The 69,873-nt window shown below is 33.9% G+C and overlaps 1 protein-coding gene across 1 annotated transcript; it reads right to left on the reverse strand.

Moving 5' to 3' along the window:
- Window positions 1-18,762: 18,762 nt before the first annotated feature.
- On the reverse strand, window positions 18,763-60,321 carry LOC129225086 (uncharacterized; the record flags this gene model as incomplete). Its single annotated transcript, XM_054859638.1, is given in 6 exon segments — window positions 18,763-19,022; window positions 24,233-24,339; window positions 46,758-46,947; window positions 51,367-51,675; window positions 53,879-54,035; window positions 60,204-60,321. Coding segments are annotated over 6 exon segments (1,076 nt in total), but the record flags the coding sequence as incomplete, so codon positions are not given.
- Between the last annotated feature and the right edge of the window lie 9,552 nt (window positions 60,322-69,873).

Consider the following 69,873-nt stretch of genomic DNA (forward strand, 5'->3'; position numbering starts at 1 on the left):
GACGAGGTTTAAAAAAGTTAGGAACTCACATAACTAATATTTTAAATTATGGAAGAGAACTTCCCAAGTAGCATAAACGGTTGGATGATGGTTGGTCAATGGTGGAGCTCCACGGTTGGCCAACGTTAGGCACTGTGCGCTTTGGCAGCCGTGGCCCAGCCTACCGTTTCCCAACGATGGCCCATCGAAAAGAGTATTCACGGTTGGCCCGACGATGCCCAGAAACTGAAGGGCCATCGTTGGCTCATCGTTGCGTTTCCAACCTACCATTCCCCATCGGTTTCTACCATTAGCCACCGTTGGCCAACCGTCTCCCCACAGTGCGTGCTACTTGGGGGGGGGGGGGGGGGGTTACATTCAGTTTTTTTTTTTTTTACAACTATTAACTGTACAACTCCTGAATAGTTCATACAACATATTATAGAAATCTAATGAACAGCATGGCGCATATGGAGCTGCAATCTGACGCTACTACTGCAGCTCAACTCGGCGTCGTTCATACTTATTTGCTCCCTTTGGGAGCTTAGTCAGCGTGGACAGTCCGTAATCGAACTAATGCCGATACTTTTTATAAACACACTCAGCTAGTCGTTAAACCAGTAGCTAAAATTATTTTTCAGAGTCAGAAATCTGCATTCACGCAACTTGTAGCAAATCAGGAAACTTTTTAACATTAACGCTTGATTTTTTCAAGAAGTGGATAAAAACTATTGAAATCCTGAAAAGTAACACGGAAATACTCAGTAACGTTTCGGAATTTTTTTACGGTGTATGAAATTCAAGTATCTTCGTCAAAAGGTTTCCTGAATTGTTACGTTTCATGGGACAGACTTCGCATTGTTGTGAAAAATGTGTTTAACTCAAAGTTCAAAGAATAACCTGGATGTATTTTAGTGTATCGGTTTCAGTTCGATTACGGCCCGTCCAGATTGACTGAGCTCCTCATAGAGAGCGAATAAGTCTCTGGATTCCGTAGCTTTGCAAGAATTGCAGGGATGCTTAGAGCTTAGTTAATATAATACTGTCTTAGCTTTCTCGGTGAATCAGGGAGGTGTCAAGTTTTTCATGTAAACCTTCTAAATTTATTTGAAGGTACGAGAAACATAAATGGATTTAACCAAGGAGATTATTCCTGCATTTTTCGGAAAGATTCCACAATAATTTTAGAAAGGTTACTGACTTTTAGAGAAAAACGTTCCAGTTTTTTGGAAATTGTGTTACTGGCAGAAATTGCGCACATGAGTTGATTATTGTCCAGGTACGTTTCAGGATTTTTTTTACATTGTATAAGACTTATTCACTTTACCTGCCATAGCGGGATTTTTTTTTTAAAAAACTGCTTTAGTGAGAGTTATTATTCCATAAAAGTCCTGATAATTATTTACCATTTAACTACAAACAATGCGCAGTTCCAATAAACTATAGGAAGCGCTGTAGCCACTGTCTAATGGCGAACGAGAAAGGTAAAACAAACGAATGCCGTAACTTATAACTTGCTTTGACGCTTAGTGAATGACAGTAATTTTTCATCGTGTTTGTGGGAAGATTTCTTTTCTATTCACAAAGTGCATGAAGCCTGTAATTTGCCCCAAAGAAAACGCGTGGAATGGAATGTTTTACCTTTTTCTTTAGTATTGTTAATCACCGCAAGGTAGCGTACTCGAGCTCTGGAGTTGTGAATCTGTTTAATTCTGGATTCTGGTCATTCTGGACAATCACATTAACTAGAAATTCTTTTTTTTTTTTTTTTTTTCAAAAAAAAAAAAAAAAAAAAATAGATTTTCTAATTCTGTTTTTGCTGGCGTGATGATATCTCATCGCTTTCTATTCTATTTTCAGCTGAGAAACCGAAATATTTGGAGTTGCGATTGCAGTTAAAGATATTTCTTCTCACATTCTCACAGCCACTTACTTTCTTAGCTTGACAATATAAATGGTTTTTAAAACGTCTTTTTTTTTTTTTTTTGAGACTGATACTAATCCTGATCTAATATTTTCCCCTACTTCTAAAAACAAAACACCAAATAATTACATCAAATACTTTCTTGAAATAATTAAATCAAATAGACTAGCCTTAAAAGGAAAATTTTGCCTTGAAACTTCCCAAGTTGCGAAAGAAAAGAACTATAAGATCGACAAGTTCAAATCCAATTCAATGAAATTCAATTACTGCTTTGAATTTCAGAGTTGGTCGATACTGGATTCCTAATTAAAGAACTACTTGATTAAAAGCTGTTAATGTAAAGCAAAGTCTCTTTCCATTACCCTCTGTTTTGTGTCGATTTTTCCGTGTACCCTAAAAGCGAAGTGACCTGATTTCATTTCAAAGTGAATTAAATATCGAAAGCAGATACTTTCATCCAAATCTAAATTAAAACTGAGAATATTTTCGAACCAGATCTATAGGAAAAGAAATAATTTCGTTGATAGTTTTAAGAAAAATACTTATTTGTATTTCAGTTTTTCTTTTGAACAAAACTTTTTAGAATCTTATTTCATGGAGATATAATAGATACATTCAAACTTGCTTATAACCAGGGTTAACCTATTTAGACACAGTTAGAAAAACCCGCCCAGGTTTTTTCGGAAAAAACCCCACTATCAAGGAAAGGTGGGTTTTTTTCATAATTTAATGCATTTTGGAAACATTTACTTCAGAAACAAACTAAATAATACAAGAATATTGATCAGTACCAAGTCCAGAAATTGCCATGTTCCTTTCTGGGCAATTTATTGACTATTAGAAATTCACATTGCGTATGTTTTTTACATTTAAAAACAAAAAAGATACTCATGAGATCAAAAAGTCGGCAACAACTATTTCAATCAATTTCAAAGACTTTTTCTTTTTCCTTTTAAAATTAATCTCTCTTTGATTTACAATGCTAGAAAAAAACAAGCTCATGCAAGTGATAAAAGCAGTGAAATAACTTGAAACAATTGCATGGCCTACCCGATTATCTCTTAGAATTCATGGGAACACATAACTGTTGAGCAATAAATGTACTGTAGAATGTATTCGTATTAAAACTGTGTGACGTTTGAGGCATCGAAAACTCTAAAAAAATAATTCAATTGGACTACATAAGGACATGCACTGTTTACTTCTTACGCTATGAAAAGGAAATATTGTCTCCTCGAAAAATTTAATCACTCAAATTTCAAGATAAATTTATGTTTTAATTGATCCTAAACGAGTTTTGATTGTTTTTTTTTTTTTTTGTTTTTTTTTTGATGAGTTTTGTCGTGACTTTTGTGTCTATGTGTGAGCGTGCGTATGTACCTCACCACATAATACAAAAACGTTAGTCATAGAAGGAGAAAATTTCGTAGATACGAATTGTACAGCGCCAAGTTTTGCACTTCCCTTTTCAATTGCAATCGGATATTCTAAAAGAGATGTTTGTTTGTTCTTTGAGGCAAAACAATGTTTTAATTTCAAGTTAATTTTTGTACCAACCAACTTCTTACTTTCTCCAAGGTATTCCTTAATCCATCTCTAACAGTCGATAAATATTTCTTGGCGACTGTTACTGACATAAACCTTTCAATACCACGTTATTACCTTATTGTATGTTTTTAGGAAAGTTCTACAGAGCAAAATTTTTCGATTTTCAGATTAAAATATTTTTTGTCTGTAAAAATAGTATACCCTAAAATTATCAACCAAGCACCTCGAATTAAGCGAAACCTCGGACTTTTGGGACTCGGATTTTCGAGACTCTACTGTGTGTTCGTATATAAGTTGTAGGTAGCCTGAGGCATCGAACACTGTATAAAAAAAATCAAGTGATTTTTCTCTTTTATATTTAAATCAGCCCCCCTCCCCTTATTCCACCACCCCACCACCCGCATGAGAATTAAGGGGAACAAAAACAGTAGAGCCTAGGCAAAGAAATAACCCTAAATAAAAACCAAGTTTAAAAACTATTTTTATGTAAATATTTCGAAGCTTAATAAAATTGGAATCAGGCGTTTGGCATGATCTGGATTAGGAGCCCTGTAGTTAATTAGTAACCCCCTCAATGGTTATTTGCCGAATAGCCCGTTAGACAAATGCACTGCGGTAGGCCCCAAAACCTAATAGGACCAAGCATCAAGTAGTAAACAATTCTTAGTTCCTAATTTTTTTAACTGTTCCACATTTTCTGATGTTATATAGAAATTCTTTGCTACGTTTAAAATCTGCTAATGCCCTGGTCCACAAGACTAATTTCAATATAAGATGCATCCCGCGGGTAAAAAAAAGGGTTGGGCACCACTCGCAAGAGTAATAGATTAAATTAATTCCAACATTCAATACAACGGCTCGAGTTAATCTTCAAAACAATTAACTATCCATTATTCTCGCTGGCCCACTTCATCTGTAAGATAACTATCTTCCCGGTGATTACAAAAGCTTCAAAAGTTTTACAACGCCATCCTTCCTTGCTGTCCAACCGTAGGAAGAAGACTACGCTCCTAATCCTCCGATGAAGGATGAGACAAGGTATCCGAAGAAGCATGTGAGCAGTTCCGACGATCAATGGAGGATGAGATGTTATGGGGCGTGCTCTGCGATGTTCTCGGCCATTTAGCCGCAAGGTAGAGATTGCCACTTTGTCACTCTAATAGAAACATCACTTCATATTACTCAGTTAGGGAGGGGCTGTAGTCAAAATGTGGAAATTGTTTAATGTCATTCATTCAAAGTTGTTTATTGAACAATCACGAAGTGCTTGTGAAAACTCAATTGACCGGGGTTGATGTTGCTGTGATTTTTTAGATTGCCATGACGACGAGAAAAAGGAGCTCGTTGTTTTAATATTTACTTTACTACTATTACTTTTTAAGAGGGCAAATTTTCGTCGCTATGGTTGCAAATCGTTTGCGTTTATTCAAGGCTTAACTTTGGCAGATTTTACTTTTAAAAAGAGGGAGTACTGTAAAATTATGTTTTTTCAGGAAAAATGTCAACATTGATGAACTTAAAAAGCGCAATTTCTCATTGATACCAAATTTTTAGATTTTTAATTCCTGTCATTAAAAAGTGATAAGAAATTAAAAGTACCATGAAGGCATAAACACTAAATTTAGTCCTTATAATGAGTATGCGGGTGCAAATTTGCCATAATAACAAGATTTTTATTGCCGTATCCTAATGACCAGTTTTTTTTGTAACTCCACATTTAGAAAAGCACCAGTCATAATATGATGGGTGAGAATTTATGACTATTTCCATTCCATTTTTAGAAACAAGAAACTCAATGAGTGGAGTCCAGTGGCAATCTCTGATTGCAAACAACATAATTTGAATTCAAAACGTCAAAATTCAAATAAATTTTTTTTTAATTATCTTTCAAGCGAACGCTTATGAGAATGAGCAAGTTTGCAGTGATATAATGCAGCTGAAATGATGTGTTTCGATGAAGCGTAAAAGTTGTTTACTATCGCAATTTAAAAAATGAGTTTTAGTTGTTTATAAAGCATATTCGTTAGAGCATTTAAATTTTCATTTTGTATTTGCTTTTCACTGAACGGAACAACAAAATATCAACAATTGCAACTTCATTATAATACATTAAATTTTATTGAGAATTTGTCAAAACTTGTAAACTTGCAAATCACTAACTGTTGCCAAATTTAGCACATTTGGCGAATTTTCGAAAATAATAGAAGATTTCAAATTTATCTAGAGTTTTCCTATCTGATCGATATAGTTAACGGTTGATAACTGCTAGCATTACTTATTTTATTAAATAACAGGTTCAAAAATAATGTGTGCAGATGATTGAGCGATTTCGTTTTACTTAACGAAGTTATTTTTTAATATTTTCTCTCATTAAATTTAGTAAATAGATCGTCTAACTTGCGTGCTCAAACCAACTGAAATATCAATCGAATCTGTTCAGAACAAAACGGCTTTCGTTGCTGCTACAAGTGCTCCTACTGCTGCAGAGACATTTTCCTTAAATTCTAACGGAAAATAGAGAAACATCAAGTATATTCTTGAAAATTTTGATTTAAATAACCAATACTCAAGTTAATGCAAAGTTAATTGTATGTAAAACAGCAAAGAGACGCTAATTTAATTTTATAGTAATTTTTTACTGCATTTATGTAAAAGAAAATTCTTAACTTTAAAAAGGAAATTAACATAAAGAAAATGCAGTGTACCGGGAAATTCTTAGCTGTTAAAAGGGTGGTAAATTTAATTAGAAAATCCATCAGCTTTTTACCATTAATTTGCTTTCTTCAGAAGTTTTAAAAATAATTTATTGTGCTTCCTCGTAAGAATTTATAACCCCAATTTTCATTATCTAAAATTGTTATTAGAGAGCCATAATGTTTTTCAAAGTTCAATATCATATTAAACAACCAAAAGCCGCATTAATATACAAATCGAAACATGAAAAAGATTTCTCTGTGGCTCTAGAGAAGCATTAAATTTTACGCATTGTTTTCCCTTCAAAAAGGTTTCTTATCGCATGAATCATGACTGCTATAAAAATTTTGCAAAAGGAATTTCTTTAAAGCCTGCCGCCATATTGTCTCGGTACATTAAGCAGCGTGAATGAGCTGCGCAAACACTTTTAATGACTCTCAGATATCCCACGGGGAGGAGACAACCTTTTATGCGGTGCTTAGTGAAGGAGATGAGTTGCACTCTGTTAACAAGAAAAAGAAGTACCTAGCTCTTTAGCATTCGGCAAACTTTGAAGCTAATCTTTAAGCTGTAATTCACTCATGCTCTTCGGCTCTCACAATGCTGCTGCCAAGTTTTAAAGGCTCCCCGAAATGATTTTCTTGGCCCGGCTTGATGGCTCTATTCAGGAGATCCGCTCCGATTAGATTAAATTCATGGAACTGATAATTAGTCAGGAGAGATACCATCATTTTGTTTCTGGAAATTTTTAACAGGTGGAATAATTTGAGACGTAATTTTACGCTCTTGTGTTATCGTGAATTGAAATATCGTGAATTTGAATGGTGATTATTGGGAAATGTTCGAGTGGAGAATGGGAATGTGGAGATGTTTAAAAAGTAACAAACTTGTTGCGTTTCACTGGTAAATGTGTTAGGGCAGAAATTGCGTCGAATGAGAAAAATAATTGAGTGTCTGAATTGGAAATTGTGTATCAACTTATTCATGTTTCAGTCGAAAGTCATTCGTTGGATTTCTTGAATTTTTCTAACTGTGTTTGTTAATCTTTATTTTTCTGTTGATCCTAATGAGGCCAATGAGGGGTGTGTCCTTCAATCAAAAGTACTACTATTAGTCACTGAAATTGATAGAATAAGCCACTGAGAAGAGGTAAAACGGAGGGAGTAAAAACTTTCTTACATGAACCAAAAACCCCAAGTCACTCGATAGATTTTAAAGCAAAGCATTTTAAGAAATCAAATTTCTTCCGCTAGTTTCAGAAACGTGTCAACCATTCGTCGTTTTTGAATCACGTGACTTGGGGTTGTATCCTCAGTTTGTGCTAAGCCAATAATTGGACTTGCGCCCTCTATTTATATTTCTGCTCTACAGAATGAGCAAACAAAAAAAAAAAACATGGAGCCAGAAAATACTTTTATTTTCCCAAGATTTAAGTTTTAATTACTTTTTTTTACGTGTCAGATATCGAAATGAGGGTGTTTCAACGTGTGACGTCACAAATGAAGACAGCCAGCTGTGATCGGATAGCGTGGTTTTCTTTTCTGGCAAGATTTCGCCTTTTGGTGATTTTTCACTGAGATCAATTAATAGTGGAGTCAGATTTGCTGTGAAATAAAATATTCGTTTAGCGAAGTTTGGCAATGTCCTAAAAATTTGTTCTGGTAACCCTTGCGGCTTGTTCACTTATGACTCAGCTGCGAAAATGAAAACAGTGAGTTACGTTTCTTAAGATTATTTTCAGAAGAAAAAATAAGTTAAAGTTAAGAAAAAAAGTAACTCACTCTATGCTTTCGACCATGCTTTTTCAGTTTTTTTTTTTTTTTTTTTTTTAAATTGGGAAACAACCATTGAACATTTATATTGCCTATTGTTTTCTAACGTATCTGTTTTGTCGCCTGAGCTTGGTTTTATAATTCTGGAATACTCAGCACTGTAGTTGAGAAAGGACTCAAGTAGATGTCATGGCTTATGAACTTTTGACTGTACAGAAAAGGACAACTTAAGTCACTTAGCCAAGTTTTCAGTAAAAACACTTTTATTTTTGTTAAAGTGGTTTAAACCAAAACTATATTAAATTTGTATCACGGGGCGCGGGAGCGCCCCGCCCCGCCAAGGAAACCAAACGTCAGCAGCCAACAGAAGCAAATCCACCGCCAAAGACGAAAAGAAATAAAAGCGACCAAGACCAAGATTACGCGACAGAACGAATTGGGGTTTTTTGAGTTTTTCACCCCTCTGTATCTCAGCCCCATGAAACCCCCGGAGTTGATTTTTGGTACACTCAATCTCTAGTGGCCCCTGACGCCGTAAACCAAAATACAATCCCCTGGACCATCAGGGGGAGGAGGTATTAAAGTTATAAAATCGCTGTTCAAAAAAGTTTTCGCTTTCTTTGACAGGGCTACAGCCCAGACGAAAAAAGGAATCAAGCTGAAATTTCGCACACACATTCCTTGTGCCCTACTGATGTGCCTTTTGTGCCATTTGACCCCCCTCCCCTTCCCCCCCTCGTTTATACCCCCGAAATCGTACCTTCCCATGGTTCTATCACAGCCCCCCGGGGGGCTACGGTAATGATTTTTTGTATACATATTCTTGGGGGGTATTTGAGTAAATATACAAAAATTCAACCCCCTGGGACATCATGGGCCGGAGTAATTGAAGTTTGAAAATCACTAGTTTTTCCTAAATTCTTATGTACTTATTACTCTCAGCTCATAGGGTTTGTTAATCTCTGACTGCAATTGCAAGGTTAGAATAGAGCTAACAGTTATTCCAAAGTTTTCTTAGGAAATGAAATTCAATCAAGACTAAAACATATCCAACAGTTGCAACTAGACTTTAAATCGCGGATATCACAAATTTGCCACAGCGACTGCGCATGCGCGCAGACTTAGCTCATTGGGCTTCTGTTTTCAGATTCTATGTTGTTTGTTTATATTTAAGCAGAGAAACAAATTAATGAATGAGATTAGAATGCTGTCCTCCCCCCCCCCAAAGTTTTGCCGACACGAAATTTCCTTCCCCCTGTTTTTCAGTTTTGATATATTTATGGAGGGAAGAAATTTTAAATGTCGGCGCGAAACTGGGGTTAAACCATTACAATATTTTACGTGACAAATTATATGAAACTGTACGCATATGAATACGGCACATATATCTTTTTAATTGAAAGAGAAAAATAGCACTTTTTTATTGGTTTGCTTATTTTCTAAATTAATGGATTTTTCACAAACAATACATAATGAATTGAAAATATATGAAATACGTGTATGGATATCCGTGCTTTGCAGTAATTTGTTAGCTGAAAAATTTTTTGCAATTAATTTAAGCAAGACTTTTAAGGAGCTTAGTCCGCGCGCAACATGCGCGTTCGCAATGGCAAATTTGGGATATCCGCGATTTGACATCGAGTAAAGTTTTATAGATCTTCTGACACATTCAAATTTAAAATATTTAATAGCTTAGTTTTTTTTTTTTTTTTTTTTTTTTTTTTTTTTTTTGCTCGGTGATTACATGCGTTATTTCGTTTTTTAAATGAACTTTTAAACAAAACTAGGTATTAAACAAGACAAAGACTTCTATCAAGAAAAGATAAGTCACCAAACAATTAAAATTATCCCATAAAACATAAAATAATCCACGATTTAAGAAAAAATGTAATTAAACAAAAAGTGAAAAGCTAGATTAAAATAGCCCTCAAGCTGTAAAACATTTAAAGAAACCTTCATGAAAATGTTGAATAATCTGTCAAATAAAGAAACTAATAGAATTTATTGCGAAGATGTAAAATACTCGAAAGCAATATAATTTAAAATATAGTATTTTATTATCCAAGAAATTTTCTTTGCAACAGAGAGAGGATACAAGGATTGTAATAAAATTTAAACCGCCCAATTCTCACAAAATGAACATAGACTCTTAATAGTCAGAAAATAACTTGACGTAAAATTAGGGTAGTCATTATTGTTCCTTAAAAACACAAAACAGCGTTGTTGAAATTTCAATTGAAAATTTCAGTTGTTTTTTGACTTGATGTTCTCAATTCTAAAAATACAGACAAAGTAATAATATCAATGCAAAAAGATGTGATATCTCATTAAAAACAACCCTGTTGTAAAAATTTCCCCGCCAAGAAAACCTTTAACTTTTCTGCACAAAAAAGAAAACCTGCATCCTAAACCCAAAAACCTTCAGCCATAAAAAGTTATGATATCTAGTTTGCCCACCAAGTATCAGTCAAACTATCATCCTCCCTCTTCTCCTTTTTCATCACAGCTACTTCCATTAGAACCTCCTCCCACCTTCAACTCCTCAGAAATATGGATACATCTTTTAAATTGTTTATCTTGTCTGGCGGGAAGCTTTTCAAAGTGAAGTGGTTGCTTGGTGAGCAAAAAGCTGCTCGCCAAACAGGATAAACAATTTAAAAGATCTATCCATATTTCTGAGGAGTTGAAGGTGGGAGGAGGTTCTAATGGAAGTAGCTGTGATGAAAAAGGAGAAGAGGGAGGATGATAGTTTGACTGATACTTGGTGGGCAAACTAGATATCATAACTTTTTATGGCTGAAGGTTTTTGGGTTTAGGATGCAGGTTTTCTTTTTTGTGCGGAAAAGTTAAAGGTTTTCTTGGCGGGGAAATTTTTACAACAGGGTTGTTTTTGATGAGATTATTTTTACAAAAACAAACCAAACCTTTCGACTCATAGAGTTCCTCTAACTGCATTACTGAGAATACTTTGAACTGCAGTAGTTTATGAATATTTCTCTATCATAGCCGATTGCGTCTAGTTTTTCGTATTTAGGTTTGCAATTGCTTTTCAACGTTTCTGTGTTAAGTTGGATTTGACAAGTTCAACCTCTTAACCTTTTATTAACCATTATGAAACGTATATCATATACGCATTCTAAATTCATATTTGGTTTGTAAATTATTCAATACAAAAATTTTCTAAGTTATATACGTTTTTCTTATTGAGACATCAGAACCTTACTATTAGCAAGTAAAGCAAGAGTTATTGTTAAAAAAATACATATACTGATTTTTTTTCTTAAAATACCGTAAACATAAACGTTCTAGGTCAAAGCTTATAATCCTCAAAAAGGTAAAGCTTTTGAATTTATAATATTAATTGAATTTAAATATAGTTCTACCTTCAAAGTTTTTTCAAGCATTTAAACTATTAAAATCTGTGCAAGTATATCTCTTCAGTCCATGTGTGTGTGTGTCTGTGATTCTATCTCCTCCGGACTGGCAATGTTTACCGGGTCAATGGGGCTGGGACCGATAGATACAGAGCATCCAGGGAGAGCCATTCCGCCCTGTCTCACCCCTCTATACCTTAAGAAGCCGGACATCCAGTCCTCCTGAAGATGTCCTGAAGACATCCAGGGATAAAGCATTAAAATCACCCATTGAGGCAGTGAGAAGCAATAGTGGCAAAATTGAAAATTCGAAGATGACAAGTACAAGTTGTGGGTGAACCTCTCATCTGTCTTGGGGCAAGAGATGGAACTAATTGCCCTGGTACGTTCTGTTATGCAACATGAGTTAGAAAAACTTTTCAATGGAAGCCTACCTATGTTTTTACGCGTTTTACTCAAAACTTGAAAATGTTCACTTTAGGGTGATTCAAAAATACTTTTTTTCAGCTAGAGGCCAGGACACCAACTATTTTTTTAGACTTACTAGTAGTATTACGCTGTAAAAGTTAGCTTCTTACTCAAATTTTAAGAGGGTGCTCAATGACCCCTTAATTTAACATTAGCCGTACCATAGAAAATGCCACAAATTTAGTAACATTTCATTTCCTCAGCTGTTTATTTTGTAAATAATTTTTTTATTGCAATGTATATGCATATTACTAGTGTATATTATAATATGTAGCTTTTTTTCAGTTCAATGTATTTTTAAACCCCCTCCCCATGCTTATGAAGTTTGGGGGGGGGGGAGGTCGAGCATCCATTTTCAGTTGAAATAGGAAGCTAAAATTCTTCCAGTGTATTACTATCCACAAGTCTAAAAATATTGATGGGTGTCCCGTTATCTAGGAGAAACTTTTTTTGACATGCATTTTTGAACCACCCTAGTCCACTTACATCCCTTTGCTTCTCACTGACTCAATTGTCGCCCGTGCCGGTGGACAAAGGAGTTGACAAGCGAAACTAGCATTGGTCGGAGCCCCCTATTCAAATATGAAGACGCCTACAATGGTATCTTGAAATATACTCAAAAAAAATCAATTTCGCAAAAACGCAAAAGTTGTTTTGCACCATTTTCTAATCCAAGACATTCAAATAACTCTTTAACAACGCCTCGAATAGTGCTATGCTTGGTACATGCAACTAATAGGAGTTTCTTGTCACTTCTTAGTCTCCGAGCAAGTTTTAATTCAATTTGTATCGTCAATATGCTTTTAATCTAAGTCTTGACTCAAGCGAACTCACTTGAAATCCATCTAAGTAATAAATTAATAATGAGGCGAAAACAAAATTTCTCCAGGCGTATTTCCTCTGGGCACTTTATACGTTTATTTCATGTGTTAATTAATAATTATCAATGAGAGTGCATTTATTTGTCGACGTTAATTTTGTGAGAAGTCGTTAAAAGTGTGCTGTGGGAAGGTAGAGTGGTTGGTGATGCTATTAATTTTGTACTTTGAGGTCCTGAATATAGTTCTGCAAGCAATGAATATGAATCGTATGATTATTATACCTACTGTGTCATTTAAAAATTCCTGTCTGCTAGTTTTATGCTTGAGATAACTTCAATATGTTTTGAGAGATAAGCCATATCTATATATATAAAAATGGACTTTGGTAAATTTGTTCCCTAAGATCTCAGAAACTACCCGGCAGATTTGGCTGAAACTTTCACCGTTTGTTCTTTTTGGTACTGGGGAGGTTTGTAGACCAGTTCGATAAAAATCCGATTGATAGTTCCTTTTTATTCTAATTTGTCCAAATTTTCGCATAAATGCCCCAATATGACGATTAAAAAATACGTGCACATATTAAAATTATGTGTCCATCGAAAGCGCTTATTTTTCTACTGAAGATTGCATCTGTTAAAAAGTTCTAAGTTGTATGAAAAAAGAGTTATGGGCTTTTTTTGTTCCATGTTCGAAGGCTTTCCGCAATACAATTCATTTTTAGTGTATCATCTCAACTCCCAGTTCAAAGCTAGAATTGTTGAATATTTTTGTGTTTCGTCTGACTGTTTGAGGCTTTTCTCAAGTCAAATCTTAAAGTAACGTTTTTTCCCCAAGATTGGCTAATAATAACAAAATTTGGCTGATTATTTTCCATTTAAACGGAACTTCAATTGTAATTACTGGGTTTTTTTTAATAATTATTTGTGCTGATTGGACACTTAATCATTATCCAATCTAACAGCAGAAACCTCGACAAAATCTATGTAGAAAGATTTCAGTAGCGGATGCATTTGGCAGTTTTTTCAGTTGTCGCGGTTTTTGAAGCCAAAGACTATGTAATAATGTATGTCAGCTTTCAGAATGTAAACAAAATATCGCCAATCAAAGAATCTTTAAAAACTTTTTTTACTGTAAAATAATCCAGCAACTAAATTAGGCAAATCCATGAACAGCACAAAAACTTCTATTAATGTGACTTTGTGCACAAATTCAAACCAAGGCCAACTTTTACTACTTATTTTGGAAACATTACGGATGAAATTGTTTAGCACCATTTTATGTTAACCAAAAGTATTTTAGCATATGGGGCCAATATCTCTTTAACAAAAATTAGTAACATACCGTTTTACAAAGTAAGGAGGGGGAGCATTATCCAAGGTATCCCAAAACGATTTCCGCAAATTCGGTAATATTTTAAATCGCACCAAGAACCCACAATAATTGAAATTTTCCAAAATCCCTAAAGCAAGTTTAAGGGGATCACGGGCGCGCGGCTACATTTTTTTAAACAGTTCGTTCTTCAATAGACATACAGAGAAGGTAAGACTCAATGTAAAAAAAAAAAATAAGTATTAACTGATAAATCTTTTTAAACATGTGAAGTTTAAATTCATATTTCGGAAATTCTTCACATTTGTATACGCTTAAATTTCGTGTTTTCGTTTCTAAATGAATACTATTTTGCTCTTTTTACTTACTGCCACTTTAGTTTTATGAGTAAGGAAGAAGCTAGATTTTAAATCACGTCAAAAAGGTGTGTTTTAAGGTCTTTCACTTAAAACAGAAAACAAATGCAAGTAACGTTTGTTTCTCATAATTATTGCTAACCCAGGCAACGCCGGGTATTTTTGCTAGTTATTTTATATATGATTAAAGAGCCCACCTTTAACAAAATATCATGCATCCCTGGAGAATTTGGCTATAGCTAAACTTTTTTACCGGTTTTAAATTTTATACATAAAATGCCTTATACTCATGCTTTTAAAATTATATTTTAGGAAATATTTTACACATTTCAATTTTGTTAAGAGAATACTCAACTGAGTGAAGAACATCCTTCTTTTAGAATATTCCTTTGATTATACCAATACCTTTCGCTGAAAATTTCTCAGCAATCTCTTAGGTATACCGTCAAGTGGACGGCCCTAGGCCCAACCAGGGTAGAGCCCCTTGAAAAAGACAGGCTAACTTATCCGACATTTCGGTTCCAACACAAATTTGGATCCAACCTCGTTTCTAGAATTTATAAATACGTTATAATATTCGTTGGTTGCTCTGTCGTAAAGCAATGGATGTTAAGTTGAGTAAAATGTCACTTAAGGTGAATCTTGAAAGATAACTCAGTTCACAAATTCAACAAAAATGTATTGGGAAATGTTTACTGCAATAAACCTCATTTTCAAACCTTATTTGTTTTTAATTTGTATTAATTAAATCGTCTTCATCCATAGAATAAAATAATCAAACATCAATCAGGCAACGCATCTAAAGCTTGGACACCAGTTTTCTGCAATGAGGCTTCTGTAAAAATACTATTTTTTTGGCCCGACAGTTCTGGAAACAAAATGTCGGATAAGTCAACTCCCCTTATATAGGAGCCTTAAACCAGGGAAGGTCATCCTTTATGACGTCATTCACTACGTTAATCAACCACAGCTCGCTGAAGCATAAATTCAAGTAGTGCTAGCTACGTCGCCCGGCTTTGCACGGTCCACCTCGAAAATGAAAGTTACGTCAAGTGACGCGTGTTCAACAATCAGGCTTGAACAAAAAAAAAATCAGTAAAATTTTGCGGCAGATTTCGGAAAAATAACCAAAATGTAAACATTTTAAATCCCCCGATTACAGGAGAAGCCTTTAAAACAGAAACAAAAATTTTACTTGTTTATATTCGAGAAACAAAACGGCAACAGATCTTTCGTCTCAATGATTTTCTTCACCGTTACAAATTTTAATTAAAGCATTGTTACGGAAAGTTGAGATGAAGCACTGAATAATAATTTGAATGGAGGAAAGCCTTCGAAAAATAGGGATTTTATGTCGAAATCTAAGTGTCGTAATTAATAGTTTTTAATTGATATCTCCGCTAATTAGTATCGGAGGATTATGTTAAATAGCCAAACATAAAGACGAGAAGACTACGAATCCATCGATACCTGGTTCGATGGTCAGTTGACTGTCGTTAGGGAGAAGAAACTTGGACATTGATGACTACATAGATACATAGGTACATACATAGATACATACGCTCAGTTTTTAATTATATAAGATCATATTGGGAGATTCCATTGAAGGTAGTTACAGGGAAGCTGTTGAAATTATAATTGTACGCAATAAAGCGATTATTTTATAAGTGAGCCCCAATGTGTCGCTCCCAGTCTGTTTTCAAATGTGTTCTGAAGTTTAAATTTGACAAATATCCTGAGCAAGGCGCATTCGGAGCACATTTCAGTACACTTTCTTTTAACTATTTTTCTGGAACGCTTTTTCTGAGTTGAAGTGTTCCAAACGTGTTTTCAATGTGTTCTGGGAGTTAGCAGTTCTTTTTCTATTAGTTTAAAGCAAGAGGTTTATCGTTTGCCGTTTACCACATATGACGCATTTAGTCATATTTAAACACTGTAACATTTCTGTTAAATTTATATAAATAAAACAAAGAATATATTTTAGGGTATGTATGTATGTGATTATATGTTCCCTATACAAATCCAGTTTATGTCGGATCTCGACCAAATTTGGCAGGTAGGTATTTGGACACCCGAGAAGGAACGTAGGTTGTTTTCGAATACCAAAAAAAAAAGAACAGAACCGTTCGAATTTTAATTTTAGGACCCGAAAATGGCTTTTTTCTAATTTATGAGGTCGAAAAAATGCTTGCAGAAATTAGAATTGAATATCAAAAGAAACCACTGATTTTTCTTCGTCAGATAAAATTTGTTCCAACATTCGAAGGTAATTAGAACGTGAATAATTAATAGCGTTGAATAGAACGTGTTTTTAATTAATTTCATGTTAATGTCTCATTATTATTTAACAGAAATTAGTACATATTGGTTTCGAAATATGACTTGAGAAAAAATTCCACCGTTATTCATATCCCATCACCCATTCATATTTCACCATACTCTAATAAGAACGAAACTGCAGTCTCAGAATGTTATGATCGGGATGTCTGGAATATTGCATGACTCAAATTATAGACTATGCGGTGGGGGGGGGGGGATAAATCGGAGGAGGTAGACCATGCAAAGCCGGGTGACGCAGCTAGTAAACAAAGAAAGAACGTGCGAAACATTAAATTTGTAACCATTATTAACATACTTTTAAGCTAGCTTTGAGGCACAATAATATGATTTTTATTGTTGAAGTTTTATTGTCATTATTTTTGAATAAAACAAATAAATTTCATTTTATGCTTTAGTATTACATCAAGTTCGAAAACAGAATAGTTACAACACATTAATATCAAAAACGTCTTCAAAAGCTATTCTAGTTTGTTCAAATAAAACATAAGATTGAGCAAACCCCAAAAGGGATAGTGATATGTTTGTCAATCATTAAAAGGCATCAAAGAAGAAAGAAATCGGTGAAGTTAAATCTCTTTTAGCTTTGATTTTTGGCACTTAAAGTCTTTGTCAAGGATAAGGGAACGTATATTGCTTTACTTTAAGATGCTGTAGGTTACTGCAATAATGCAGTAGGCGGGACAAAATTTCAGCATAATTTTCAAACTTCTTGAGTCTTATTTCGAAAACAATATGAAATAATTTCTATTTAATAATTTTGAGAAATTAATATTTTTATTATATTGTCATCAGAGACAACGCTCTTCAAGCGTATTTCAAGTATTGAAAATTGAAAATAAGCCTCAAAAATTTGATCAAGCTCCTTTTAACGATTTGTACTTTACACAAAAATATAGTAACGTGTAAATTTGAAAATAAATAACAGTTGACTTTTTTCTTTTTTGTATGTATGACACTTGAATAATTTGTTGTTTTTTTACAAAACATCAGACTCTCTAAATGTAATAAATTCAAAATAGTACGCATCGCTTTTCTTCCAGCCATGTTCCATTAAAACATCAAAAAGTTAAGAGTTCTTGAATGGAATTGATTATCGTTAAGGTGCTACTCTTTTTATACACCACATCCCATAGACTAATAATAAAATAGACCGAGCTATGGCAGCCCTTTTGCTGCTCAAAAACCAAACCATGTGACTGGTGGATATCCTAGCAACAGCGGACGTTGATCGTAGCAGACGATCAACACCCACGAGAAATAAAATAAATAGAATTGATGGAACACGGAAGAATGATCTTTTATGGAGTCCGATTTGTAAATTTGTTATTCTAAGTTGTAAATATTTTGTTAATATAGTGAGTTTTTCGTTTAGATAGTATTGTGCATTTTCTTTAGTCAATTTCAATAACTCTCTAAGCAATTAAAGATGCAGGCGCCCAAAAAGAATCGGCAAACGGTAAGATTTTTAATCTGCAATTTCAATTTAAGATACCGATTAGTACATTTTTGCGTTAACGCAAAACGTTTACGCCATTACGTTCACGCCAACACTGACGTAGCACTTCCGAATGAAATAAAAGTTACTGAAAACCGTGATCAAAAACTAATTACTAATGTCAAAATAATGCATAACTAAAAGAAAAACAGTTCAATCTCTGCATCTGGAAAAAAATCTTACTGAAAACACATAACGTCTTAAAATATATGTCGAGTGCCAAACTATAGATAATGTTGCAATCTAGCAACCATGCTGCCAAAGTTTTCGCCAAGCCTCTCACCAGTCACATGATGTATCCATGAACCACTTTTTCCATCAGCAAGTCTGGGAAAGCTCGGTCTACTCTTATTATTAGTCTATGCCAAACCCTCCCGAAACAGAACTCGTTACCCCGAAAAACGTCTAGTGATGGAATTGATTACTACTAAGGTGCTACTGTTTTTAAACACCGCGCTCACCCTAATTGGAATTCGAAAAATAACAAGTCTTTTCCCACCTTAATATGATTAATAAAACTATCTCTTTCACAGAATTGTTTATTTATTTCTTTAATACATTTTTTTTATTGCATGAAAGGTATGTCTACTTTTAACAAAACAATGTTCACTGTTTTATTTACAAAACCATCGGTGGAAATACCATCTGTTACTGGAATACTGTATTTTCCATGGAGAGCAAGACAAAGTCCAAGCGGAAAATCTTAAACTGGTGAATAACTGTTCCATCACGCAATAATTCTCTCCAGCTGTCTTCTATAATACTGAGGAGCAATCTTTTCGCCGTAGACGGATAGCAGGTTCTTTCTTTGATCAAGAGTCAGAGCATGATAACGATTTAATCCCGTTGTCAATTCTTTTGTCTTCTCAGTGAGGGTTGAATTAAGTTTCACCAAATCCTCTCGTTTACCTTTATCTGTAACCTATGCAATGCAACAATATCAATGAAACTTATGAAAATGCAACAAATGTAAATGTAACATTTCTAAAATACAAAGATCGACAAAGCAAAACGTTTACCTTTTGTGTGACACATTAAAAAAAACGAGCTGATGTGTACATCACATGACTTCCTTTTACTCCAGTTTAATGTTATTTTCTTATTATTAGCAATTTTAATGTGATTCGATAGTTTACTCTCTAAATATCACCAACAATGGCCAAATTGAAACCAGATTTTAAAAAAATTGCCAAATTTGTAGCCAAGTTGGTGACAAAACTTGGCGACCAAAAGACTGGCGATATATGGCCAAGTGTCAGCCGAATTATAACACCACGTGAGTTTACATCGAAATTAACAATGATTTCCCCCCAGAAAGGGGCAAAAGACCTCTTTACAAACACCCGAATGCAAACAAAAGGGGAGGTGCACAACCAAACCTCACGAGGAGTCTACGTACCAAATTTCAACTTTCTAGAACATACCGTTCTTGAGTTATGCGACATACATACGCACATACACACATACGCACATACATACGTACATAGAGTAGACCGACCAGTAAATGAACAGCTAAGCACAATTTCATTTTTGAAAAATTCTAGTAATTTTAAATTGTATACTATACAGATCGTGATAGTTAAAACATTTTTATTGATCTATGTAAATATCTCAAAAAAATCCCGGGAACCTAAATGGTACCGCTTCCGACTTTTTTAGGTGTTTAAAAAAAATGGCACAATGACCCAGTGAATGAACACCTCCAACCAGTAAATGAACACAAATTGGTCCAGTGAATGAACATGATAAATTTTGATTCAAAAAGAAACTAAGTTTCTTTGAGATCTATCTATCTATCTATCAAAATCTATTTATCTATCTATCTTTTTATATCTCTATCCATCTATCTATATATCTTTCTATTTTACTATCTATTAATCTATTTACCTATTTTTCGATATATCTATCTATACCTCCATCTGTCTATCTACATATCTATCGGTTAATCTAAAAACATATTTTTCTGTCTACATATCTATCGGTCTATCTCTTTGTCTATTTACCTATTTATATATGCTTTTATCTATTTTTCTATCTTTCTAGCTATCTATCTACTTATCTATATCTAGCCACTATATATTTATCTATCTATCTATCTATCTCACTACTTATTTATATCTTGCTATCTATCTTTTTATCTATCCATCTATTTATCTATCCATCTATCTATTTATCTATCCATCTATCTATTTATCTATCCATCTATCTATCTACTTATCTATCCATTTATCTACTTATTTTTCTATCTACTTATCTATCTACCATCTACTTATCTACCTACTACTTATCTATCTTACCTATCTATCTATCCATCTATCTATCTACTTATCTATCTATCTATATGTCTATTTAACTAACTACCTAACTATTTATCTGTCTGTACATCTAAATATCTACCAATCTATTGTCCTAATATATCTATCTATCTATCTATATACCTGCTTATCTACCTGTCAATCTATTTACCTGTCTCTATCTATCTACCTATATATCTATATCTTTATCAGTCTGTCTACCTATCTATCTATCTCTTTATCAGTATATCTACCTATCTATATCTATCTATCCACCTATCTATATCTATCGGTCTATCTACCTGTCAATATATCTACCTATCTATCTATCTCCTGCATCAGTCTCTCTCCCTAGCTATATATCTCCATATCAGTCTCTCTATCTACCTATCTATCTACTTATCTCTCAATAAATATATCGATCTATCTGTCTTTTTACCTATTATATCTCTATATTTATCTACATATATATCTCTTTACCTCTTACTTTTAATATATCTATCTCTATATTTTCATCTATCTATTTATCTATCTATCTACTTATCTATCCATTTATCTACTTATTTATATATCTACTTATCTATCTACCATCTACTTATCTACCTACTACTTATCTATCTTACCTATCTATCTATCCATCTATCTATCTACTTATCTATCTATCTATCTGTCTATCTAACTAACTATCTAACTATTTATCTGTCTGTACATCTAAATATCTACCAATCTATTGTCCTAATATATCTATCTATCTATCTATCTACCTGCTTATCTACCTGTCAATCTATTTACCTGTCTATCTATCTACCTATATATCTATCTACCTATATATCTATATCTTTATCAGTCTATCTACCTATCTATCTATCTCTTTATCAGTCTATCTACCTATCTATATCTATCTATCCACCTATCTATATCTATCGGTCTATCTACCTGTCAATATATCTACCTATCTATCTACTTATATATCAATAAATATATCGATCTATCTGTCTACCTACCTATAATATCTCTATATTTATCTACATATATATCTATTTACCTCTTACTTTTAATATATCTATCTCTATATCTTCATCTATCTATTTATCTATCTATCTATATACAAGCATACATACATATCTACCTATCTATTCTCTCTCTTTGTATATATATTTCTATTTCTCTATCTCTCTATCTACCTGCCTATCTATCAAGGGAGATAAAGATATAGATAGATAGATGTAGATAGGTAGATATATAGTTAGATTGATAGATAAGTAGATAGGTACATGCAGTTAGGTAGAAATCTAGACAGACAGACAGACAGACATATAGATAGATAGATAGATAGGTAGATAGATAGTGAGAGCGGTAAAATAGATAAGTAGATAGATAGATAGATAGGTAGGTAGATAGATATGTAGGTAGGTAGGGTAATATGCAGATTGAGATATAGATAGATAGGTAGATAGATAGTGAGAGCGGTAAAATAGATAAGTAGATAGATAGATAGATAGATAGATAGATATGTAGGTAGGTAGGGTAATATGCAGATTGAGATATAGATAGATAAAAGATAAAACTCAGTAAAAAGTGCATTGTTTGCGAAGACAAAAATAAAGAAATTATAAAATATATAATGAAATACATAAATAAATAAGCATATAAAACTAGCTGCATTACAAAAATGTACGAATATGAAAATATCTTAAAGAAACTTCAAATTTATTTTTAAATCAAAAGAAATTTTGCCAGTGTTCATTCACTGGGTTTTCACAATTTTTCGTACCCAGTAACTGAACACCCCTCTACGTGAAAATCTAAGCATCTCTGCATTGACTCAAACAATTTAAATCCATAGCCTAAATATGTATACTAAAGTTTTCTTTCGTAGAGTTGAAAATAAAATTTATTAATAAAAATAATATTTATGAAGATAATTGATAGCACGAAACCAGCCTTATTATTTTGAAAGAGAAAAAGAACGATTCACGGCAGTAAAAATTTCAAAAAATTTTCAGGAAAAAAATGCGTATCCAAATTAACCAATCAGGTGTCAGATAGCTTAGAATGTCAATAAAGAACGCTTTTGTAGTGAATTTATTTAGAAAAAAAAATGGAAGCTTATTTTTTTTTAAAAAATGACGCGCTGTTAATTTACTGGGTGGTGTTTACTCACTGGTCGGTGTACCCTACAGACTTCACGAGAAAATTCGTTATAATTAACTCGGGAATCGTCCCGTGTCTATACGTTCTTGGCACTTATCCACGTGTGGTCGGGTTGAAAAAAAAAAAAATAAACATTCATTCGGGGGTGAGCAAAATAGAAATTAAGGTCGATTTTTGAGTGAAAACTTTTCTGCGAATACAATACTTTTTTTCTTTAAAGGAAGTAAAAATAATAAAGTAAAACTTTTCCCTCGTTTCTAGGTTAAAAAGAAAAAAACAGTGAGCTTCATCGGATGTAAAAAAAAAATCTCAAAAAAAAAAAACTGCATACTAATAAGTATTAAAAAGAACTATCAAAAAGCAAAAAATGCAGTTTAAAAGTTTTTTACGTTGGGGAAAGGGGAGCAAAAGTGAGCATGGTATGTTTTACTAGGATAACGTCAAGCAAACAATCTTTAAAAATTCTCAAGTAATGGCAGTACCAGCCCTATGTCTTAACCAAACTTTCAGAGCAAGGAGTCAGTTTATGTTCCTGTTGTGACAGCTTCTTTGTTTTAGCGGATGCTTGATGTACTTTTATCGCTGTCTTCTTCGTGTAAAAACATATTTTAAACTACTTAATAAGCTAAATTTAATTATTGCAAACCATTATATGAACATTCACATATATTTATCCCAATGTTTAAATTTTGTAATTAAATTAAAAATTATTTATTTTTGAAAATTAGTTCTAAGGTAGATGACCGGGCACTTGTGAACGCAACATGTAGGAGCACATGTGAACAGCTCAATCTCATCTCCGCAGTATAAATATTAGTGTGATTTATTATAAGTGTAAAAAGAGGTGTAACGATTCATAACTATTGTTTAACTGCAATCAATTTGTAAATTTATTGTTAATTATTATTACGTAATTATTAATTATATATTTATTTTATTATTTTATATATTTTTATAATTCTTTAGTTATTAAATAGTTGGCCAAAAATTTATTATTTTTTACGTTTGCAATTAAAATAAAAATAAAATATTTTCCTTCAACTAAAAATTAAAGTTAAAATAATTTTAAAATTTATCATCATATTCTCTATGAAGCTTAAACGCACTATACAAGAGTAAACTTTACAAAATAAAATATTCTTCATATTGTTTTGTCTTATAAGTTTTTTTCTTGTTGATCCAGCGATTAGAACATGCTATGAAACTTTAAAATTTGAGTTATATAATTCGGAAAAAAATATTTTCTTAATGACAGTTACTGTACAATTCAATCCGACACAGTATAGGTTACAAACCCTTGAATGTAATTGGTATATACGTATATGTTTCATTACAACGAGTTTTTCGTTGAAATAGGATGCTCCTCCTGCGTTTTTCAATCGTGTTCACACGTGCCCCAAGCTTGTTCCCATGTTCCCCCCCATTATAGGGGCACACGTGAACAATTAGAGACATTTTTTTTTTAATTTCATAACGCAAAGAAATATTTTTTTAAAAAATCTGAAAAAATTCCATGATACAAAGAAAATACTATTCAATTATGGGGATCCTTCTTCTATGAGAAATTGATAATATTTTCTGAGAAATTAAAGAAATGAAAAAAAATAGTTCACATGTGTGTGCCCCTTTTTCCCCCAAGCTAAAAGTTTCACAAAAATATGAAAGAAGACAATTTTTCACTAACTTCAGGGTATACTTCTTTGATTCTATGAATGGCAGACATTATTTCTGTGTTCTGTTCTGTCAAGTAATTCAAATCGTGGTTGATCAAAGCGGCGTTATAATCCTTGCCTGAAATTGAAATGAATATAAATAATTAATAATATTACGGTTAATTAAAAATTCATAAATAGATAAATGAATAAGATATATTCTATTAACTGAAACTACGCTATTCCCAACAAATGTGAAACGATAATTTTCCTTTTGAAATATCCGAAATGTTTTAACAATTAATTTGCCCAAAAGATTGTTTTTAAAGAACTAAAAAACAAAGGTTAAAGCTGAACAAGACAAAAAGGAAGCACAGACAAAGGAGTGAACATTTCGATTGCTTGATTTTAAGAAATTATACTAATGCTGAAACTGCAGTGATCTTAGTTTCTACTAGTGTTCAATGTGAGTCCCACTAAGGCTGAGGCTCCTTTATAAGGGAAGTTGGCTTATCCGACATTTTGGTTCCAAATTTGTCGGGTGAAAAAAATAGTATTTGTACAAAAGCCTCATTGCAGAAAACTGGTGTCCAAGCTTTAGATGTGTTGCCTGATTGATTATTTTATTCTGTAGATGAAGACGATTTAATTAATATAAATTAAAAACAAATCAGATGTGAAAATGAGATTTATTGCAGTAAACATTCCCCGATACATTTTTGTTGAATTTGTGAACTAAGTTATCTTTCTAGATTCACCTCAAGTGACATTTTTCTCAACATCAATTGTTTTACGACATATCAACCAGCGAATATTATAACGTATTTATAAATACTAGAAACGAGGTTGGATCCATTTTTTCTTGGAACCAAACTGTCGGATAAGTCAGCCTGTCCTATTCAAGGGGCTATAGGATCGACTAAACTCCTAATGAGAGCGATTAAGTCACCGGAATCTGTAGCTCTGCAAGCATGGTACTTGTAATTCTGTCTCAGCGTTCGCTCTGGTTGCAATAACGCTTCAAGAGCTTTATTTTCAAATCAGAAAGTCGCCAAGCTTCTACTGGTTAAAACCTACTTAAGATTTTTTCTGATGGGTCCAGAAAAGTGTCTGTCTTTAACCAGAAATATTTCTGTTTTGTTTAGAAAGAATTAAGGATGCTTTCAGGAAGGTTATTGACTTTTAGGGAAAAACACTCCTGTTCTTTGAAAGATATGTTTCTGGTAGAAATTGGGCACATGAGTTGCCCATTATTTCCCATGAACGTTTCTGAATTGTTTTTACAGTGCACTATAGAAACGATTCAGAAACGTTCCTGGAAAATATTGGGCAGCTGATGTGCTCAATTTCTGCCAGTAAGATACCTTTCAAAAACCAGGAACGTTTTCCGCTAAAATTCAGTAACATTCCTGAAATTATCCCGGAAGCTTCCTGAAAAATGCTGAAATCCTCCCGATTAAAGTCAGTCGTGCCGTTGGAACTTTAGAGAAAACTGAAGTAGGTGAAACATAATTGCTTGGCACCTACCTGATTTACTAAGAAAGTTCCATAAGCGGTATTGCAAACATGGCCAAAGTCAAGACAGAATTGCAAGCAAGTATCGAGATGTGTACTCGCCTGCAACTCTTGCAAAGCAACGTCGTTCATACTTATTTGCTCCCTTTGGGAGCTTAGTCAGCGTGGACAGGCCGTAATCGATCTGATGCCGATACACTTTATAAACATACTCAGCTGGTCTTTAAACCGGTAGCTAAAATTATTTTTCACCACAGTGAGAAATCTGCATTCGCGCAACTTGTAGCAATTCAGGAAACTTTTTAACAATAATATTTCATTTTTCCAGGAAGTGGATAAAAACTATTGAAATCTTGAAAAGTTACACAGAAATACTCAGTAACGTTTCGGAATTTTTTTAGTGTGTATGAACCAGAAATTACTTCCTTCACAGTTGTGTGCTGTCACAATCTAAAACTTCTTTTCCAAATTTCATGCATAAATGCCCTTGGGTAACAACAAACAAAGTTGGTTTGGTAAACAAAGATATTTTGGCGTTTAAAAAAAAAAAAAAAAAGAAAAGTTCATCTCAACATTGTTGGCTCTCATCTATGGACGAGTCCATTTCAAAACCGGTCAAAAACAAGAGAACCATTGTTCACTATAATCAAGCGTCATTTTAGTGAAGCGTCATTGTTTGTTTAGAGTAAGAAATATGTTTTAATTAAAAGCTCGGGCAAAGCTGCGCGTTAAAGGAAAAATTTTGGAATTCTTGATCCGTTTATCTGGTAGACTGCCCTCTACATTTCCTACGAATTTGCTGTTTTCGACTCTTTCACAGAGCACTAACAATGCTAATTAGCACTTTCTCGCTTTTCTTCCTTGTGGTTGCCGCCGTTTTGGTTAATAGCTCCCCTAGTGGTGTAACAGGAAGATGTTTCGCTGTCTCTACGCAATTTTGCATGATTGCAGTTGCACAGTCAGTTTGTCTGTCGTCAAAGTAAAGCAACTTCAGAATTCGTATGATGCTATACTTTGGTTCACATTCAGTATTAAGCACCCTGTACATATCATAGAACAAGTATACAACTAGAGCACGTGCTTCTTTATCTGGAAGGCAGAAACAGGCTGCCAATGTGAGAACGAACTAAAGGTCAAATAAAAGGTGGGGGGGGGGTCTACATTTGACATCTTTCTGGTCACATCATGGTGAAGTTAAAACACTTGTTTTACTAAATTTTGGAGCTTTAGACCATTTCGCTCGTCAAAAAAAAATGGTCCAAACCAGTTCCATATGTACAGCCGAATCCCTAGTACGCGCTCTAGTTAAACTTTAGCTCTGTGGTACATATGCATACATATATCAGAAAAGCATCGTTATCACCATAATCATTTACACTTCCCAACACTGTGGCCATTTTTTTATCATCAAAATTAGGTGTCAGGATTTTCTTTAAAAATTTGAGTCTTATTGTATTGTACTCTTCATACATCAGTCCAAGTAAAGGCAAATATGCAAAACTAGCAAAAATACCCGGCGTTGTCTGGGTCAGTAAAAATTGTGAGAAACAATCGCTACTTTCTTTCGTTGTAACTGAAAGAACTCAAAACACACCGCTTTGACTTGATTAAAAATCGAGCTTCTTCCTTACCCATAAAAGTAAAATAGCAACAAGTATAAAGAACGAACGAGTATTCATTTAGAAACGAAAGCACGAATTGAAGCATATAAAAATTGGAAGAATTTCTAAAATATGACCTAGCAAAAACAAAGATCACTAAAAAAAACCGTGCGCTTTATTTAATTAAATAGTACACACACACACAAAAAGAAAAGAAAAAAAAGCTCTCTACTGTGTTTCCCTAAGTGTGCAAAAAGTAGAGTTTCTAAATGCTTAAATGACTTTAAACTCATGTTTGCTCCGGAAATTTTCATTATGATTACTTTTAATATTCTGCTGTAAGACAATGAATTTTAGTAACAATGGGTTTTATGTTTAATCATTTAATGGGGAAATTACATGACATTTACTGTTTTTCATCATAACGTTTCTAAACTAAGTTTTTTAGGATTAAATTATAGCCTATAAGTCGCTCTCTGATAATGTAGCTATCTATGGTGAAAAAATGGTTAAAATCGGTCCATTAGTTTTGAAGATTACTCCGGTCATACTTACACACAGAAGTTGCCATTTATGTATAAAGAATACTTAATATTTAAAATTAGTCCAACTCTTTTAAAAGCAGTTTTAATTTACATTTTTTCTAAACTTTTCATAATGCAATGTAAACAGCTAAACTGCATGACGCATTTGTTAACACCATTAAAAAACTATTTTTCTTGCTAGAATAAAATAAAATCTATAGTGTAAAAAAGTAAGCAATGGAAAATCATTTTTATATAACTAGGATAAGACATGTTTTCACAAACACAAAAACTTATAACGATTAAAAATTAATTTTCGCTTTCTAAGATGTAAAAACATTAAAACTGTATTTTTAACCCTCTATTATGCACTTTTTCTGTCATAAAAGATAAATGGTTTATTGAACTATCAAATGTTTACCTAGATGAGCAACTAATGTGACGGATAAAAAGAGCTCAAAACTTGAAAAATATATTGTATAAGATACGAATTTAAGTAAAGGCAGTTTACTACAGTGCCTGCAGCGAGCTCACTTGCTTGAATTACTTCATTCGTCACCTATGTATTGATGGACAGACTTCGGTAAAGTCGAACAGATGGTAAAACGCACAAACACGAGAAAACTATAAATTCGTCAAAAATTTGACATCATATAATATAAAACTTTCAGGGGGAACGGGAACAATCCCGTAAAACTTCCAGCGAGAAAGATGTAAAACCTCATTTCTGGTACTGACAGTTCATTCTTGAAAGCTGTCAGCCATTGTTCCATGCCATTTTTTTTTTCTTTTCCTTCATCCGTTTTTTTATGATTACTCTCAAAATATTCGGTAGTAAATCAGGTAAGGATTTATTCGTTCGCTGAATGGTGTGTTGATGTCTTTCATTATGCGAATGCGTCAAATTCTTTGTGCATAAATAATTTAATCATTTGAGTGTCAATAGATTTTCGACAAAAAAGGAACTGGCATTAATTGTCTTTGATAGGTGTAGCAATTCTGTAAAAAAATTGCTTTGCGTAAGAAAGTGATAAATCTGAAGTGAAAGAATGATACAGATTCAGGTTTAAAATATATAGTAATTTAATCTAATGGACTTCTATGATTGTTCTGAAACTATTCAGTAGTAGATCAGGTAAGGATTTATTCGTTGACTGAATACTGTGTTGATGTCTTTCATTATGCGAATGCATCAAATTATTTGAGTGTAAGTTATTTAACTACCAGATGATCAATAATTTTTTTGGGAGAAAAAGAACTAGAGCTAGTTGTTCTTGATAAAAGTAGCAATTCTGTATTTAAAAAAAAAATGCTTTGCGTAAGAAAGTGATAAATCTAAAGTAAAGTAAGAATGATACAGATACAGGTTTAAAATATAGTAATTTAATCTAATGGACTTCTATGATTGTTTTGAAACTATTCAGTAGTAGATCATGTAAGGATTTATTCGTTGACTGAATAATGTGTTGATGTCTTTCATTATGCGAATGCATCAAATTATTTAAGTGTAAGTTATTTAACTATCAGATGATCAATAGATTTTTCGAGAGAAAAAGAACTAGAGCTAGTTGTTCTTGATAAAAGTAGCAATTCTGTAAAAAAAAATGCTTTGCGTAAGAAAGTGATAAATCTAAAGTGAAAGAATGATACAGATACAGAAATAAAGTATAGTAATTTATTCTAATGGACTTCTATGATTGTTCTGAAACTATTCAGTAGTAGATCAGGTAAGGATTTATTAGTTGACTGAATACTGTGTTGATATCTTTCATTATGCGAATGCATCAAATTATTTGAGTGTAAGTTATTTAACTACCAGATGATCAATAGATTTTTCGGGAGAAAAAGAACTAGAGCTAGTTGTTCTTGATAAAAGTAGCAATTCTGTAAAAAAAAAAAATGCTTTGCGTAAGAAAGTGATAAATCTAAAGTGAAAGAATGATACAGATACAGGTTTAAAATATAGTAATTTAATCTAATGGACTTCTATGATTGTTCTGAAACTATTCAGTAGTAGATCAGGTAAGGATTTATTCGTTGACTAAATACTGTGTTGATATCTTTCATTATGCGAATGCATCAAATTATTTGAAGTGTAAGTTATTTAACTATCAGATGATCAATAGATTTTTCAAGAGAAAAAGAACTAGAGCTAGTTGTTCTTGATAAAAGTAGCAATTCTGTAAAAAAAAATGCTTTGCGTAAGAAAGTGATAAATCTAAAGTGAAAGAATGATACAGATACAGAAATAAAGTATAGTAATTTATTCTAATAGACTTCTATGATTGTTTTGAAAGTATTGAGTAGTAGATCAGGTAAGAATTTATTCGTTGACTGAATACTGTGTTGATGTCTTTCATAATGCAAATGCATCAAATTATTTGAGTGTAAGTTATTTAACTATTAGACGATCAATAGATTTTTCGGAAGAAAAGAACTAGAGCTAGTTGTTCTTGATAAAAGTAGCAATTCTCAACAAAAAAAAATTGCTTTGCGTAAGAAAGTGATAAATCTAAAGTGAAATAATAATAGATACAGTAAAGTAAAACAAAACAACGTTAGAAGAAGCACAAATTTGTAAATTACAGCAGACACGTGTTTCGGCGTTACAGGGAACGCCTTTTTCAATGCAAAAAATAATGAGCTTATGGATGAAAAGACATCCGACAAAAGCCAAGAACAGATAAGCATGCAGCTTCAAAGATAAAAACAGCGGATTAGCCAAACACCAATGACAAAGTTATAAACCGATCAGGAACCAATAGGAATGCAAGCAAAGGCCCAGAGCATTCTCTTAGGTACGAACCCAGAAAAAAAGAATTCAATTGGACAAAGATTAAGCCGAAGCTTAAAGTAAAAGAAAAGAAATTGTCAGTAACCGTGAACCGCAAGAAAGGAAAAGCTGAATGGAAAACCATGAAATAAAACAAACAGAAACAAAAAATATTCGAAAAAAGGAAAAATAAAGATAAATAGAAGAAAATTTGGGGGGGGGGGAGTGTCAATCAAAACAAAAAGGTAAAAATAAACAAAGGAAGATCGATAAAAATGAATAGGAAAAAAAGGGGGGGAATGGGGAAAGGACAGTATTAAAGATATGGGAGCCAAATGTTAGAAAAATATGGAACTGCACTAAGATCGTTAACTAAGTTAGAACTGTTCCTCAAAATATGAAAGGATTCCCAAAAGTCAAGATCTGATGAATTGGGGCATTTTTGGATAATCTGATAAGAGTTAAAATCAAAAGAGTGATTCGAATCCCAACAGTGTTGAGCAATACTAGACTTATTGAATTGTTGTTTTTTCACATAATTTTGATGCTCTTTCAAGCGAATTTTTAAAGCACGCCGAGTCTGTCCAATATAGGCAAGTTTACAACTACAATTAATTCTATAAATTCCACAACAATTAAGAGGGTGAATAGGATCTTTAAGAGAAGAGAATGAAAGTTTATTAATAGGAGAGAACACCACCTGGAATTGGAAACGTTTTAGAATCTTAGCAACCTGATAGCTTACAGATGGAAAGAATGGCAAAACAACCAAATTCTTTCTGATGAAGGTTCGGTTAAGAACATTAGTTTGGGATTTATTTGAAAGTTTTTTATAAATGGAATCAATCAAAGTTGGCGGATAGTCTCTATCAATTGCCACAGCTTTAAGATAATTAAGTTCCACTTTGAGAAGTTCCGACGAAGAACAAATATTAATTGCGCGATAAACAAAAGATTTGAAAGCAGAATATTTTTGATTTGGAGGATGAGACGATAGTCTATGAGGAGGTAAAGAAACAGCAAAAGGTTTGCGATAAACAGTAGTTTCAAAACCAATTTCAGTACGAGAAACAAGTACATCAAGAAATGAAATGCAATTATTCCGTTCTTTCTCACAAGAAAACTGAATATGAGGATCAATGGAGTTTAAAATAGATAAAACCTCATCACTCTCAAACTGATTCTGGTTCATTAGAACGAAACAATCATCAACATACCGAACATAAAATTGAAACTGCAGTTTTTGGAACAGCTTAACCAGATACAGGTTTAAAATCTAGTAATTTAATCATATGGATTCTATGATTGCGTTCAAAATATTCAGTAGTAAATCGGGTAAGGATTTATTCGTTGGCTGAGTGCTATATTGATGTCCTTTATTATGCGAATGCGTCAAATTCTTCGTGCATAAATTATTTAATCATCTGAATGTCATTTGATCATCTGAATGATTTTCAAGAAACGAGCTGATGTGTGCATCACATGACTTCCTTTTACTCCAATTTAATATCATTTTCTCATTATTGGCAGGTTTAATATGATTCAATAGTTTACTCTCTAAATATCACCAACAGTGGCCAAATTGAAACCAGATTTTTAAAAAAAAATTTAAAAACAATCGCCAAATTTGTCGCCAATTTGGCGACAAAACTTGGCGACCAAAGGGCTGGCGATATATCGCCAAGTGTCCGCCAAATTATAACACCACGTGAGTTTACATCGAAATTAACAATGATTTCCCCGCAAAAGGGGCAAAAGACCCCCTTTGGAGCATACGAATGCAACCAAAAAGAAAGGTGCACAACTAGACCCCACTAGGAGTCTATGTACCAAATTTCAACTTTCTAGGACATTCCGTTCTTGAGTTATGCGACATACATACACACATACGCACATACATACGTACATACAGACGTCACGAGAAAACTCGTTGTAATTGACTCGGGGATCGTCAAAATGGATATTTCAGGAGTCTGTACGTTCCTAGGCACATATCCACGTGTGGTCAGGTTGAAAAAAAAACTCAACATTCATTCGGGGGTGAGCAAAATGGAAATTAAGGCCGATTTTTGGGTGAAAATTTTTTCGCGAATACAATACTTCCTTTTTTGTAAAAGGAAGTAAAAAGGAACTTGTATTGATTACCCTTGATAAATGTAGCAATTCTGTGAAAATAATGCTCTGTTTAAAGTACAGGGTTGGATTCACGTACTCTCAGATCCCGCAGTGCGAGGGGGGGCACATCCTTAAAGGGCCCAACGGCCCAAGAAATTGAAAAAAAAAAATTGAAAAAACTAGCACTAAGATTTATTAACGTTGCAAATACTCACTACTCGCCTCTGGGGAGAGGCCCTACAGATTTTGTTGCAGGGGGGCCAAAACTTATCGATCCGAACCTGGTAAGGTAGTGATAAATATAAAGTGGAAGAACTTGATTCAGACACTGATTAAAAATCTAGTATTCAATCATATGGACTTTTTCTATGTAGTACCTAGCAGTACAAATATACTGCTAGGAGCAAAGCATAATTTATCAATGCAAGTTTAGTTATAAAATACATTGTTATTTCTTTAAATGCTGTAATTTTCAAAACAAATTTCCAATATGTTCATTTTGAAAAAGATAGGTTTTCCTAACTACTTTATTTTGCCTCACATATTTTTGCTTTGCTATTTTTAAGGAAGGTTAAACGACGTACAACATCATGTATACACAATTCTCAAAATCTAGTTCGCTCGTCTCAGAATTTTACATTTTAAGGAATGCTAAACAACCGTAGGAGTAAACATGAAATATTAATCCATTCATGTTGTTATGCTAGCAAAGGATGATATTAGGTGTGAATATTTTTCGGATTCAAAAGATCAAAGCTCATTTGTTTGTATGTAATTAATATCTTAAATTAAAACAAAATCTTGAGAAGCATTGAACATAAAGCCCAATTTAATAAATATTGTCAGAAAATGCCCAATTCACATGCTGATCTCCATTCTCCTTTTATGTTCTTTAACTGTCTGTTTAATGTAGTTGAAGCTCGATTTTACAAGCTCTTGGGACCACGAAGAAAGTTCGTAAAAACAAGAGTGTTACATCGAAAAGCATCAAAAACTATAAGCTAGATATTCAATAGCAATTTCTATCAATATTAATAGATATCTAATTTTTCGTTTTGAGCAGACTAAAAAAAGGAGTCTAAGCACAAACATCCAGAAGTTCAGATCGGAAGATCCAAGGCTATTGACCACTTTTGAAAAAAAAAAAATTCATTATCAAAATGAAAGCAAAGATGAAAGAATGTGATATTATAATAGATGGAGGGAATTATATTCTTCTTGAGATTTCCGCTTACTTTTGCAAAAATTCTTAGGAAAAAGTTATTTTGACCATACGTCGATCTGGTTAAAAAGAGTTTTTTGTCACATCCGGCTGGAAAAAAAAAAAAAAAAGTGCTGAAAATTGCATAGTTTAAATGGAAAGTTTTTCAGGACAACCGAATAGTTTGTAAAATCGTAGGTATTCGTAAATTAGATGGCGATGAAGTTCAAAAATTTCAATTGAAAATACAGAAACTATGCTTATTTCCCACAAAAAATATTAAGAAACTAGCCTGCGTGCCCGGCGTTGCACGGGCTACTTAAAAAATGAAAGAGATGTCCAATTGATGTTTTTGTATTACTCTGACATCAGTTTCTAAAGCGCTAAGGAGTAAAAAATTACGCGTAATGCAAGGTTTGCAAAACACCAGTAGAGCATATTTTTGTCAAAATTCTCTTTAACGATAATCATAGTTATCAATGATACAAGTTATGAGTATTTTCAATTAGCACAAAAGATGAAAATATATGCATTATCAACTATTATCTCTGGTCACTTTAAACTGAATTAAATCTGATAGACTATATCTGAAATATTTATGTACAATTACGATTATCTTTTTACATAAAATGACACACACATTTTGATTGATTATGTGAAACTAAAGCACCAAGACTAAATAAATACCAATAAGCATTAATTAAATACCAAGTCATCAGATTCCAAGATAGCTTTAGTTAAAATCCTTAAAAACAATTTTTTTGTTCAACTCTGTTTCACTTAAAGAAATCCAAGCAATCTTAATTTAACATGTTCTTTTAACGATACAAACTGTATTTCAAAAATAGAAACAGGAAAGAAAAAGAAAGTTATTGCAATTCGAAAACTCACCCATGTAACGGGAAAAAGTTCAACAAAATAAACATAATTAGTCGCACATCCTAAATGTATCAAAATATGAGGCCGGTGAATGATAAACTTACACTACAATCAATAAACATAGCTAAAGAAACAACTTTTATATGAGGAAAAGAGTTAAGAACGTTGAATGTAAAAAATAAAAAAAGGACAGACGATAAAATAAAGGCTATATCCGAATAGAGCAACCAATTTTAAACTAATTTGAAATGAAATTCTGAATGGAAACGTTGTTTTAAGATTTGGACAGCAGCCAAAAAAACTCTTTTAAAACAATTATTAGAACTTTATTTGCTCACGCGTATGCAAAATGGCAACAGGAAAGAAATAAAAATTCCTGAATAACGTTATGCTAATTAACGTTTTAATTAATATCTCCGCTAATTAAAGTCGTACAATTACGAGATTGGTTCTATTGTTTTCTTTGGAAAATTTCGAATTGATCGGTATCTCGTTCGACTCTCGATTCACTGCGGTTCTCGAGGAGATCGATCTTCAGACAGACAGACAGACAGACAGAAGGACGCGAACAGATTTTAATATTATAGTGGATGAGTTAGGAGGATTTTGAAGGCTCAATCAATGGGACAGCCTTATTTATGCCGAAATAAAATAAGAAAAATTACTTTCAGCTTTTCCAGTAAGGTTAGCGACTTTAGACTCTTGCATTATTCTAATCTACTACATCTACTGATCAAGCTAGAAATATATTTTGTATTTCATTTAGACAAATGCAGTTATCCAATTTCTTATTCCTACCCTTCCTTACCCCAACACAGTAAGAAAACTCCGTGACGTCACATTATTTCCGGGAAACGTTCCAGAATTTACTCCAGTTTCCCGTGAGAAACAAATCAATTTGTGAAAAGGTTTCCTGAATCACTGCAAGTATCGCGAATACACTGTTGTGAAAAGCATTTTAGCTACCAGTATGAAAATATATACAGCTTGTTTGTTCCGTGTTCTGCCATCTGCTTAGTCACGGCTCTTCCAGATTAACTTAGACCCATACGAGGGCGAAAAGCAGTCTTTGGATTTTGCAGCTAGGCAAGAGAAGAAGTTGTTTGATGGTTGTCTAATTATGCTTTAGCTTCGGCCATGTTTGCTTTAGAAGCTTTTTTGGTAATTCAGGAAATAGCCGAGTCGCGACTGTAAACGTATTTAAGTCTTTTGATGTTCCTGATTTATTATTCCAGGAACGTAACAGGCTGTTATTGGAAAGGTGTCTGAATTCTTTGGAAAATGTCCAGATAAATTCCAGTAAGGTTAGCGACTTTCAGCAGGAAACTTTCTTGTTTTTGCCACATATGGTACTGGTTAAAATTAGGCAAACTAGCTGCCTACTATTTTTCAAGAATGTGCCGAAAAAAATTTGAACGTATTTATCTATTAATTAATATTTTTTGTTGTTTAGTTTTTTTTTATTTTCTTCATTTATTAAACTCTTTAATTTTTCATTGCTTTCATTTGTTTTTTATAATGCTGCTATTTCTGTTTTTGATTTATCATAGTTTTTTTCATAACTTGCATAAAAAAGCGACACTATTTTTTGTCATGCAAAATGTCTTGTTCAAATCAACTGATTTCTAAAGGAATTATAAAGTTGCACACCAGGACACTAAACCTAGTGAACTTCACCAGAACACTAAAAACAAAACCTCGTCAAAGTTTTGACAACACAATACATAAACCGAAAGGACGTAGACGACTGACAGCTCGAAGGTATGCTTTTTTTACTTCCTTTTACAAAAAAGGAAGTGTTGTATTCGCGAAAAAATTTCACTCAAAAATCGACCTTAATTTCCATTTTACTCACCCCTGAATGAATGCTGAGTTTTTTTTTTTTTTTTTTCGACTCGACCACACGTGGATAAGTGCCTAAGAACGTATAGGCACGCGAAATATCAATTTTTACGATTCCCGAGTTAACTACAACAAGTTTTCTTGTGGCGTCTGTATGTACGTATGTATGTATGTGCGTATGTGTGGATGTGTGCATGTGCGTATGTATGTCGCATAACTCAAGAACGGTATGTCCTAGAAAGTTGAAATTTAGTACGTAGGCTCCTAGTGGGGTCTAGTTGTGCACCTCCCTTTTTGGTTGCATTCGGTTGTTTCTAAAGGGGTCTTTTGCCCCTTTTTGGGAGAAAATCATTGTTTATTTCGATGTAAACTCAAGTGGTGTTATAATTTGGCGGACAATTGGCGATATATCGCCAGATTAACTGAGATCCATACGAAGGCAAAAGCAGTCTTTGGATTTTGCAGCTATGCAAGAGAAGAGGTTGATGTTTGTTTGCAATTGTGCTTTAGCTTCGGCCATATTTGCTTTAGAAGCTTTTCTGGTAGTTCAAGAAGCCGCCGAATTGTGACTATAAACAACTTTAAGTCTTTTCATGTTCCTGATTTATTCCGGAAACATAACAGGCTGTTACTGGAAAGGTGTCTAATTCTTTGGAAAACGTCTAGGTAAATTTCAGGAAGGTTAGTGACTTTTAGCAGAAAACTTTCTTGTTTTTTGCCAGATACGTTACTGACAAAAATTAGGCGCAGTAGCTGCTCCTTATTTTTCAGGAATGCGTCGAAAAAAATTTCACGTATTTATCTATTAATTAATATTCCTTGTTTAGTTTTTACTGTCTTCATTTAATTTATCTTCTCTTTATATTCTCTTCTTTTCCCTATCTCTTTAGTTTTTCATTGGTTTTATATGCTTTTCATAATGTTGCTATTTTTGTTTTTGATTTATCATAGTTTCTTTCAAGATTGCATAAGAAAGCGACAACATTTTTTGCCATGCAAAAATTTCTCGTTCAAATCAACTGATTTTTAGAGAAACGATAAAGTTCCGGAACACTAAAAACAAAACCTCGTCAAAGTTTTGACAACACAATGCATAAACCGAAAGGACGTCAACGACTGACAGCTCGAAAGAATGCTTTTTATTTTCTTTCTGACATGCCACTGAACATCAGCATATGTTTTCAATTTTTCGTGGGAAAAGATAAATCTATCGTAAGTTTTTGAATAAATGACGGGAATATTGGATGTGAGAGAGGTGGCATTGAATGACTGAAAGGTGCTTTTTGAAGAGTTTCGTGTCACTACATTTTTCTTTCAGATTAATCAAACACGGTAAACTCTCGATTATATGCTAGCGGATTATCCGCGGTTTCCGAATAAATGACGGGAATATTGGGTGTTAGAGAGGTGGCATTGAATGACTGAAAGGTGCTTTTTGAAGAGTTTCGTGTCACTACATTTTTCTTTCAGATTAATCAAACACGGTAAACTATCGATTATATGCTAGCGGATTATCCGCGGTTTTTGAATAAATGACGGGAATATTGGGTGTGAGAGAGGTGGCATTGAATGACTGAAAGGTGCTTTTTGAAGAGTTTCGTGTCACTACATTTTTCTTTCAGATTAATCAAACACGGTAAACTCTCGATTATATGCTAGCGGATTATCCGCGGTTTTTGAATAAAGGACGGGAATATTGAGTGTGAGAGAGGTGGCATTGAATGACTGAAAGGTGCTTTTTGAAGAGTTTCGTGTCACTACATTTTTCTTTCAGATTAATCAAACACGGTAAACTCTCGATTATATGCTAGCGGATTATCCGCGGTTTTGAATAAATGACGAGAATACTGGGTGTGAGAGAGGTGGCATTGAATGACTGAAAGGTGCTTTTTGAAGAGTTTCGTGTCACTACATTTTTCTTTCAGATTAATCAAACACGGTAAACTCTCGATTATATGCTAGCGGATTATCCGCGGTTTTTGAATAAAGGACGGGAATATTGGGTGTGAGAGAGGTGGCATTGAATGGCTGAAAGGTGCTTTTTGAAGAGTTTCGTGTCACTACATTTTTCTTTCAGATTAATCAAGCACGGTAAACTCTCGATTATATGCTAGCGGATTATCCATCTTAAGTTTTTGAATAAATGACGGGAATATTGGGTGTGAGAGAGGTAGATTGAATGACTGAAAGGTGCTTTTTGAAGAGTTTCGTGTCACTACATTTTTCTTTCAGATTAATCAAACACGGTAAACTCTCGATTATATGCTAGCGGATTATCCGCGGTTTCTGAATAAATGACGGGAATATTGGGTGTGAGAGAGGTAGCATTGAATGACTGAAAGGTGCTTTTTGAAGAGTTTCGTGTCACTACATTTTTCTTTCAGATTAATCAAACACGGTAAACTCTCGATTATATGCTAGCGGATTATCCGCGGTTTTTGAATAAATGACGGGAACATTGGGTGTGAGAGAGGTGGCATTGAATGACTGAAAGGTGCTTTTTGAAGAGTTTCGTGTCACTACATTTTTCTTTCAGATTAATCAAACACGGTAAACTCTCGATTATATGCTAGCGGATTATCCATCTTAAGTTTTTGAATAAATGACGGGAATATTGGGTGTGAGAAAGGTAGCATTGAATGACTGAAAGGTGCTTTTTGAAGAGTTTCGTGTCACTACATTTTTCTTTCAGATTAATCAAACACGGTAAACTCTCGATTATATGCTAGCGGATTATCCGCGGTTTCTGAATAAATGACGGGAATATTGGGTGTGAGAGAGGTAGCATTGAATGACTGAAAGGTGCTTTTTGAAGAGTTTCGTGTCACTACATTTTTCTTTCAGATTAATCAAACACGGTAAACTCTCGATTATATGCTAGCAGATTATCCGCGGTTTTTGATTAAATGACGGGAATATTGGGTGTGAGAGAGGTGGCATTGAATGACTGAAAGGTGCTTTTTGAAGAGTTTCGTGTCACTACATTTTTCTTTCAGATTAATCAAACACGGTAAACTCTCGATTATATGCTAGCGGATTATCCGCGGTTTTTGAATAAAGGACGGGAATATTGGGTGTGAGAGAGGTGGCATTGAATGACTGAAAGGTGCTTTTTGAAGAGTTTCGTGTCACTACATTTTTCTTTCAGATTAATCAAACACGGTAAACTATCGATTATATGCTAGCGGATTATCCGCGGTTTTTGAATAAATGACGGGAATACTGGGTGTGAGAGAGGTGGCATTGAATGACTGAAAGGTGCTTTTTGAAGAGTTTCGTGTCACTACATTTTTCTTTCAGATTAATCAAACACGGTAAACTCTCGATTATATGCTAGCGGATTATCCGCGGTTTTTGAATAAATGACGGGAATATTGGGTGTGAGAGAGGTAACATTGAATGACTGAAATGTGCTTTTTGAAGAGCTTCGTTTCACTACATTTTTCTTTCAGATTAATCAAACACGGTAAACTCTCGATTGTATGCTAGCGGATTATCCGCGGTTTTTGAATAAATGACGGGAATATTGAGTGTGAGAGAGGTGGCATTGAATGACTGAAAGGTGCTTTTTGAAGAGCTTCGTGTCACTACATTTTTCTTTCAGATTAATCAAACACGGTAAACTATCGATTATATGCTAGCGGATTATCCGCGGTTTTTGAATAAATGACGGGAATATTGGGTGTGAGAGAGGTGGCATTGAATGACTGAAAGGTGCTTTTTGAAGAGTTTCGTGTCACTACATTTTTCTTTCAGATTAATCAAACACGGTAAACTCTCGATTATATGCTAGCGGATTATCCGCGGTTTTTGAATAAAGGACGGGAATATTGGGTGTGAGAGAGGTGGCATTGAATGACTGAAAGGTGCTTTTTGAAGAGTTTCGTGTCACTACATTTTTCTTTCAGATTAATCAAACACGGTAAACTATCGATTATATGCTAGCGGATTATCCGCGGTTTTTGAATAAATGACGGGAATATTGAGTGTGAGAGAGGTGGCATTGAATGACTGAAAGGTGCTTTTTGAAGAGTTTCGTGTCACTACATTTTTCTTTCAGATTAATCAAACACGGTAAACTCTCGATTATATGCTAGCGGATTATCCGCGGTTTTTGAATAAAGGACGGGAATATTGGGTGTGAGAGAGGTGGCATTGAATGACTGAAAGGTGCTTTTTGAAGAGTTTCGTGTCACTACATTTTTCTTTCAGATTAATCAAACACGGTAAACTATCGATTATATGCTAGCGGATTATCCGCGGTTTTTGAATAAATGACGGGAATACTGGGTGTGAGAGAGGTGGCATTGAATGACTGAAAGGTGCTTTTTGAAGAGTTTTGTGTCACTACATTTTTCTTTCAGATTAATCAAACACGGTAAACTCTCGATTATATGCTAGCGGATTATCCGCGGTTTTTGAATCAATGACGGGAATATTGGGTGTGAGAGAGGTAACATTGAATGACTGAAATGTGCTTTTTGAAGAGCTTCGTGTCACTACATTTTTCTTTCAGATTAATCAAACACGGTAAACTCTCGATTGTATGCTAGCGGATTATCCGCGGTTTTTGAATAAATGACGGGAATATTGAGTGTGAGAGAGGTGGCATTGAATGACTGAAAGGTGCTTTTTGAAGAGCTTCGTGTCACTACATTTTTCTTTCAGATTAATCAAGCACGGTAAACTCTCGATTATATGCTAGCGGCTTATCCGCGGTCTTTTATACTTTCATATTTGTTTTTCTTTCGGCTATAACTATAACTGAATGTAGATTAATGCAGCCATTTTTACTCGAAACAAGTGCAAAATCTATTCTTAGACAATCTTGTTTCTTCCTTCTCCATCTCTTCCAATGACATTAAACCTTTCAAAATCACCAAAACCTGACTAGTCAAAATGTGATTTTTAGATTTACACTACTTATGCACGTGAACGAGTATTCAGACCCGTCCAATCCACTGGCGCAGCCAGAAATATCTTATGGAGAGTGTTTTCTGATCAAAAATACCTTCTGGGAGGTTTTTTTGATGAAAAATGCCTTTTGGAGGGGGTTTTTTGATCAAAAATACTTTCTGAAAGGGGGGTTTTTGATCAAAAATACTTTCTGAAAGGGGGTTTTTTGATCAAAAATACCTTCTGATGGGGTTTTTTTTTTGTTGATCAAAACAGCTTTTTCATATGTATAAACCACTGTATTAGAATTTGCATTTATGTTAAAACCAATGACTCTGGGGGGTGTTTTCACCCCCTCCCTCTTCGCTGCGTCACTGGTCCAATCACATCAGACCTTTCGAGGTCAGACCGTACCAATGACATCAAGATCGCCTAACTAGCTGAGACCAGATTTTCAGATTTCCACTTCCTTCTGCTTTAGATTTGCGCTACTTACATTGTTAGATCCACACTACTAAAACACTGAAACATGGTTTTTAAATCAACACTACTTATTGCATTAGATCTTCCCTACCTTACGCGTGTAAACGAGGGACCAGACCAGCTTTGTTCGAAAACTTTTCCTCTCCTCCCTTACATGTTTTTGCAGAACCTTGCTTGTTTTGATTCAGTTAAATAGTTTGCACGATTTGCATGCGTGTGTGTGCAATTTGTTTGCAATTATGCTCGATCCTTTTTCAGCTCTTACGCAAAAATTTTTTTTTAACACTGTTATCGCTTCCAGCTATAGTTTAACTGTATGCGAGTCTTATTGATTTTTTAAGCCTTGTATATACTATTATGTATCATTTTTTACCTACCGCGATTATCGTACCACCCTATTCCACGGATCAACGAAAACTTTCCATCAAATTTGCATTGCTCATGCTTCTTCAGAAAGCATTGTCATACATTATGTTCTTGAATAATAATCTAAATGGTGCGCATGTATTTTGTTCTAAAATACTAGGAGAGATCTTCAAACACAGTTGCAGTTAATGTATGCAGGAGATACAGATAGTTTTTATTCTGGGTGGATAAAAAAGGAGCATTATAAATGGATAAGCTAAAAGAAGAAATTCTTATTATAATTTTTTTTTACTTAGGTAAACTTAGTGTTTTAACTGCGTCACTTTACTATTTATGAGATTCTAAAAAATGTTTATAAAGTCCTTTGCATAAACTTGACTTTGAGTTTTATGATTTTATTTTACAATTTTCACGATGAACATTTAATTGATTGCAGTTTCAATGCTTTAAAACTTATTCATGTTTTATGGGAAAGGAGAGAGTATATGTACAATATACATTGTACATATATGAGTGTTTTCAGTGTTTTCTAAAGGAGTACATCATATTGAGCTAGCTTTTAAGGAGAGAAAAAGTTTCAGATGGAAATATTTTGAACTCTATCTTGTATAATAACGTAAAAAACGGATTTTTTTTTCTTTTCCACACTTTTTTTTTCTTTTTTTTCTTTTCCTTTTTCTTTATATATATATATATATATATATATATATATATATATATATATATATATATATATATATATATATATATATATATATATATATATTAGGGTGTGTCTTATAATGCACTTTTTAAAAAAGTTTTGAATTTCTTATGGGGCACCCCTTTAATTGCTTCCTTTTGATGAAAAAATACACACATAAAAGTTTTATAGAGTTTGAACATAATTTAGGGGGTGCTACCAGTGATTAAAAATTACATTCATTGTGAAAAAAATGGTGTAAAAATCAACTCCCCAATACATCTTGTCATATTTTTAATCAACATGAAATTAGGTTGGTTGGGTTTAACATAAAACAAATATCTATTCTTATTTATACAAGAAAATAAGCATTTCATGGTTGTCATTTTTTTGTAATAATGTCAAAAAAGCATCCAAAGGTTCGGTCATTCATATCACAGGTTTACACTTTCGGTCTTATACATTCAGCAATATTGTAATTTTTCTCTTTGTTACTTCCATGTGACAATACAAGCTTTTGACTGATTGCTACTAATTATCCAGACTAAATGAATAAATTTAAAAAAAAATGAAAAAAGAGAGAGTTGACAAATTTTGCAGCTGTGGTAGCACCCTCTAAATATTATTCAATTTTTATTTTTCGGATATGAGAATGTTTTTTTCATCCAAAGGAACACAATGAGAGGGTGCCTCATGAAAAAACAACACCTTTAAAAATAAGACGCACCCTAATATATATATATATATATATATATATATATATATACCTTTTATAAAATACTTCAAGCTTAATTTTTAAAGAAGGGATCTGTTGAAATGGCTTAGTTTTGTATTGGAAGCTATGAGAAGGAATGAATTCATTGTTCTGTTCTGATCAGAAAGTTAAATTATGAGAAAAAGAATGAAACATTAATAAATTTAAAAAATCAAGTAATGAAAAAATTACTATGATTATTACGAGCATGTATCTAATACCTAAATCATATCGCATCTAAATAATTCCAATTATTTTTAGCATTATCTTGCTTAAAAAGTGTACTGTAATGAAAGGAATAATAAACTTGACTTTAAAAATAGAAAAAAAAAACACCACAACTCCAAATTAGTTAAGTGAAGTCTGAAGTGGTACAGTTGTACGAATACATTTGAAATGGTACATCTAAGAATACATGAACGAACTACATGTTAAGGGGGACCGTGGACCTTGAAAGCTTTTTCTTTTGTTTATTAATTTTGAAATATGGAACTGGGCATAAAAGTTAGTAAGTTTATTAGCATGCAAAATATCAAGCGAAAAAAAGCAACAATATAAAAATTTTATTAAAATTAAAAATTTTGAAATTTAAAATAAAAATTTTGAAATGCTCCCTGCGACCCAATTTTTGCTCTTTTCTCAAACAATTTTGCATTTTATCAAAGAACAGAACATTGCCAAGAACTTTGGGAATCCATTTAAGGATTGGTCCATTATTAATGGCATAGTATTTTTTTCCGAGTAAAGCAATAGTTTTTGTTGCGAATATTACATAAAAATCAAAACTTTAATATTTTTAAGCAACATAAAATTCTCTTAAACCTTAATGCATACCCAGTTTTATCAAACTACTACCAAAGTATCATATTCTGAAATTTGAAGCATATCGAACAAAAATTAAGTCGCATGGAGCTTTTTTCAATCTGTGTCGCATCGAATTTTCCAGTCCGAGATAAATGACGTTAAACTCTAATTTCACCTACATTTCATGTTCTTCGTATTTTAATATCTCCCGAAAGATATTTTCACGATGACTAAATATTTGACATTAATACCAATGTAAGAACTTATTGAAACATAGTTTACATGTTTGACACTTAGTTTTACTTAGTTTTTCGACTTTGTTTACATGTTTTACAGGCGTTTTAATGGAAAATACGCTCTGTTTACTTTTTTTTAAACGCACATAACTTCGCGATAAAACATCAGATCAACAAGAGGTTTTTTTCATACGATTCAGCACACTTCATATAGTGTTACTTCCACGAAATAAAAAAAATCACATTTTTGACCGATTTGAGCTATTTGGAAGATCCACGGTCCCCTTAATAGAACGGGATATTTCATCAAAAATTGCCAATTGTATCCTTCTAGTATCAACATTAACTCTTAAGTTAGCTTCTTAGACCGGGAGCAGCAAAAATAGAAATCCAGTCGCGCAAAATCTATAGTTGCACACTATTATCCTTGGACGCAAGATGTGTTAATTTATGTGAACTTTAGACCCGAAGCATTAAGCAAAAATTGAAAGTTATCATTTTAATAGGTCTGGAAATAGTTTTTTGTTCTTGTTGACCAGATATGTTACTCGCCAAAATTAGGCATATTTGCTGCCAATGTTTTCCCACGAACTTTTCGGAATTTTTTTACGATGCAATTCAGAAATATCTAGATAGTTAATGACATTACCGACTTATAGTCCAATACAAAAGTAATCTTTACTAATAATAAAGCTGAAAGTCTGTCTGGATCTCTGTCTAGATATCTGTCAGGATGTCTGTAACGCGCATAGTGCCTAGACCGTTCGGACGATGTTCATGAAATTTGGCACCGAATTAGTTTATAGCATGGGAGTGTGCACCTCGAAGCGATTTTTCGAAAATTCGATTTTGTTCTTTTTCTATTCCAATTTTAAGAACTTTTCACCAGGCAAATTATCACAACGTGGGCGAGTGAATTACCAAATTATCATAACGTGGAACCGTAACATAGGCAAGCATAGCAAATTGGCGAGAAATTCATCATCCATTATTTGTAAATATACAGGCGAACCAACTGACTTTTTAATTTTCTACTACGGGCAAAGCCGTGCGGGTACCACTAGTCCTGAATAAAAGAATGACGGTGTGAATACTAAGCCTACAATCGATATATTTGCCAGTCCAAAAACTGCGAGTTTCCGTTTATTAGTGCATTGTATGTAGAAGCCTTTTCTGCATCGCGTCATGTGAACGTGATTCTTTTAAAAAAATCCTTTTCAATATTTACCAAGCTTGAAAAAACGCGCGTCACATCATTTGCATGTTCCAAAAAAAAGTTTTTTCTCTCTCCTGTAAAATTATCATAATGTGACTTACGTCCTTCTGGCTCTTAGGTACAGAGTTTATAAAATAAGTGTTAAATAAAGAAGACACATATGAGGCAGCGACAAGAAAAAGGATGTACTGTCCGACCGCGGATTGCGTGGAATTTTCAAACGTCCAGATAAGACGAATCTATGTGAATAAGGGGGAAAATTAAAAATTTGATGCTCGTATTCCGCTCATTTGAATGAGACTCTGCTTCTGCAAAAGCTGACATCGCTAAAAAAAATAATAGATTCGTCCATTTCCGGCTGTAAAACGGATGTTTGTCTTTCCATACAATCCGTGGTCAGACAGTGCCAAAATTAAAATTTTAGAGATAACCAGTACAAGAATTAGAGAAACTTTCGCTCTATTTTGGGGCAAGAGATATTATTAGTAGTCCTGGAAAGTGCTGAAACACAACATTACTTAGAAAACAATTTCAACAAAAGCCTGCCTGCGATGTAAACTTCAAGCGCGTTTTTTACTCAAAATTTTAAACTCTACTAAACATCCCTTTGATTCTCTCTGCCCCATACGTTCTATTGTTCTTAAAAAGTTAAGTAGAAGTAAGAACTTACCATATGGACTCTGATTCCAGGAGGAGAAGTAGTAAACGTTATGAACTTTTTCATCATCATTCTTTAACTTTCTCAACTCTTTAGGTCCGTCCATGTACATTTTTTCAACTGTTTCCACCCTGGGAATTCCCCTGTCCAAGTTTGGATACTCTTCCGTGAATTCTGGACGCCATGAGGACTTGAATTGTATCTATAAGCCGAATTTGAAAATGTTCACTTCAAAGAGATCAAGAAAAGTGGTAAATTTTTATTTATTTATTTTATTTGAACTTTGAAGAAATTCAAAAGTAGAGATAAGTCTAAGTTTAAACAGTACCTAATTACTTGCCAAATATGACTGGAAAACCGCGATATACTTCGCGTTTGGTTACGACTCACAGTAAAAATCTGCATCGGAAAGACATAAGGTAGTGAGAAGGAAAAGGATGCAAGTGGCAAAATTAAAAATTTGGAGATAACCAGTACATCTGGTAGGTGAACCCCTCCTCTGTATTGGGGCAAGAGATGGTACTAGTAGCCCTGGTAGGTGCTGCTGTACAGCATCATTTAGAAAAAAAAACTCAATGAAAGCCTACCTAGGATGTTATCTTACGCAAAACTTTAAAATGTCCACTTACATCCCTTTGCTTCTCACTGCCTCATATGTCATGTTCATTTGAAAAATATTGAAATTGACAATCCAAAGGACAAATGAGGCAGTGAGAAGCAAAGGGATGTAAGTGGCAAAATTATAAATTTGGAGATAACCAGTACACATGGTAGGTGAACCTAAGGCCCCTATACAGTGTCTCCCAAAAGTCTTCGTGCACCTACGACTTTCAAAGAAATGGGCCCCAAATCATTGGTTAGAATTAATATTTCGGAATAGGTATTTAATTATAAGATCTATGATCAATTTTTAACAAAACTGCATGAAAAGTTTTTAAAAAGTATTAAAACTTAATTTTTTTAAAATCAAAAACCGAAAAGTGCCGGAAATTTTATGTCACAAAAGTCTTCGTACACTTTATAAAATGTCTATATATTATTGAATAATCTAACTTTTGATTAAGTTATTAATTAGTAGAATATCATACAGTATTCATAACACCTTTTAAAAGTCTGGGAACAGATTTCATTCTTTTTCTTTCATTTTTTAGCTTAATTTCTGAGTAAGTGTTCTACCACACTTCGAGTATTACTATTTCTAGCTCTATTTTCGTTTTAAAGCCCTATTTTCATAATCTAGCCTCCAGATATCTCTAAATACGTTACATTAAGTTACAATCTAGAGATTGAGGGGGTATTTTCGAAACTTTAGGACAATTTTCGAGGCACTAGACGCAAACGTTGAAAACCGTGTGCTTATCGTCGTTATCTTGATAAAAAACAAAGTTGGTTCCAATAACCAAATTTTTGACTAAGAGTTCAAAATTGGTTTTTAAAATATTTAAAGGAACAGCATGATTCATTATTTCATCAAAAAATTACAAACTACCAAGTCCTGATACTGATATGCACCCTCACACTAAAACACCTTCACGTCCTGATTAACTGATCCAACTAAGTTCTTAAGATTAAGTTCCTAATTTTTTTTTCTACTTACAGTTATACAACAATTTAACCAAAAATGTTGAATTAATTTTTTTTTATCTGTAAGTAAGACGCGATTCTAAACTGTTTTTAACTTATTTATCACTGATTTCGGGGCGAAAAGCGTAAGCTTTCTGTTTTTCGCACGACCAAGAAAATTTCTGCGGGAAGAGGTCCCATTTAATCCAGCTAATCACAGAACTTGGCGAACAATTTTAGCTGAAAATTAAATGTAAAATGTTTCATTTAACTCTGCAGAAACTTTTACAGTTCTCAAATGTGTATTTTTCATAAATTTTTTAACTTTAAATCTACGATCACGTTTTGTCAACTTTGCCGGTTGACCTTTTCTTACCGTGTTTTCGGTCCGATTCCTTTCTTTAAAGCATTTTATCAAGCACCTACTATACAAACAAATAAATTAACTAATTTAGAGACATTTCAAACCAATTTACCACTACTGTGGGGAAAAAATTCAAATTTTGAATGGCGTTTGCGGTTTTTTATGAATACCAGCCATTTTACAGTAATAAACAATATATTAAGGAATAAATAAACAAAAAATTAAAGCCAAATGACTTATAAGGGTCAACACAATGCAAAAATATTAATAAAACGGCATATGATAAATTTAATCATGAATTTATTTGAAAATATTTGAGTGTACGATGACTTTTGTGGCGTGTTATTTCTCTGTCTCTTCGTTTTCTGACCTATTTCAAAAAGAAGATCCGTCAATATTTTGAATAAAACCAATGGGTTACATTTAGAATGACATAGGAATGATGTGAAAAAATATTGGACTTTATATTCGAATTCAGTTTTGAGTTATTTTGGTTTTACTAAAAAATTTCAAAGTGTACGAACACTTTTGGGAGCCACTGTATATTCGAGCCGGCGCATCAGCTTAAGATTAGCCTTTTTGGATCGGAGCGCGTGTTTGAGAGGTTGTCTTTTCTGGCGAGTAATCGCGTTTGGTGATTGTTCACTGCGAGCGATTATTAGCGCCACGTTAATTGTTTATTAAAAAAAAGGGTTATTTTCGGCAAAAATTTGGCGAAACCCCGTGGTAACCCTAGCAGCGCAACAATGTAAAATCCGATCCAAAATGGCTAAATTTAAGCTGATGCGTCGGCCTGTCTATATAGCGGCTCTAGCTGAACCTCTCCTCTGACTTGTGGTAAGAGATGGTGCTAGTAGCCCAGTCCTGCTATACAGCATCATTTAGAAAAGAAAAATCAATGAAAGCCTTCCTAGGATGTTATGTTTAACTGCGTTTTACTCAAAACTTGAAAATATCCACTTGCATCCCTTTGCTTCTCACTGCCTCATATGGAGTATTTTGAAGCTAATTATTAACTAATTTTTTTCTCTATATCTACAGGGTGATTATAATTAAAGTTCCACTTTCAAAACGCTATAAAAATAAAACCACTGGTCAGAATGACGTCAAACTTCAACGGAATATTATCGAAGAAGAGGGGAACTTGATGGCGGAAAAAAAAAAAAATAGTTGGAATTTTTAGCAATAGATGGCGCTGTAAGCATCATATTTAATAATGGTCGACTACAAATGACAGATAAATCAAAAAATATTACCTAAGGTGTAAACTGTACGTTAAAACTCCGTACTACTCAGCGTGCATGAGGGTATTGGTGTGACACTGTTAGTTAAGTAAGCCCATCCAACGCGGAAAGGTCATATCACATCGGATGGGAAAAATTGGTTTTTAATTGTTCTGAGGCCGAAAACCGCATAAAAAGCATCAGTAAAAATCAAATCGGTCTTTAATTTTCATGAGACTGGCGTAAAAGATGTTCAATATAATGTACCCCGTTTTCTGTAACAATTTGAAATCGAGAAACAGCATCAGTATGTTCCAAGACTGGTTGAAGTGTTTCCGGGGTCACGTTTAAAATGAGTTGCGCAATGCATGCCTTCAGCTCAGCAAAGTTTGCAATCGGAGCACTGAACACAACAGCTTTCAGATAGCCCCATATCCAGAAGTCACACGGATTAAGATCAGGTGATCGGGACGGCCAGGTCTTTCATTGAGACAGTCATAGTGAACTTCTCAGATGCGAAATGAGGAAAAAACGTGTATTTCTCGTTTTTATAACAACTTGAATGAGTCGGGCGCATGACAGGTGTTTTGATTTACATATTCTGACACTTGCAGCGCCATCTATTGCTAAAAATTCCAACTATTTATTTTTCTTTTGTCATACGTTTTCTCCCTTCTTCGATAATATTCCGTTGAAATTTGAGGTCATTCTGACCCGTGGTTTTATTTTTACAGCGCTTTGAAAGTGGAACTTTAATTATAATCACCCTGTATATGCATGTAAGAGGCAGATAGATGTAAGTGTAAAAATTATAAGCTTTCCCTGAAGGTTCCAGACACACGATTGGCTTTAACCGTGGAGATTATTGAGTTTTATCGGAAAACATTTCTGTTTTTTGCAAGATACGTTACTTGCAGAAATTGAGCACATCAACTGCCCATTATTTTCCAGGAACATTTCTGAATTATTTTTAGTGTAGACTTTACTGGTACTATATTAAGGTCTCCTGCACACGAGACTGTTAGTTGAATCAACTTTTAGAAAAAGTTGCCTTTCGGCTAGTTGAATGACATTTTTCGTTGTGTTCACACGAGGCAACTTAGCTGAATCAACTTTTCCTCTAATAAGTTGTACTTATTCAAGCAGCTACTCCACAACGCTGTTAAAACTGAACCGAGTTGACTCAAATACTTGACACGTGTGTAGAGAAAACAATGCTTGACAATGTCCTTGTGAGTTGAATCAACTAAAAAGTTGAAGCAACTCATCGGGATGAGTAACGGTAGGGGCATATTGAAGTATGCCGAGCGATTCCGTCACTTTTCTCTACCTGGTTCCACATCCTGATAACCGCCAGTTTGAAAGTTGATTCAAATAACTTGTCTAGTGTGAAGGAGACCTTAGACTTCCATTACCAGAAAATTTAAATCTTAACATTAATTGAAACATGAGAATTTATTTCTCTACATACCTTAACTTTGGCGTCGCTTTTAAAGTTATTTTTGATAAACTTCAGTTTTGCCGAAATAGATATAAAGAGAATTTTAAACGTATACGAAATTTCCACTTCCGTTTTCTTCGCCTCGCTTTCGAACTCCAATGTCACCAGAAGCATTTCGTTTCCTCCCAGTTGAATTTCGCTGAGAAACAGAGTTCCCTCAGCTTTCACGGCCTGCTTTGGTTTAGGATTATGCAACGCCAGAATTCCTTTGCTCATTTCGTAGCTGTTGATAAGGCTTAGTGACTTGCGACTTGTATCTGTAGTTACTGAGACAGTTACCTGCAATAAATTACACAAAACGGGTTCAAAAAATCAGTGTTTTTTTTCCTTCTAATATTTGTGGGGAGTTCAAAATTTATAAGAAGGATAGTACTTTCCTCTATTTGGAAAGCGTTCTACTCTCGGAATTGAAGCTGTCACGTGACGCATGACGTAATTTTTCCGAAGTGTGTTACTTGGATGTGTTCGGAATCTTGCAACTTCGGTAATTGGCTTCGGTATCGGGTTAAAAATTACCGGCAGCAAAATGTGTCTCTGTATTGCAGTTCCGATGCCGGAAAGATTAGTTTTATACATCTGCTATTTCGACGAGAGCCAAATTTTTTTATTTAAATGTATTATAAATTATTATGCAGCTCTTTGCATAAATTGAATTACGATTGTACATTTGGAGGTTTGATATTGCAAATTTGATCAGATAATAAATTTAGAAATTCTTGAAAATTATCCAACAGAAAAATGTTTGGTTAAAAAAGTTTTTGTTATAATTTTTAAAAAGAAAAAAAATTGAAACTAATTAGTAACTTTACAGTGTTGTACGCTATATGACCAACCCTCAATTAAGATTTCAACCTCTTTTAAGTTGTATCAGACATGTTAGAGACTCATCTCCATCATAATTCAGTCAAAAAGAAAAACAAAAAGCTATGGTAAAGGATTTAGTAAAACAATTATAAAAAGGTGGGAAACAACTATGATTTTGTTTACGTTGAAAAGTATTTTGACTTTTGTAAAGCATTAACGAATTTGTTTTTTAAAAACTTGCTTAAAAGTTAAACATTTATTTTTCCTTTTACTATATTATTTTCATATGGCTATTTTTGTTATGACAAATTATTTGATAAGACAAATTTTTCAATATTATTGAACCCTTCCTCCTACCCTTTGTGCCACACTTTATGTTACAGCCCCCTCCCCCCCCCCCCCCCCCCCCCCCCGTCCTCTTTTTGTCAAATGTTATAATATTTTTCATCAACATAATTTCATAAAATGTGTGTGATGCCACAGTTCTTGTTACTTCCTGCCTCCCCATTTTCAAACTGTCAACATTTCATTAACCCCCTCAAGGCATGATAGTCGTTGTGGGTTGGGCGACACTCCCTAACCTGTGGTAGAAAAACTAGAAGTTATGATATTCAAAATGAGCTTTTCTATTGACACGGCAAAATCTATCTGTTTCTGGAAAAATTGAAGAGGATACTTAGAAAGATAGAAAAAATAATAGTTTTAAAAAATTAAAAAACACGCTTTAGCAGCAAAATGAACTAAAAAGTAAAAAATAATCTTTGGATAACAAGTATATAAAGCAATTGACCAAACACTTAATTTTACTGTAACAGAAAGCAAGCGTGGTGGGCTTCTTATCAAATGTCTTAAATTTCTTCCACTTGTTATCCATGCAAAAATGTAAATAGGCAGCCCCCACGCTTTTTTTTATTACAGTAAAGTGCTTGGTCAATTACTTCATATACTTGTCAACCAAAGATTATTGTTAACTTTTTAGTTCATTTTGCTTCTAAAGCGTGTTTTTTTAGTTTTTTAAAACTATTATTTTATTTTCAAATAAGATTTAGATACTAAATATTGCTAACACTTGTAACTCTTAAATGAAATCTTTGTGTGTGTATTCGATTTTTATAATGGAATGTATCTTAGTATTCTATTGCATTATTTGCATCAGACATTTTGAATGCTTTCTGGTAAATTCATGTGCAAACATTGTTACACTCCGCAGCTCTGATTTGTACGTTGTAAGTCATTCTAATACGTCACTGGCTATTTGTCCAAAGGAAAGTTGGACCCACAAACATACAAGTTAAGCTAATAAACGCGTGTTAATTAGAATAAACTAATTACGTATCGTTAATAAATTAATTTGATTATAGATTAATCCATTTTCATCGGGTCTGAGATTGCATACCAAATTTTAAGAGAATCCGATCACAAAAAGTGGGCGAAAATTGAGTTGCAAGATTAAAAATTTAATTCCGGTGTAGAAAGGATTAGAACGCACGTCCAATGATTCCGGAGATGGACGTCAGCGAAGACCCGCGCCATAGACCGCTCGACCACGAACGCTCATAAAGTGGTGGAATGTACTAACAGTAATAAGCCACTAGCTCGTAGTCCGAAGGAGAGTTACTCACAAACATGCAAGTGAAGCTAATAAAAGCATGTTAAAAATAAGGAATGTAAAATATACCTTAGGGTTAACACTGACGATTCCGAGGATACCGACACTTGTTCCTACTCCTCCCATAGTGTGAAGAAAAATATCTTCAGAATTTTGAACTCTGGTTACGTCCACCGTCGCAGACCCTTCACCTATAAAAATGTTTTCCCCTGTGAACTCATCTGAACTGAAAAAAAGAAATCATGGTCATGGCTGGTTTCTATTGATTTTCTAAATACAGTAAACTCCCGATTATCCGCGGAATAGGGTGGCATGGTAACCGCGGATAAGCGAAAACCGCGGATAATCAGAATAATAATTAAAAAACGATACTACTGTATACAATAGCTAAAAAATATGAATAACACTTACATATACATTTACATTTTTGTTAAAAACATAGCTACATTCCATTTGCTAACATTGAAAGTAAAAAATATACATATGTAAAACCTAAAAACGAACAATAACACGATCAAAAGTTTTAAAAGCATTTAATGACTGTTAAAAAAAATAGTGAAAAGACCCGCGGATAATCCGAGCAGCGGATAACCCGACCGCCGATAATCGGGAGTTTACTGTACATAGTCAATTTCAACATTTAACGCAAAATCCTGCAAAAACGAGCTGATGTGTGCATCACATGACTTCCTTTTACTCCAATTTAATGTCATTTGCTCATTATTGGCAGTTTTAATATGACTCAATACTTTACTCCCTAAATATCACCAACATTGGCCAAATTGAAATCAGATTTTAAAAAAAAATTAAAAAATAAACTCCAAATTTGTCGCCAAGTTGGTCGCCAAAACTTGGCGACCAAAAGACTGGCGATATATCGCCAAGTGTCCGCCAAATTATAACACCACTTGAGTTTACATCGAAATTAACAATGATTTCCCCCCCAAAAGGGGCAAAAGACCCCCTTTGGAGCATCCGAATGCAACCAAAAAGGAAGGTGCACAACTAAATCCCACTAGGAGTCTACGTACCCAATTCCAACTTTCTGAGACATTCCGTTCTTGAGTTATGCGACATACATACACACATACGCACATACATACGTACATACAGACGTCACGAAGAAACTCGTTGTAATTAACTCGGGGATCGTCAAAATGGATATTTTGGGTGTCTGTACGTTCCTAGGCACATATCCACGTGTGGTCGGGTTGAAAATAAACTCAACATTCATTCAGGGGTGAGCAAAATGGAAATTAAGGTCGATTTTTGGGTGAAATTTTTTTTCGCGAATACAATACTTCCTTTTTTGTAAAAGGAAGTAAAAATCAAGATCAAATGAGCTGAATTCAATACAATTTGATGAAAGAATGTGTAGAAGATAAGAATAGAAAATACATTTAAGAAAATGAAGGAATGTGTAGAAATTACGTGCAATAAAAATATTTTGGGGAAAAAATTGAAATAAATTCAAAGCTGCAGCAGAAAATAGCTTTCAAAAGTAAAAAATAAATTTTATTCTTTGAACACCATCATCGATACTACTTTAAAACAGAACCTTTGAAGTTAACGAAAAACGATAGGTATAATGATGTACTTGATGCCTGTTCAAAAGAGCCATCAGTGTAAAATCTCATTATGATTACTATTAATACTGTATATTATTACTGTTGTACGGCAACGAATTCTGCAACAATGGGTTTTATATTTTATCATTCAATGGGGAAATTACTTGAAATTGACCTTTTTTAACTCGTAACGTTTCTCAGAAGAGCAAACATAGTCAATCAAATACATGGGGCCTAAGTTTGAACCTCACCAATCCATTATAAAAGAAGATTCATCAAAATCGGTTTACTAAGGTTGCGTTCGACGAGCACGACCGAGAGCGACCGGTTAGTTAATCACGTGACAGCTAATGATCACGTGCTCCAATCAACCAATCAACTGCTTAGAATTTTAACCGCTGTGGTAACCGGTTGATCATAGAACGCTTTGGTTAGTTACCAGTTACTAACCGGTCGACTGGTGAGTTTCGTCGAACGCAACCTTAGTGAGACGCTACTGTTTGACCACGGATTGTATGTAATTTGGCAATGTGCCAAGTAAAGACGATTCCATCTGAATGAGTCTAGCAGGGGAGAAGGGAAAATAACGATGGAATTTTGATGCACGCGTTTTATAATGACACTAGTGGTACCCGCACGGATTTGCCAGGAGTAGAAAATTACAAGGTCATTTGGTTCGCTTGTATATTTACAAATAATGGATGATGAATTTCTCGCCTTTTTTCTATGTTAAATGTCTCGCCCATGTTACGGTCCCACGTTATGATAATTTCGTAATATACTATTCCACGTTGTGATAATTTGCTGGGTAAAATTTTCTTAAAATCGGAATAAAAAAAGAACAAAATCGAATTTTCGAAAAAACACTTCAAGGTGCACACCCCCATGCTACAAACTAACTTAGTGCCAAATTTCATGAAAATCGGTCGAACGGTCTAGGCGCTATGAGCGTCACAGACATCCAGACAGAGATCCAGACATTCAGCTTTATTATTAGTAAAGAAGACTAGTGCCTTATTCATTCATTGCATTCTCTTTACTAATAATAAAGCTGGAAGTCTCTCTGTCCGGAGGATGTCTGGATGTCTGTAGGATGTTTGTAGGATGTCTGTAGGATGTCTGTGACGCGCATAGCGCCTAGACCGTTCGGCCGATTTTCATGAAATTTGGCACAAAGTTAGTTTGTAGTATGGGGGTGTGCACCTCGAAGCGATTTTTCGAAAATTCGATTTTGTTCTTTTTCTATTCAATTTTAAGAACAAAAATATCATAAGATATGGACGAGTAAATTACGAAATTATCATAACGTGGAACCGTAACATGGGCACAAGCCAATTGGCGAGATACGAAATTATCATAACGTGGAACCGTAACATGGGTACAAGCCAATTGGCGAGAAAATTCACCATACATTATATTATTTGTAAATATACAGGCGAACCAAAAGACCTTTTGATTTTTCTATTACGGGCAAAGCCGTGCGGGTACCACTAGTCAAAAATAAAATAAGGGGAAACAAAGTTACCATGGAAACGACACAAAATAAATAAAATATTTTCATTTCGTTGAGGAACGTAAAAGCAAAATGGTAAGATCAAAACTTTGTTGTGAATCATCAATAAATCAATTAATTTTTGCCGCGAGAATATAGATCCAATATACTTCAGATTTAAAAAAATGCTGCTGTGAACAAATTTTCATTTTTACTAAACTAAGGCTAAATAATAGATAGGCAAAAGTGCACATCTGAAAAAAACCAACTAACATCCCTATAAACTAATAGATACGTCTATTTCCGCCTATAAACCGGAAATTAGCCTTTCCATGTAATCGATGGTCAGATAGTATGTGCTGCCAAAAAGCACGGACGCCATACAATATGAAACGTCTCTTTTTTAAAGTCGGTTAAAAATTACTTAGTGTTTTCAAAATTTAACCCCCCCCCCTGTTTGCATTCATGTTAATAACGTTCGCAAAATATACCTTTCAGCACCAAAATTTGTGTGTGTGTGTGTGGGTGTTTCAAAAATTAGCGTATTTTATTTATTTCTTGTGAGAGAACTTGTATGTGTACCCTCATGACTTTCTAGTTGCGTGTTAATTTTGCACTGTTCAAGAGGTTCCATATTCGCCGAAAAATAGCTGTACGCAGTATTTTCATGATCATTTGTGCTTTTTACTTCCTTTTACAAAAAAAGGAAGTATTGTATTCGCGAAAAAATTTCCTCTCAAAAATCGGCCTTAATTTCCATTTTTCTCACCCCCGAATGAGTGTTGAGTTTTTTTTTTTCGACCCGACCACACGACTAAACGTTAAATCTCGGTTATCACAAATTTGCCATTTGAACTGCGCTTGCGCGCGGACTTGGCTTTTTGGGCTTTCTGTTTTAAAATTTCGTGTTGCTTGTTTATATTTAGGCTAAGCTAGAGTCCCAAAAAATTAATGAATGCTATTGGAATATTTTCACATCGATTTCATGATATATTATATGAAACTATGGATATTGAATAACTGATAATTTTTATAATGTAAAGAGAAAAATGACACTTCAATATTTTTTGGTTTGGAAAAATTTATTTAACATAAACGTAAAACACGTTGTGTACTTCAAAAATGATTAGAATATGAGTACAGATATCCGTCTTTTGCGGATATTTTACGTTACGCGTAAAGAACTTAGTATTACAGGCGACGCTCGATATAACGACCATCTCCGTCCCAGAGAAAAAGGTCTTTATAACGAGTGGTCGTTATAAGAGGTATAATTTTAAAAAATATACACAGTCATCATGCATGCCCGTTGTTAAATAAAAAAAAGGTACTTTTTCAAACATTCCAGTTAAATGCCCAAATTATTTTTATCATAGGTTTTTTAGAACAATCGTCTGCAAAATACTATGACAGGATATTAAAGAACTTTTAAAGTGGAAAATATAGGGAGGAAAATGTTACACACTTCATTATTTTCTGTTTCAGATATAGGTGATAAATTGTGTTTCTCTTGCTTTACAAAGAAACATTTAAAAGTCCTTCGAGAACCCCAAATCTTTAAGACCACTAGATTCAAACACCAAACTACCAATACATCTGTCAACTCCCTTTTCTTAGGAATCTGGAAATTTCTCGATTTTTCCTCCCATTATATTTTTCTGTGGTGAATGGTAATTCCCCCCCCCCCCCACCCCCTCTCAAAGTTGTATTTGACATTCGTAAACAATAATCAAGGTCATTTCAAGCTACAAACTTATTTCATTGGAAAGAACACCAGAAATAGCGTCCGTGAATTCGGTCGTTGTGTTGAATTAAACGATACAAAACGGTTGTTTTAACGAAAGCAAACAACAAAGTTGGGACTTTTACCACTGGTCGTTATAATGGGACGGTCTTTATAATGTGTGGTCGGTATAATGAGCGTCGACTGTATACGTTTTTATTTAGGTTGAGAGTTCGGCTTTGTATTAAAAGTGATACTGCAATTCTATTACGCTTTTCAAGGGGCAGAAAAATCAGACACCGAATCCATTAATAATTAAGACGCAAAACTCAATCTTTACCGAGGCCTAAAAATTAAATCAGAGAAAGCGTTGTGATTTCTAATTTTTATCTGTTGCTATTTCATCTTTATTAACAAATTTAAAATGTTTGTAAATAATTTATCAAGACTTTTAAAATCAGCTAAGTAGCGCAGTTGAAATGGCAAATTTGTGATAACCGGGATTTAACGTCGAGTGACCACACGTGGATATATGCCTAGGAACCAACAGACACCCGAAATATCCATTTTGACGACTCCCGAGTTAATTACAACGAATTTTCTCGTGACGTCTGTATGTACGTATGTATGTGCGTATATGTGCGTATGTGTGTATGTGTGTATGTATCTGGCATAACTCAAAAACGGTATGTCCTGGAAAGTTGAAATTTGGTACGTAGACTCCTAGTCAGGCCTAGTTGTGCACCTTCACTTTTAGTTGTATTCGGATGTTTCTAAGGGGGTCTTTTGCCCCTTTTTGGGGGGAAATCATTGTTAATTTCGATGTAAACTCAAGTGGTGTTATAATTTAGCGGACACTTGGCGATGTATCGCCAATCTTTTGGTCGCCAAGTTTTGTCGCCAACTTGGCGACTAATTTGGCAATTTTTTTTAATTTTAAATTTGGTTTCAATTTGGCCACTGTTGGTGATATTTAGAGAGTAAACTATTGAATCACATTAAAATTGCCAATAACGGGGAAATGACATTAAATTGGAGTAAAAGGAAGTCATGTGATGCACACATCAGCTCGTTTTACGTTGATTTTTTACTTCAATCATAGAGTTTCACAGTAAGTTTCGTTGAAAGCAGTAAGTTTTGTTAAAGCAAAGTAGTTACAGTGTAATTTTTTTTTCTTTTTTGTCCCATCAAATATGAAAAACTCTAATTCTTCCGATTAAGTGCAAATGAGTTAAAATATGGTTTAAATCGCCCGAGGTAATGTGTGCTCTTCCTGTTGCCTGTTTAGCCAACTAAAATTCCACTAATTAGTCGGTCATTGGTTTCAAAACAAAATACAGTGAAACCTGTGTAAGTTGACCACTTGCGGTGTACTACTTTAGTGGTCAACTTAAACAGGTGGTCAACTTACAAAGGTTGATTTATATGCTAAGGGTTGATTCCGTGCCTGGAAAAAGCGGTCAACTTGGACAGGTGGTCAACTTACAAGGGTGGTCAGCTTTACAGGTTTTACTGTATCAGTCAGATCAGAAAAAAACATAGAATTTAGTTCGTTCTTCCCCTTAAAGCTTTACTTGAGTTTAACTTATTAATAATTAAACTCTTTATTACCAAGTTTGTATGCTTCCGTCTTTCATAACAAGAGGACACTGTCCAAGTTTCAAACTAGCTCTGAATGCTGATTTGTATTGCTTGACAGGTATGGTCAGAATTCTTCCTAAAATAGCACCTTCATCCACTTGTGCCGTTGAATCAATCTCAGTTCTCTTTTGATTGTTCCTGAAATGAAGGAAAAGCAAAAAAAAAAAAGACTGATGAAATGAAATACAGTGAAACTTTTGCACTATTCAAATGCGTACTTACAGGGTAACCTGAAAAAGATTGAATGTTTTCAAAAATTTATAACAGGAGAACGGTTAATGGTAAAAAACAAATTCTAGTAGAATATTCATACGGTGGGCGTTAAATTTTTTCTCCCGGAATTAAAAATTTTAGTTAAAAAATGTTTCAATAGATGGCGGTAATTCAGAAAAAGAAGAGTTGAAATTCACCGATTTTTTCTCCTATTGTGACATGGGTTTACAGCCGACGATTGTTTGTAAATATTGCTTTGTTCTTTTGATCGTTACTCATGAAAAATTATGATGTAACTTTCTATCTTTGTTGCGTTTTAATGACAGTAATGAGTCTACGCTGTTATTGGGTAGACGTGAAGGAGTTGGTTGTTGCAACAATTAAAAGACCAAATTTATAGCAGAAGGGCAATTTATTTTACAACTACAAATAATTTTTTTATGTCTTTAATTTTCAATGTTCATTTGTCCACAAAGTACAGGTGTCTCTCGTATAACACGGTCAATTCGTATCGTGCTGCAATAAAATCATGTTAAGCTAAACGTTTGAATAAAGTACTTATTTAAATTACAGTAGACCCTCGTTTTACGCGGGGGCTACGTTTCACGGAAATGCCGCGTAAATCGAAACCGCGTAAATTGAGACCCAATACTAGTGTTAAAATAGGACTTCGGTTCCGCAGATAAAAAATAATTCATTCTAGTGATGACTAATTGTGTAATAAGTTTAATGTGTACTTATATCGACTTTTATGCACAACATGCATAAAGAAAACGTAAATTAATTTCGGGTTCTGCTTATAAAGAGGAGCTGGCTATGATAGTCTTTTGGCAGTCATTAAGATTTTTTTCTCTGTAACTCTTTGCAGAGCATTAACGCATCCATGATCATTTGCGTCATCTCCATGATAGAATCTTCCTTCACTAACAAATCAGAAAGATCATTTCTATTGTCTAGGAATGGCTCAACATTTTCAATGTGAACGTTTTGGTTGTGCGTCAAGTCGGTATCCTCGTTGGTTTTGGCCTTTGTAACTCCTAAAAGCTCTTCTTCCAGTGAGTTCTGAACTGTGCGAGTTTAATAGGTTTAGAGATATAAGTTTGAGCTCTGGAACCAATCGTATAAAATGTCTCCAGTGGCCCAAGCTCGATTATTAGCACGACGAAATGCAGTTTATTACGTATAATCTGCAATCTTTAGGAGTTTGGATTTTAAAAGAGGGGAAAATTTTATCTGTTTTTGCATTTGCCGCATCCGCGTAAAACCGAAACTCATCCGCGTAAAATAAAATAAAGGTGTCAAATCTTAAACCGCGTAAAAAAAACCCGCGTAAAACGAGGGTCTAGTGTATTATTTTTAAAATTAATTATGTATCTACGTAACTACATCACTGCAATATGTACCGTGTTGTATGAAAACCATAATAATTTTTTTAACTTCGTAAGATGCCTCATATTAAACAATTGAAAAAAAAATGCAATATATTTTTACAGGTAGACATAATAGGTAACTTACAAAAAAATATAGTTGTATTTTAAGTACAATATTTTATGAGAGGGTAAATTTGTTGACTTCACAGCATGATACAAATTTTCTAATTAAATATATGTAAAGTATCTTTATAGGCAAGATAGTGCATATAAAGTTGAAACAAAAATAATAGCATTCGCATTTTATTACCTACTAGTGGTACTCGCACGGCTTTGCCCGTAATAGAAAAATTAAAAGGTCTTTCGGTTCGCCTGAATATTTACAAATAATGTGTGGTGAATTTTCTCGCCAACTGGCTTGTATCCATGTTACGGTTCCACGTTATGATAACTTCGTATCCCGTCAATTGGCTTGTGCCCATGTTACGGTTCCACGTTATGATAATTTCGTAATTTACTCGTCCATCTTATGATACTTTTGTTCTTTAAATCGGAATAGAAAAAGAACCACATCGAATTTTCGGAAAATCGCTTCGAGGTGCACACCCCCATGCTACAAACTAACTTTGTGCCAAATTTCATGAAAATCGGCCGAGCAGTCTAGGCGCTATGCGCGTCACAGAGATCCAGACTCCTACAGACATCCAGATATCCTTCGTACAGAGAGACTTTCAGCTTTATTATTAGTAAAGATTGTTTAATAAAGATTTTTTTATACAATAATTTTTAAGTGAATAATTTGGCTGATTTCATAGCATGACACACATTTTCCAACTTAAGTAAATGTAATACTTCATAGGTAAAACATAAGATGAAACTTTAATGAAAATAGTAGTAGCTTTTTATCACATATTTAATAGTACTCACCAAACACTATGAGATGCGCTTTCAGAAATAGAGCAAAACAATTCTAAAATTATTAGCAAAAAAACTGCATATCCAATTAAACTCTTAGCCATTTTCCAAATGAGGAGATATTTTGGTTTCAGAAAAAAAGAGTTTTTATTTCAAATGATAACATCTAGTCATTTATTAAAGTTAAAATGTTTTTATATTAAATAATTGAAACTCACTGCTAAAGAAAACTCATCTTTTTTAAAGTTGCACAGATTTTTCCAGGTTTGGCATTTCTATCTCTGCTCTCGCCAGCTGTCTATTCTCAAGCTTTATCACAATATGTTCAACAGAAGATTAATTGATATTTTCTACTCGTCTATCTCTATCTCCCTCTCTCGCTGTATCGCGTTATGTTAAAGGCTATTACAATATCAATTTTTCTCAGTTTAAAATTGCTTTTACGAGGCACTTTGGATTACAGCCGTGCTCAATATAAATATTTTTACAAGGAAACAGAGATATGAATGCTTATATATATATATATATATATATATATATATATATATATATATATATATATCATCAGGGGGTTCCCCCCCCCCCTGATGAGGCCCCAGGGTATTTTGGGATTTTTTCATTTTTTCCTTCTTTTAAAAGATTTTTTCGTTCTTGTTCAATCCTTATATTACTATCAAATGTGTTGTCTACCAGTATCATAGAGCAGCCTGTGGCGCCTATTGAACTGAGTAGTGAAGGTCATTTTGGTTGACTTGTCCAGAATATAAATACAATATATGATAGTGTTTATATATATATATATATATATATATATATATATATATATATATATATATATATATATATATATATATATATATATATATATATATATATATATATATATATATATATATATATATTCCCTACCAGCACTCTGCAGCATCACCGTCGACCGGCTCCTCACGATGCTGCTCCTATAGCGAAAACCGTCTCCAGGTTGGATCCTTGGATCCATATGCTACACACACACGCATACATACACAACTACACACATACACACACATACACAAACACGCATACATACAGACACTTACACATGCACACACACCTACACACAACTACCCACACACTCATGCCTGCACACAGACACAAACACATATACCTGCACACACATACACATTCCCACTCCCCACACAAACCTACACACATACACACAACTACCCACACACTCATACCTGCACACAGGCACAAACACACACGCCTACATACATACACACACACACTCGTGATTGCGAAAAACATAATTTGAATTCCAGATGTCAAAATTCAATTTTTTTTTTTTTTCATTTTTTTTTTTTTTTTTTGATGGAAAATGTTGGAGTAAGTATAAAACAAAGTTAACTGTATTTGCTACTCGCAAGAACTGTTAGTATATGCCTGAAAATTTGCATATCCTTGTACACAAATCACCAACGGCTTACTTTGAAAGAGGACTCATCCTGATATATATAATAGCCGATTATCGCGTAACGCTCCTGACGTCATCAACAATGAAACTCGCGCCACGGCATGATCATTTAATAATATGTTTTGGTATTGTTTAACATGCAGAGAAAAGCTTTATTGTGACAAGGCTGAACTAGATCCGGTCACTTAACTGTTTTACTGGAAAGATGGTAATTTTAAGTTGGTGAAGAAACGAAAAAGGGGTCAAAAATTAAAGCTATCTACTGGAGTTTAGGGTTAACATTTCAACTATCACAATATCCTCAAGGAGGCAATTGCTTCGTTCAAATGTAGAAGCAATTTTCACCCGTTATATTTTGACGGACGATTTTCTAATCTTCATCTTAATCTTTACTAATAATAAAGCTGAAAGTCTGGATGTCGGGATCTCTGTCTGGATCTCTCTCTGTCAAGATTTCTGTGACGCGTATTGCGCCTTGACTGTTCTGCCGAATTTCATGAAATTTGGCACTAAATTAGTTTGTAGCATGGGGGTGTGCACCTCCAAGCAATTTTTCGAAAATTCTATTTTGTTCTTTTTCTATTCCAGTTTTAGGAATATTTTACCGAGCAAAATTATCATAAGATAGACGAGTAAATTACCAAGTTATCATAACGTGGATCCGTAACATGGACAAGCCAATTGACGAGAAATTCACCATACATTATTTGTAAATATACAGGCGAACCAAAAGACCTTTTAATCTTCCACTACGGGCAAAGCTGTGCGGGTACCACTAGTAATAAAATAAAAGTGCCACTATTTTGTTTGTTCGCTTAATTAATTTTAACGAATCCACTTCATCAGATGCGCGAGGCATCTTAAAGGCTGAAAAGTTATGTTTGACATAATTTTCTTAAGGAGCTATTTGGTTAAAAACTTTTTCTTTCACCACGTGTAAAAGTTTTATGTTTGGAAAATCGATAATTGCTATCAAAAAATGCTTAGCCCGCAACAAATCGAAATAACAAATAAAACAGGTTCATGGTAGTAGAGTATAAATTAGCAAAACCTGTCCAATAATTAAGCAATAAATAAATACCTTTGTGCCGAGGAATAACAGGAAATATCCAACGTTGTTTAGCACAAATAAACAGATTACAGAACACACTTGTTTCGGGTTTCAAGAAATCCCTTTTTATATTCAAAGGTGTGAGCTTCTAGACACGTAAAGGCTTTTACTGGGTGTCGTTACATCTAGAAGCTCACACCCTTGAATTGATAACGGTGTTCCTTGAAATCCCGAAACACGTGTATTCTGTAATCTGCATATTTGTGCTAAACAACGTTGTATATTTCCTGTTACTGTCCAATAATATTTCATCAACTCACGGACGAAACGGCGAAGCGCAAAAACTGCTCAATGTTTAAAAACCATAAAAGGTTTTTTGCGGTTCTTGCAGTGAAAAATATTTAAAAATTAGTACCCCCCAAAATAAAAAGTAATTTTTTCTGCGTCTGATAGAATATGTTTGGAGCTTCTATCTTCTATGTTATATATAATTCGAATTATAACGTTTTGTTTTTTTAAAGTAGATTTTAGATATGGTTAAGCCTTTATTCACGCGATTGATAACTGAATTCATTGTTGCGCCAGCAATGAAAGAAAACGCAATGATTTAAAATGTTTATCTGTTGCTAGTTTATACTTGTTAACAAATAAAATACTTGTAATTGGTTTTTAATAGAAAAGGCTTTTAAAAAGGATTATTTCTCTTAATTCTACATTTGCAACTCAGTTTTTTTTTTTTTTTTTTTTTTTGAGCAATCACGATTGCTTATTGTTCTCATTTGACTGTTTTTGATGTTCCGTGCCTTTTTCAGCTTGCACCAGAAGCGTCTGCAGCACCACCGCCCACCGTCCTCTGCAGGCGGCGCGGCTGCTCCGGTCCTGAGCTATCCGCTTCTCCTGGTCGGAGGCGTCCATGTCCTACACACACGCACGCTCACACACATACATACACACACACGCCTACGTGCATACACACAGGTCTACGCACACACACAAGCTTACACACTTACACACACAACTATGCACACGTAACCGCCCAGGAGGAGAGGCAGACTTGGGGGGGACAGGAGCTGTTTCTAGAAACAATTACTCCAATGAGTAGGGTCCTGTCTCAGTTCGTGATTGCGAAAAACATAATTTGAATTCAAAATTTCAGAATTCAAATTTATTTTTTTTTTTTTTTTAATTTTAGTTACTTGTTTCTAAAAGGAAAATACTGCGGAAATTTGCGTATTAAAATCTAATAACTATGAAAAGAAAGAAAACACATTTTAAGCTTTGGACTTTAAAAATACCAGAAAACGATCCAAAACTTTACAAAGCATCATACCAGACAAAATGGGAGCCGTAATGGCGATGAAAACACCCAAAATGGCGCGGTTTGTCCCTTTTGAAACGCCCATTTTAAAACTGCTTTAACTTTTATTCAGTCATAAATTAAAGCTAACTTTTCTCGTCAAAACAACTGCTAACATAAAGGCACTAATTTTTATGGACTCCATAAATTACTGGCAAAATTCGTGCCACCAGAAATAGATATCCAACTCTCGTCTTTACAATGATGAAAGGAAGCGTTAATTGCTCCTACGGCTGCCATAAAATAAATTCTTCATCAGATTGACAAGGCCTTAACCGGAGAACAATTCCTTCCCATGTTTATAGCAACGGCTTCTTATTTCTTTCTGATTGGTGGTTAAAACAAAACCCATTATTAACATGCCTGTACGGAATGTGATAAAAGTTTTGGGACTCTTATTTTAATACAGGCTTTAGTAGGGAATATGTAAGGCCACTATATAAGGGGGACTTATCCGGCATTTTGGTTCCAAAAGTTTCGGTAGACAAAAATTAGTATCCACTATAATATTAAAATCTGTTCGCGTCCGTCTGTCTGTCTGTCTGAAAATCAATCTTCTCGAGAACCGCTGCGAATCGAGAGTCCACTATAATATTAAAATCTGTTCGCGTCCGTCTGTCTGTCTGTCTGAAGATCGATCTTCTCGAGAACCACTGCGAACCGAGAGTCGAACGAGATACCGATCAATTCGAAATTTTCCAAAGAAAACATTAGGACTAATCTCGTAATTGTGCGACTTTAATTGGTGGAGATATTAATTAAAACGTTAATTAACATTACGTTATTGAGGAATTTTTATTTATTTCCTGTTGCCAATTTTGCATATGGGTGAGCCAGTAAAATTCTAATAATTGTTTTATAAGAGATTTTTTTGGCTGCTGTCCAAATCTTAAAACAACGTTTCCATCGAGAATTTCATTTTAAATTAGTTTAAAATTGGTTGCTCTATTCGGACATAGCCTTTATTTTATCGTCTGTCCCTTTCTTTTTTTTTTAGATTCAACGTTCTTAACTGTTTTCAGCATATGAAAGTTGTTTCTTTAGCTATGTTTATTGATTGTAGTGTAAGTTTATCATTCACCGGCCTCATATTTTGGTACATTTAGGATGTGCGACTAATTATGTTTATTTTGTTGGACTTTTTTCCGTCACATGGGTGAGTTTTTGAATTGTAATAACTGTCTTTTTCCTTCCTGTTTCTATTTTTGAAATACAGTTTGTATCGTTAAAAGAACATGTTAAATTAAGATTGTTTGGATTTCTTTAAGCGAAACAGAGTTGAACAAAAAAGATTGTTTTTAAGGATTTTAACTAGCTAAATTGGAATCTGACGACTTGGTATTAAATTAATGCTTATTGGTATTTATTAATACTTGGTGCTTTAGTTTCACGTAATCAACCAAAAAGTGTGTGTCATTTTATGTAAAAAGCTGATTGTAATTGTACATAAATATTTCAGGTACAGTCCATCAGATGTAATTCATTGTAACGTGAGCACAGATTATAGTTGATAATACATATATTTTCATCTTTTGTGTTAATTGAAAATACTCATAACTTGTATCATTGATAACTATGAATACCGTTAAAGAGATTTTTGCCAAAAATATGCTCTACTGGTGTTTTGCAAACCTTGCATTACGCGTAATTTTTTCCTCCTTAGCGCTTTAGAAACTGATGTCAGAGTAATACAAAAACATCAATTGAACATCTCTTTCATTTTTTAGGCAGCCCGTGCAACGCCGGGCACGCAGCTAGTTTGTATAAAAGCCTCGTTGCAGAAAACTGGTGCCCAAGCTTTAGATGTGTTGCCTGATTGATGTTAGATTATTTTATTCTGTAAATGAAGAAGCTTTAATTAATACATAATTCAAAATAAGCAAGGTGTGAAAATGAGGTTCATTGCAGTAAACATTTTCCGATACATTTTTGTTGAATTTGTGAACTAAGTTATCTTTCTAGATTCACTTTAAGCGACATTTTGCTCAACTTATCATCAATTATTTTAGGTTATACACTGTAAAAAATCTCGGAAAACTCTCTGAATATATAAAAAAGTTTTCCGTAATACACAGATTCGTACGCCCTCCGCAGTTTTCTGAAATAATCAAAAACGTTTCCCGTATAGCAAGAAAGTAAGAGTCGACGCATGCGCAGCTCACAATTTTATAGTCCAGCAGAAAATCTAAACTGAAACTTTCGAAAGCACGCAATGAAAACAAGTGGTGACTCATGTATGCGAAGTAACACTCATCAAGGGGATTAGTAGAAGTTTTGTTCCTCGCATGAATTCACTGAAGATAATTTTAAAGTCTTATATTTTCTTACTTATATATCGTCATGAGATTGAATTTGAAGCTATGTCACTTATTTTTAAGTACGAAGTGCAAATTCTCGACGCATGCTCGCGGAAGGAATACTAACTGAAATTAAAAACCAAATAACTGCCTAGAGGACGCCATGTAAATTCATTGCGTCGCATAACTTGTGTAGGTAATTTACTTTTTTCTTGGATACTTTTCTTCTTTCAACCAAATGGGTAATTTTTGTTGGCAGAATTTTATTCTGTCATAAAAATCACCTTTTTGGTGACCAAAGCCTGCAAAAGACCACCACCGACGAATAGGTAAGTCGCTTTGCAACTCTATTACTTTAAAGAGATTTAGTTCATATAAATCTCGTTAAAAAAAAACTATTTTCTTCAGTATAATTATTTCGTTGTGAACTATTGCAATTTGAAAATATTTTACATTACATAGAACACATATTTAAAGTGCAAGTGTGTCTAGTTTTTTTCTGTAAAATTTATGAATTGAAGATTATAAAAAAATTAAATAAGTGTTATTGTGTACTTTGTTTTTATGTGTCAATCTCAGTTAATATTTGGCTGAACATTTATGTATCAAGCATTATGAATTAAATGTTATAATATGCAAATTGTCAGGTTTGATAGTTCGTCTTTAAGGTTGCATGTTTTCATTCTCTTGTAAGCAGTGTAGCTAGATTGTATGAAGTAAAAAAAAAAAAAAAAAAAACTATCTCTTGTAATTAGGAACATAGTGCTTCAGTATTATCTAAATGACGATACCTCTTTAAATATTTGCATTAGCGAAACGCTTTAAATTAGTTAAATGTGTATTAATTTACTTAACAAATAAATACATATATGTATTTAAAAGTGTCTTCATTTTTTTCGTTTTACGAGCCTCAATTTTACCAAAAGCAAAAAAAAAAAAAGACTTAATAAAATAATTTTGTATTTTTACACCATATTAAAATATTTG

The sequence above is a fragment of the Uloborus diversus genome, chromosome 6, assembly GCF_026930045.1.
Source record: "Uloborus diversus isolate 005 chromosome 6, Udiv.v.3.1, whole genome shotgun sequence".
Taxonomy (NCBI): domain Eukaryota; kingdom Metazoa; phylum Arthropoda; class Arachnida; order Araneae; family Uloboridae; genus Uloborus; species Uloborus diversus.